Here is a 72,089-nt window from a genome sequence, read left to right as displayed (position 1 = left end):
ACTCCCGGCCTCCTTTCCATACCCTCCTCTCACGCACCACTGCCCTCCTCACACTTGCCCACTAGAGCAGACACTCTCCTCCAACACCTGAATACCACGCACAGGCCACCACAAAGAGCAACAAGGCTCCCACCCTTTGGGCCCTGACATGCACACGCCTCTCCCACAAGCACTCCCGTCCTTCTCTCCCTGCCCTCCTCCAACTTATGCCTGCTCACCTCCCGGCAGTGCCACCCTCCTCCAACCCCTTCCGCACCACTCACAAGGGCTACCAGGTGGTACAATGCTTCAACCCATGGCACCTTCACATGTTTAGGCCACACTCACAACAAGGGCCTAGCTCGCTTTCCTCCTCTCCTACAACTTACGACTGCCTTCCTCACACTTTCCCACCTCAGCAAGCCCCTCTCCTCCAACACCTGCCTACCATGCACAGGCCCACATGTGAAGCACCATAGCATCCACCCTTCCGGCCCTGAAATGCACTCGCCTCTCCCACAAGCACTCCTGGCCTCCTTTCCCTCACCTCCCCCCACGCACCACTGCCCTCCTCACACTTGCCCACTCCACCAGCCACTCTCCTCCAACACCTGCCTAACATCTACAGGCCCCCACAGGGAGCAGCAAGGCTCCCACCCTTTTGTCCCTGACATCCACACGGCTCTCCCACAACCACTCCAGCCCTCCTTTCCATACCCTAGTCCAACTTACGACTGCCCTCCTCACACTTTCCCACTAGAGCAGCCACTGCCCTCCAAGACCTGCCCAGCATGCACAAGCCCACACGAGGAGCACCATGACATCCACATTTTTGGCTCTGACATTCACACGGCTCTCCCACAACCACTCCCGTCCTCCTTTCCCTCACCTCCTACAACTCACCACTGCCCTCCTCACACTTTCCCACTAGAGCAGCCACTGCCCTCCAAGACCTGCCTAACATGCACAAGCCCACACGAGGAGCACCATGACATCCACATTTTTGGCTCTGACATTCACACGGCTCTCCCACAACCACTCCCGTCCTCCTTTCCCTCACCTCCTACAACTCACCACTGCCCTCCTCACACTTGCTCACTAGAGCAGCCACTCTCCTCCAACGCCTGCCTAACATGCACAGGCCCACACGGGGAGCACCATGGCCTCCACCCTTTTGGCCCTGACATCCACACGGCTCTCCCACAACCACTCCTGCCCTCCTTTCCCTTCCCTAGTCCAACCTACGACAGCCCTCCTCACACTTTCGGACTGGAGCAGCCACTCTCCTCCAACACCTGCCTAAAATGCACAGGCCCACACGGGGAGCACCGTGGCCTCCACCCCTTTGGTCCTGACATCCACACGGCTCTCACATAAGCACTCCCATCCGCCTTCCCCTCACCTCCTACAACCTACGACTGCCCTCCTCACACTTTCTGACTGGGGCAGACACTCTCCTCCAACACCTGCCTAACATGCATAGGCCCACATGGGGAGCACCATTGCCTCCACCCTTTTGGCCCTGACATCCACACGGCTCTCCCACAACCACTCCCGTCCTCCTTCCCCTTACCTCCTAGAACTTCCCACTGCCCTCCTCACACTTGCCCACTAGAGCAGCCACTCTCCTCCAAAGCCTGCATAACATGTGCAGGCTCACACAGGGAGCACCATGGCCTCCACCCCTTTGGTCCTGACAACCACACGACTCTCACATAAGCACTCCCGTCCTCCTCCTCACCTCCTACAACTTCCCACTGCCCTCCTCACACTTTGGGACTGGAGCAGCCACTCTCCTCCAACACCTGCCTAACATGCACAGGCCCACACGGGGAGCACCGTGGCCTCCACCCCTTTGGTCCTGACATCCACACGGCTCTCCCACAACCACTCCCCTCCTCCTTTCCCTTCCCTACTCCAACCTACGCCTGCCCTCCTCACGCTTGCCCACCAGCAGTGCCACCCTCCTCCAACCCCTTCTACACCACTCATAACGGCCACCAGGCAGCGCAATGCCTCAGACCATGGCACCTTCACATCCTTAGGGCGCACTTACAACAAGTGCCTAGCTCGCTTTCCTCCCCACCTCCAACTTATGGCTGCCTTCCTCACGCATTCTTACAGGAGCAGCCACTCTCCTCCCGCACCTGCCTACCATGCACAGGCCCACCCGCGGAGCACCATTGCGTCCACCCTTTCGGCTCTGCCATGCACATGTCTCTCCCACAATCACTCCCGTTCTCCATTCCCTACCCATCTCCCACATACCACTGCCCTCCTCACACTTTCCCTCTCGAGCAGCCACTCTCCTCCAACACCTGACTACCACGCACAAGCCACCACAAAGAGCAGCAAGGCTCCCACCCTTTTGGCCCTCACATGCACACGGCTCTCCCACAACCACTCCCCTCCTCCTTTCCCTACCCTCCTCCAACCTAGCACTGCCCTCCTCACACTTGCCCAGCAGCAGTGCCACCCTCCTTCCAGCCCTTCCCCACCACTCACAACGGCCACCAGGCGGGGCAATGCCTCAAACCACGGCACCTTCACATCCTTAGGGCCCACTTACAACAAGTGCCTGGCTCGCTTTCCTCCTCTCCTACAACTTACAGCTGCCTTCCTCACACATTCCGACTGGAGCAGCCCCTCTCCTCCAACACCTGCCTACCATGCACAGGCCACCACAAAGAGCAGCAAGGAGCCCACCCTTTTGGCCCTGCCATGAACACGGCTCTCCCACAAGCACTCCTGTCCTTCTCTCCCTACCCTCCTCCCACTTACGCCTGCCCTCCTCACACTTGCCCACCAGCAGTGCCACCCTCCTACAACCCCTTCCGCACCACTCTCAACGGCCAGCAAGCGGTGCAATGCTTCAACCCATGGCACTCTCACATGCTTAGGCCACACTCACAACAAGGGCCTCGCTCGCTTTCCTCCCCTCCTCCAACCTACCACTGCCCTCCTCACCCTTGCCTTGCCCACTCGAGCAGCCACTCTCCTCCAACACCTGACTACCACGCACAGGCCCCAACAAGGAACACCATTGCGTCCACGCTTTTGGCCCTGCCATGCACACGGCTCTCCCACAAGCACTCCCGGCCTCCTTTCCATACCCTCCTCTCACGCACCACTGCCCTCCTCACACTTGCCCACTAGAGCAGACACTCTCCTCCAACACCTGAATACCACGCACAGGCCACCACAAAGAGCAACAAGGCTCCCACCCTTTGGGCCCTGACATGCACACGCCTCTCCCACAAGCACTCCCGTCCTTCTCTCCCTGCCCTCCTCCAACTTATGCCTGCTCACCTCCCGGCAGTGCCACCCTCCTCCAACCCCTTCCGCACCACTCACAAGGGCTACCAGGTGGTACAATGCTTCAACCCATGGCACCTTCACATGTTTAGGCCACACTCACAACAAGGGCCTAGCTCGCTTTCCTCCTCTCCTACAACTTACGACTGCCTTCCTCACACTTTCCCACCTCAGCAAGCCCCTCTCCTCCAACACCTGCCTACCATGCACAGGCCCACATGTGAAGCACCATAGCATCCACCCTTCCGGCCCTGAAATGCACTCGCCTCTCCCACAAGCACTCCTGGCCTCCTTTCCCTCACCTCCCCCCACGCACCACTGCCCTCCTCACACTTGCCCACTCCACCAGCCACTCTCCTCCAACACCTGCCTAACATCTACAGGCCCCCACAGGGAGCAGCAAGGCTCCCACCCTTTTGTCCCTGACATCCACACGGCTCTCCCACAACCACTCCAGCCCTCCTTTCCATACCCTAGTCCAACTTACGACTGCCCTCCTCACACTTTCCCACTAGAGCAGCCACTGCCCTCCAAGACCTGCCCAGCATGCACAAGCCCACACGAGGAGCACCATGACATCCACATTTTTGGCTCTGACATTCACACGGCTCTCCCACAACCACTCCCATCCTCCTTTCCCTCACCTCCTACAACTCACCACTGCCCTCCTCACACTTGCCCACTAGAGCAGCCACTGCCCTCCAAGACCTGCCTAACATGCACAAGCCCACACGAGGAGCACCATGACATCCACATTTTTGGCTCTGACATTCACACGGCTCTCCCACAACCACTCCCGTCCTCCTTTCCCTCACCTCCTACAACTCACCACTGCCCTCCTCACACTTGCTCACTAGAGCAGCCACTCTCCTCCAACGCCTGCCTAACATGCACAGGCCCACACGGGGAGCACCATGGCCTCCACCCTTTTGGCCCTGACATCCACACGGCTCTCCCACAACCACTCCTGCCCTCCTTTCCCTTCCCTAGTCCAACCTACGACAGCCCTCCTCACACTTTCGGACTGGAGCAGCCACTCTCCTCCAACACCTGCCTAAAATGCACAGGCCCACACGGGGAGCACCGTGGCCTCCACCCCTTTGGTCCTGACATCCACACGGCTCTCACATAAGCACTCCCATCCGCCTTCCCCTCACCTCCTACAACCTACGACTGCCCTCCTCACACTTTCTGACTGGGGCAGACACTCTCCTCCAACACCTGCCTAACATGCACAGGCCCACATGGGGAGCACCATTGCCTCCACCCTTTTGGCCCTGACATCCACACGGCTCTCCCACAACCACTCCCGTCCTCCTTCCCCTTACCTCCTAGAACTTCCCACTGCCCTCCTCACACTTGCCCACTAGAGCAGCCACTCTCCTCCAAAGCCTGCATAACATGTGCAGGCTCACACAGGGAGCACCATGGCCTCCACCCCTTTGGTCCTGACAACCACACGACTCTCACATAAGCACTCCCGTCCTCCTCCTCACCTCCTACAACTTCCCACTGCCCTCCTCACACTTTCGGACTGGAGCAGCCACTCTCCTCCAACACCTGCCTAACATGCACAGGCCCACACGGGGAGCACCGTGGCCTCCACCCCTTTGGTCCTGACATCCACACGGCTCTCCCACAACCACTCCCCTCCTCCTTTCCCTTCCCTACTCCAACCTACGCCTGCCCTCCTCACGCTTGCCCACCAGCAGTGCCACCCTCCTCCAACCCCTTCTACACCACTCATAACGGCCACCAGGCAGCGCAATGCCTCAGACCATGGCACCTTCACATCCTTAGGGCGCACTTACAACAAGTGCCTAGCTCGCTTTCCTCCCCACCTCCAACTTATGGCTGCCTTCCTCACGCATTCTTACAGGAGCAGCCACTCTCCTCCCGCACCTGCCTACCATGCACAGGCCCACCCGCGGAGCACCATTGCGTCCACCCTTTCGGCTCTGCCATGCACATGTCTCTCCCACAATCACTCCCGTTCTCCATTCCCTACCCATCTCCCACATACCACTGCCCTCCTCACACTTTCCCTCTCGAGCAGCCACTCTCCTCCAACACCTGACTACCACGCACAAGCCACCACAAAGAGCAGCAAGGCTCCCACCCTTTTGGCCCTCACATGCACACGGCTCTCCCACAACCACTCCCCTCCTCCTTTCCCTACCCTCCTCCAACCTAGCACTGCCCTCCTCACACTTGCCCAGCAGCAGTGCCACCCTCCTTCCAGCCCTTCCCCACCACTCACAACGGCCACCAGGCGGGGCAATGCCTCAAACCACGGCACCTTCACATCCTTAGGGCCCACTTACAACAAGTGCCTGGCTCGCTTTCCTCCTCTCCTACAACTTACAGCTGCCTTCCTCACACATTCCGACTGGAGCAGCCCCTCTCCTCCAACACCTGCCTACCATGCACAGGCCACCACAAAGAGCAGCAAGGAGCCCACCCTTTTGGCCCTGCCATGAACACGGCTCTCCCACAAGCACTCCTGTCCTTCTCTCCCTACCCTCCTCCCACTTACGCCTGCCCTCCTCACACTTGCCCACCAGCAGTGCCACCCTCCTACAACCCCTTCCGCACCACTCTCAACGGCCAGCAAGCGGTGCAATGCTTCAACCCATGGCACTCTCACATGCTTAGGCCACACTCACAACAAGGGCCTCGCTCGCTTTCCTCCCCTCCTCCAACCTACCACTGCCCTCCTCACCCTTGCCTTGCCCACTCGAGCAGCCACTCTCCTCCAACACCTGACTACCACGCACAGGCCCCAACAAGGAACACCATTGCGTCCACGCTTTTGGCCCTGCCATGCACACGGCTCTCCCACAAGCACTCCCGGCCTCCTTTCCATACCCTCCTCTCACGCACCACTGCCCTCCTCACACTTGCCCACTAGAGCAGACACTCTCCTCCAACACCTGAATACCACGCACAGGCCACCACAAAGAGCAACAAGGCTCCCACCCTTTGGGCCCTGACATGCACACGCCTCTCCCACAAGCACTCCCGTCCTTCTCTCCCTGCCCTCCTCCAACTTATGCCTGCTCACCTCCCGGCAGTGCCACCCTCCTCCAACCCCTTCCGCACCACTCACAAGGGCTACCAGGTGGTACAATGCTTCAACCCATGGCACCTTCACATGTTTAGGCCACACTCACAACAAGGGCCTAGCTCGCTTTCCTCCTCTCCTACAACTTACGACTGCCTTCCTCACACTTTCCCACCTCAGCAAGCCCCTCTCCTCCAACAACTGCCTACCATGCACAGGCCCACATGTGAAGCACCATAGCATCCACCCTTCCGGCCCTGAAATGCACTCGCCTCTCCCACAAGCACTCCTGGCCTCCTTTCCCTCACCTCCCCCCACGCACCACTGCCCTCCTCACACTTGCCCACTCCACCAGCCACTCTCCTCCAACACCTGCCTAACATCTACAGGCCCCCACAGGGAGCAGCAAGGCTCCCACCCTTTTGTCCCTGACATCCACACGGCTCTCCCACAACCACTCCAGCCCTCCTTTCCATACCCTAGTCCAACTTACGACTGCCCTCCTCACACTTTCCCACTAGAGCAGCCACTGCCCTCCAAGACCTGCCCAGCATGCACAAGCCCACACGAGGAGCACCATGACATCCACATTTTTGGCTCTGACATTCCTACGGCTCTCCCACAACCACTCCCGTCCTCCTTTCCCTCACCTCCTACAACTCACCACTGCCCTCCTCACACTTGCTCACTAGAGCAGCCACTCTCCTCCAACGCCTGCCTAACATGCACAGGCCCACACGGGGAGCACCATGGCCTCCACCCTTTTGGCCCTGACATCCACACGGCTCTCCCACAACCACTCCTGCCCTCCTTTCCCTTCCCTAGTCCAACCTACGACAGCCCTCCTCACACTTTCGGACTGGAGCAGCCACTCTCCTCCAACACCTGCCTAAAATGCACAGGCCCACACGGGGAGCACCGTGGCCTCCACCCCTTTGGTCCTGACATCCACACGGCTCTCACATAAGCACTCCCATCCGCCTTCCCCTCACCTCCTACAACCTACGACTGCCCTCCTCACACTTTCTGACTGGGGCAGACACTCTCCTCCAACACCTGCCTAACATGCACAGGCCCACATGGGGAGCACCATTGCCTCCACCCTTTTGGCCCTGACATCCACACGGCTCTCCCACAACCACTCCCGTCCTCCTTCCCCTTACCTCCTAGAACTTCCCACTGCCCTCCTCACACTTGCCCACTAGAGCAGCCACTCTCCTCCAAAGCCTGCATAACATGTGCAGGCTCACACAGGGAGCACCATTGCCTCCACCCCTTTGGTCCTGACAACCACACGACTCTCACATAAGCACTCCCGTCCTCCTCCTCACCTCCTACAACTCACCACTGCCCTCCTCACACTTGCCCACTAGAGCAGCCACTCTCCTCCAACGCCTGCCTAACATGCACAGGCCCACACGGGGAGCACCATGGCCTCCACCCTTTTGGCCCTGACATCCACACGGCTCTCCCACAACCACTCCTGCCCTCCTTTCCCTTCCCTAGTCCAACCTACGACAGCCCTCCTCACGCTTGCCCACCAGCAGTGCCACCCTCCTCCAACCCCTTCTACACCACTCATAACAGCCACCAGGCGGCGCAATGCCTCAGACCATGGCACCTTCACATCCTTAGGGCGCACTTACAACAAGTGCCTAGCTCGCTTTCCTCCCCACCTCCAACTTATGGCTGCCTTCCTCACGCATTCTTACAGGAGCAGCCACTCTCCTCCCGCACCTGCCTACCATGCACAGGCCCACCCGCGGAGCACCATTGCGTCCACCCTTTCGGCTCTGCCATGCACATGTCTCTCCCACAATCACTCCCGTTCTCCATTCCCTACCCATCTCCCACATACCACTGCCCTCCTCACACTTTCCCTCTCGAGCAGCCACTCTCCTCCAACACCTGACTACCACGCACAAGCCACCACAAAGAGCAGCAAGGCTCCCACCCTTTTGGCCCTCACATGCACACGGCTCTCCCACAACCACTCCCCTCCTCCTTTCCCTACCCTCCTCCAACCTAGCACTGCCCTCCTCACACTTGCCCAGCAGCAGTGCCACCCTCCTTCCAGCCCTTCCCCACCACTCACAACGGCCACCAGGCGGGGCAATGCCTCAAACCACGGCACCTTCACATCCTTAGGGCCCACTTACAACAAGTGCCTGGCTCGCTTTCCTCCTCTCCTACAACTTACAGCTGCCTTCCTCACACATTCCGACTGGAGCAGCCCCTCTCCTCCAACACCTGCCTACCATGCACAGGCCACCACAAAGAGCAGCAAGGAGCCCACCCTTTTGGCCCTGCCATGAACACGGCTCTCCCACAAGCACTCCTGTCCTTCTCTCCCTACCCTCCTCCCACTTACGCCTGCCCTCCTCACACTTGCCCACCAGCAGTGCCACCCTCCTACAACCCCTTCCGCACCACTCTCAACGGCCAGCAAGCGGTGCAATGCTTCAACCCATGGCACTCTCACATGCTTAGGCCACACTCACAACAAGGGCCTCGCTCGCTTTCCTCCCCTCCTCCAACCTACCACTGCCCTCCTCACCCTTGCCTTGCCCACTCGAGCAGCCACTCTCCTCCAACACCTGACTACCACGCACAGGCCCCAACAAGGAACACCATTGCGTCCACGCTTTTGGCCCTGCCATGCACACGGCTCTCCCACAAGCACTCCCGGCCTCCTTTCCATACCCTCCTCTCACGCACCACTGCCCTCCTCACACTTGCCCACTAGAGCAGACACTCTCCTCCAACACCTGAATACCACGCACAGGCCACCACAAAGAGCAACAAGGCTCCCACCCTTTGGGCCCTGACATGCACACGCCTCTCCCACAAGCACTCCCGTCCTTCTCTCCCTGCCCTCCTCCAACTTATGCCTGCTCACCTCCCGGCAGTGCCACCCTCCTCCAACCCCTTCCGCACCACTCACAAGGGCTACCAGGTGGTACAATGCTTCAACCCATGGCACCTTCACATGTTTAGGCCACACTCACAACAAGGGCCTAGCTCGCTTTCCTCCTCTCCTACAACTTACGACTGCCTTCCTCACACTTTCCCACCTCAGCAAGCCCCTCTCCTCCAACACCTGCCTACCATGCACAGGCCCACATGTGAAGCACCATAGCATCCACCCTTCCGGCCCTGAAATGCACTCGCCTCTCCCACAAGCACTCCTGGCCTCCTTTCCCTCACCTCCCCCCACGCACCACTGCCCTCCTCACACTTGCCCACTCCACCAGCCACTCTCCTCCAACACCTGCCTAACATCTACAGGCCCCCACAGGGAGCAGCAAGGCTCCCACCCTTTTGTCCCTGACATCCACACGGCTCTCCCACAACCACTCCAGCCCTCCTTTCCATACCCTAGTCCAACTTACGACTGCCCTCCTCACACTTTCCCACTAGAGCAGCCACTGCCCTCCAAGACCTGCCCAGCATGCACAAGCCCACACGAGGAGCACCATGACATCCACATTTTTGGCTCTGACATTCACACGGCTCTCCCACAACCACTCCCGTCCTCCTTTCCCTCACCTCCTACAACTCACCACTGCCCTCCTCACACTTTCCCACTAGAGCAGCCACTGCCCTCCAAGACCTGCCTAACATGCACAAGCCCACACGAGGAGCACCATGACATCCACATTTTTGGCTCTGACATTCACACGGCTCTCCCACAACCACTCCCGTCCTCCTTTCCCTCACCTCCTACAACTCACCACTGCCCTCCTCACACTTGCTCACTAGAGCAGCCACTCTCCTCCAACGCCTGCCTAACATGCACAGGCCCACACGGGGAGCACCATGGCCTCCACCCTTTTGGCCCTGACATCCACACGGCTCTCCCACAACCACTCCTGCCCTCCTTTCCCTTCCCTAGTCCAACCTACGACAGCCCTCCTCACACTTTCGGACTGGAGCAGCCACTCTCCTCCAACACCTGCCTAAAATGCACAGGCCCACACGGGGAGCACCGTGGCCTCCACCCCTTTGGTCCTGACATCCACACGGCTCTCACATAAGCACTCCCATCCGCCTTCCCCTCACCTCCTACAACCTACGACTGCCCTCCTCACACTTTCTGACTGGGGCAGACACTCTCCTCCAACACCTGCCTAACATGCACAGGCCCACATGGGGAGCACCATTGCCTCCACCCTTTTGGCCCTGACATCCACACGGCTCTCCCACAACCACTCCCGTCCTCCTTCCCCTTACCTCCTAGAACTTCCCACTGCCCTCCTCACACTTGCCCACTAGAGCAGCCACTCTCCTCCAAAGCCTGCATAACATGTGCAGGCTCACACAGGGAGCACCATGGCCTCCACCCCTTTGGTCCTGACAACCACACGACTCTCACATAAGCACTCCCGTCCTCCTCCTCACCTCCTACAACTTCCCACTGCCCTCCTCACACTTTCGGACTGGAGCAGCCACTCTCCTCCAACACCTGCCTAACATGCACAGGCCCACACGGGGAGCACCGTGGCCTCCACCCCTTTGGTCCTGACATCCACACGGCTCTCCCACAACCACTCCCCTCCTCCTTTCCCTTCCCTACTCCAACCTACGCCTGCCCTCCTCACGCTTGCCCACCAGCAGTGCCACCCTCCTCCAACCCCTTCTACACCACTCATAACGGCCACCAGGCAGCGCAATGCCTCAGACCATGGCACCTTCACATCCTTAGGGCGCACTTACAACAAGTGCCTAGCTCGCTTTCCTCCCCACCTCCAACTTATGGCTGCCTTCCTCACGCATTCTTACAGGAGCAGCCACTCTCCTCCCGCACCTGCCTACCATGCACAGGCCCACCTGCGGAGCACCATTGCGTCCACCCTTTCGGCTCTGCCATGCACATGTCTCTCCCACAATCACTCCCGTTCTCCATTCCCTACCCATCTCCCACATACCACTGCCCTCCTCACACTTTCCCTCTCGAGCAGCCACTCTCCTCCAACACCTGACTACCACGCACAAGCCACCACAAAGAGCAGCAAGGCTCCCACCCTTTTGGCCCTCACATGCACACGGCTCTCCCACAACCACTCCCCTCCTCCTTTCCCTACCCTCCTCCAACCTAGCACTGCCCTCCTCACACTTGCCCAGCAGCAGTGCCACCCTCCTTCCAGCCCTTCCCCACCACTCACAACGGCCACCAGGCGGGGCAATGCCTCAAACCACGGCACCTTCACATCCTTAGGGCCCACTTACAACAAGTGCCTGGCTCGCTTTCCTCCTCTCCTACAACTTACAGCTGCCTTCCTCACACATTCCGACTGGAGCAGCCCCTCTCCTCCAACACCTGCCTACCATGCACAGGCCACCACAAAGAGCAGCAAGGAGCCCACCCTTTTGGCCCTGCCATGAACACGGCTCTCCCACAAGCACTCCTGTCCTTCTCTCCCTACCCTCCTCCCACTTACGCCTGCCCTCCTCACACTTGCCCACCAGCAGTGCCACCCTCCTACAACCCCTTCCGCACCACTCTCAACGGCCAGCAAGCGGTGCAATGCTTCAACCCATGGCACTCTCACATGCTTAGGCCACACTCACAACAAGGGCCTCGCTCGCTTTCCTCCCCTCCTCCAACCTACCACTGCCCTCCTCACCCTTGCCTTGCCCACTCGAGCAGCCACTCTCCTCCAACACCTGACTACCACGCACAGGCCCCAACAAGGAACACCATTGCGTCCACGCTTTTGGCCCTGCCATGCACACGGCTCTCCCACAAGCACTCCCGGCCTCCTTTCCATACCCTCCTCTCACGCACCACTGCCCTCCTCACACTTGCCCACTAGAGCAGACACTCTCCTCCAACACCTGAATACCACGCACAGGCCACCACAAAGAGCAACAAGGCTCCCACCCTTTGGGCCCTGACATGCACACGCCTCTCCCACAAGCACTCCCGTCCTTCTCTCCCTGCCCTCCTCCAACTTATGCCTGCTCACCTCCCGGCAGTGCCACCCTCCTCCAACCCCTTCCGCACCACTCACAAGGGCTACCAGGTGGTACAATGCTTCAACCCATGGCACCTTCACATGTTTAGGCCACACTCACAACAAGGGCCTAGCTCGCTTTCCTCCTCTCCTACAACTTACGACTGCCTTCCTCACACTTTCCCACCTCAGCAAGCCCCTCTCCTCCAACACCTGCCTACCATGCACAGGCCCACATGTGAAGCACCATAGCATCCACCCTTCCGGCCCTGAAATGCACTCGCCTCTCCCACAAGCACTCCTGGCCTCCTTTCCCTCACCTCCCCCCACGCACCACTGCCCTCCTCACACTTGCCCACTCCACCAGCCACTCTCCTCCAACACCTGCCTAACATCTACAGGCCCCCACAGGGAGCAGCAAGGCTCCCACCCTTTTGTCCCTGACATCCACACGGCTCTCCCACAACCACTCCAGCCCTCCTTTCCATACCCTAGTCCAACTTACGACTGCCCTCCTCACACTTTCCCACTAGAGCAGCCACTGCCCTCCAAGACCTGCCCAGCATGCACAAGCCCACACGAGGAGCACCATGACATCCACATTTTTGGCTCTGACATTCACACGGCTCTCCCACAACCACTCCCATCCTCCTTTCCCTCACCTCCTACAACTCACCACTGCCCTCCTCACACTTGCCCACTAGAGCAGCCACTGCCCTCCAAGACCTGCCTAACATGCACAAGCCCACACGAGGAGCACCATGACATCCACATTTTTGGCTCTGACATTCACACGGCTCTCCCACAACCACTCCCGTCCTCCTTTCCCTCACCTCCTACAACTCACCACTGCCCTCCTCACACTTGCTCACTAGAGCAGCCACTCTCCTCCAACGCCTGCCTAACATGCACAGGCCCACACGGGGAGCACCATGGCCTCCACCCTTTTGGCCCTGACATCCACACGGCTCTCCCACAACCACTCCTGCCCTCCTTTCCCTTCCCTAGTCCAACCTACGACAGCCCTCCTCACACTTTCGGACTGGAGCAGCCACTCTCCTCCAACACCTGCCTAAAATGCACAGGCCCACACGGGGAGCACCGTGGCCTCCACCCCTTTGGTCCTGACATCCACACGGCTCTCACATAAGCACTCCCATCCGCCTTCCCCTCACCTCCTACAACCTACGACTGCCCTCCTCACACTTTCTGACTGGGGCAGACACTCTCCTCCAACACCTGCCTAACATGCACAGGCCCACATGGGGAGCACCATTGCCTCCACCCTTTTGGCCCTGACATCCACACGGCTCTCCCACAACCACTCCCGTCCTCCTTCCCCTTACCTCCTAGAACTTCCCACTGCCCTCCTCACACTTGCCCACTAGAGCAGCCACTCTCCTCCAAAGCCTGCATAACATGTGCAGGCTCACACAGGGAGCACCATGGCCTCCACCCCTTTGGTCCTGACAACCACACGACTCTCACATAAGCACTCCCGTCCTCCTCCTCACCTCCTACAACTTCCCACTGCCCTCCTCACACTTTCGGACTGGAGCAGCCACTCTCCTCGAAAACCTGCCTAACATGCACAGGCCCACACGGGGAGCACCGTGGCCTCCACCCCTTTGGTCCTGACATCCACACGGCTCTCCCACAACCACTCCCCTCCTCCTTTCCCTTCCCTACTCCAACCTACGCCTGCCCTCCTCACGCTTGCCCACCAGCAGTGCCACCCTCCTCCAACCCCTTCTACACCACTCATAACGGCCACCAGGCAGCGCAATGCCTCAGACCATGGCACCTTCACATCCTTAGGGCGCACTTACAACAAGTGCCTAGCTCGCTTTCCTCCCCACCTCCAACTTATGGCTGCCTTCCTCACGCATTCTTACAGGAGCAGCCACTCTCCTCCCGCACCTGCCTACCATGCACAGGCCCACCCGCGGAGCACCATTGCGTCCACCCTTTCGGCTCTGCCATGCACATGTCTCTCCCACAATCACTCCCGTTCTCCATTCCCTACCCATCTCCCACATACCACTGCCCTCCTCACACTTTCCCTCTCGAGCAGCCACTCTCCTCCAACACCTGACTACCACGCACAAGCCACCACAAAGAGCAGCAAGGCTCCCACCCTTTTGGCCCTCACATGCACACGGCTCTCCCACAACCACTCCCCTCCTCCTTTCCCTACCCTCCTCCAACCTAGCACTGCCCTCCTCACACTTGCCCAGCAGCAGTGCCACCCTCCTTCCAGCCCTTCCCCACCACTCACAACGGCCACCAGGCGGGGCAATGCCTCAAACCACGGCACCTTCACATCCTTAGGGCCCACTTACAACAAGTGCCTGGCTCGCTTTCCTCCTCTCCTACAACTTACAGCTGCCTTCCTCACACATTCCGACTGGAGCAGCCCCTCTCCTCCAACACCTGCCTACCATGCACAGGCCACCACAAAGAGCAGCAAGGAGCCCACCCTTTTGGCCCTGCCATGAACACGGCTCTCCCACAAGCACTCCTGTCCTTCTCTCCCTACCCTCCTCCCACTTACGCCTGCCCTCCTCACACTTGCCCACCAGCAGTGCCACCCTCCTACAACCCCTTCCGCACCACTCTCAACGGCCAGCAAGCGGTGCAATGCTTCAACCCATGGCACTCTCACATGCTTAGGCCACACTCACAACAAGGGCCTCGCTCGCTTTCCTCCCCTCCTCCAACCTACCACTGCCCTCCTCACCCTTGCCTTGCCCACTCGAGCAGCCACTCTCCTCCAACACCTGACTACCACGCACAGGCCCCAACAAGGAACACCATTGCGTCCACGCTTTTGGCCCTGCCATGCACACGGCTCTCCCACAAGCACTCCCGGCCTCCTTTCCATACCCTCCTCTCACGCACCACTGCCCTCCTCACACTTGCCCACTAGAGCAGACACTCTCCTCCAACACCTGAATACCACGCACAGGCCACCACAAAGAGCAACAAGGCTCCCACCCTTTGGGCCCTGACATGCACACGCCTCTCCCACAAGCACTCCCGTCCTTCTCTCCCTGCCCTCCTCCAACTTATGCCTGCTCACCTCCCGGCAGTGCCACCCTCCTCCAACCCCTTCCGCACCACTCACAAGGGCTACCAGGTGGTACAATGCTTCAACCCATGGCACCTTCACATGTTTAGGCCACACTCACAACAAGGGCCTAGCTCGCTTTCCTCCTCTCCTACAACTTACGACTGCCTTCCTCACACTTTCCCACCTCAGCAAGCCCCTCTCCTCCAACACCTGCCTACCATGCACAGGCCCACATGTGAAGCACCATAGCATCCACCCTTCCGGCCCTGAAATGCACTCGCCTCTCCCACAAGCACTCCTGGCCTCCTTTCCCTCACCTCCCCCCACGCACCACTGCCCTCCTCACACTTGCCCACTCCACCAGCCACTCTCCTCCAACACCTGCCTAACATCTACAGGCCCCCACAGGGAGCAGCAAGGCTCCCACCCTTTTGTCCCTGACATCCACACGGCTCTCCCACAACCACTCCAGCCCTCCTTTCCATACCCTAGTCCAACTTACGACTGCCCTCCTCACACTTTCCCACTAGAGCAGCCACTGCCCTCCAAGACCTGCCCAGCATGCACAAGCCCACACGAGGAGCACCATGACATCCACATTTTTGGCTCTGACATTCCTACGGCTCTCCCACAACCACTCCCGTCCTCCTTTCCCTCACCTCCTACAACTCACCACTGCCCTCCTCACACTTGCTCACTAGAGCAGCCACTCTCCTCCAACGCCTGCCTAACATGCACAGGCCCACACGGGGAGCACCATGGCCTCCACCCTTTTGGCCCTGACATCCACACGGCTCTCCCACAACCACTCCTGCCCTCCTTTCCCTTCCCTAGTCCAACCTACGACAGCCCTCCTCACACTTTCGGACTGGAGCAGCCACTCTCCTCCAACACCTGCCTAAAATGCACAGGCCCACACGGGGAGCACCGTGGCCTCCACCCCTTTGGTCCTGACATCCACACGGCTCTCACATAAGCACTCCCATCCGCCTTCCCCTCACCTCCTACAACCTACGACTGCCCTCCTCACACTTTCTGACTGGGGCAGACACTCTCCTCCAACACCTGCCTAACATGCACAGGCCCACATGGGGAGCACCATTGCCTCCACCCTTTTGGCCCTGACATCCACACGGCTCTCCCACAACCACTCCCGTCCTCCTTCCCCTTACCTCCTAGAACTTCCCACTGCCCTCCTCACACTTGCCCACTAGAGCAGCCACTCTCCTCCAAAGCCTGCATAACATGTGCAGGCTCACACAGGGAGCACCATTGCCTCCACCCCTTTGGTCCTGACAACCACACGACTCTCACATAAGCACTCCCGTCCTCCTCCTCACCTCCTACAACTTCCCACTGCCCTCCTCACACTTTGGGACTGGAGCAGCCACTCTCCTCCAACACCTGCCTAACATGCACAGGCCCACACGGGGAGCACCGTGGCCTCCACCCCTTTGGTCCTGACATCCACACGGCTCTCCCACAACCACTCCCCTCCTCCTTTCCCTTCCCTACTCCAACCTACGCCTGCCCTCCTCACGCTTGCCCACCAGCAGTGCCACCCTCCTCCAACCCCTTCTACACCACTCATAACGGCCACCAGGCAGCGCAATGCCTCAGACCATGGCACCTTCACATCCTTAGGGCGCACTTACAACAAGTGCCTAGCTCGCTTTCCTCCCCACCTCCAACTTATGGCTGCCTTCCTCACGCATTCTTACAGGAGCAGCCACTCTCCTCCCGCACCTGCCTACCATGCACAGGCCCACCCGCGGAGCACCATTGCGTCCACCCTTTCGGCTCTGCCATGCACATGTCTCTCCCACAATCACTCCCGTTCTCCATTCCCTACCCATCTCCCACATACCACTGCCCTCCTCACACTTTCCCTCTCGAGCAGCCACTCTCCTCCAACACCTGACTACCACGCACAAGCCACCACAAAGAGCAGCAAGGCTCCCACCCTTTTGGCCCTCACATGCACACGGCTCTCCCACAACCACTCCCCTCCTCCTTTCCCTACCCTCCTCCAACCTAGCACTGCCCTCCTCACACTTGCCCAGCAGCAGTGCCACCCTCCTTCCAGCCCTTCCCCACCACTCACAACGGCCACCAGGCGGGGCAATGCCTCAAACCACGGCACCTTCACATCCTTAGGGCCCACTTACAACAAGTGCCTGGCTCGCTTTCCTCCTCTCCTACAACTTACAGCTGCCTTCCTCACACATTCCGACTGGAGCAGCCCCTCTCCTCCAACACCTGCCTACCATGCACAGGCCACCACAAAGAGCAGCAAGGAGCCCACCCTTTTGGCCCTGCCATGAACACGGCTCTCCCACAAGCACTCCTGTCCTTCTCTCCCTACCCTCCTCCCACTTACGCCTGCCCTCCTCACACTTGCCCACCAGCAGTGCCACCCTCCTACAACCCCTTCCGCACCACTCTCAACGGCCAGCAAGCGGTGCAATGCTTCAACCCATGGCACTCTCACATGCTTAGGCCACACTCACAACAAGGGCCTCGCTCGCTTTCCTCCCCTCCTCCAACCTACCACTGCCCTCCTCACCCTTGCCTTGCCCACTCGAGCAGCCACTCTCCTCCAACACCTGACTACCACGCACAGGCCCCAACAAGGAACACCATTGCGTCCACGCTTTTGGCCCTGCCATGCACACGGCTCTCCCACAAGCACTCCCGGCCTCCTTTCCATACCCTCCTCTCACGCACCACTGCCCTCCTCACACTTGCCCACTAGAGCAGACACTCTCCTCCAACACCTGAATACCACGCACAGGCCACCACAAAGAGCAACAAGGCTCCCACCCTTTGGGCCCTGACATGCACACGCCTCTCCCACAAGCACTCCCGTCCTTCTCTCCCTGCCCTCCTCCAACTTATGCCTGCTCACCTCCCGGCAGTGCCACCCTCCTCCAACCCCTTCCGCACCACTCACAAGGGCTACCAGGTGGTACAATGCTTCAACCCATGGCACCTTCACATGTTTAGGCCACACTCACAACAAGGGCCTAGCTCGCTTTCCTCCTCTCCTACAACTTACGACTGCCTTCCTCACACTTTCCCACCTCAGCAAGCCCCTCTCCTCCAACACCTGCCTACCATGCACAGGCCCACATGTGAAGCACCATAGCATCCACCCTTCCGGCCCTGAAATGCACTCGCCTCTCCCACAAGCACTCCTGGCCTCCTTTCCCTCACCTCCCCCCACGCACCACTGCCCTCCTCACACTTGCCCACTCCACCAGCCACTCTCCTCCAACACCTGCCTAACATCTACAGGCCCCCACAGGGAGCAGCAAGGCTCCCACCCTTTTGTCCCTGACATCCACACGGCTCTCCCACAACCACTCCAGCCCTCCTTTCCATACCCTAGTCCAACTTACGACTGCCCTCCTCACACTTTCCCACTAGAGCAGCCACTGCCCTCCAAGACCTGCCCAGCATGCACAAGCCCACACGAGGAGCACCATGACATCCACATTTTTGGCTCTGACATTCACACGGCTCTCCCACAACCACTCCCGTCCTCCTTTCCCTCACCTCCTACAACTCACCACTGCCCTCCTCACACTTGCCCACTAGAGCAGCCACTGCCCTCCAAGACCTGCCTAACATGCACAAGCCCACACGAGGAGCACCATGACATCCACATTTTTGGCTCTGACATTCACACGGCTCTCCCACAACCACTCCCGTCCTCCTTTCCCTCACCTCCTACAACTCACCACTGCCCTCCTCACACTTGCTCACTAGAGCAGCCACTCTCCTCCAACGCCTGCCTAACATGCACAGGCCCACACGGGGAGCACCATGGCCTCCACCCTTTTGGCCCTGACATCCACACGGCTCTCCCACAACCACTCCTGCCCTCCTTTCCCTTCCCTAGTCCAACCTACGACAGCCCTCCTCACACTTTCGGACTGGAGCAGCCACTCTCCTCCAACACCTGCCTAAAATGCACAGGCCCACACGGGGAGCACCGTGGCCTCCACCCCTTTGGTCCTGACATCCACACGGCTCTCCCACAACCACTCCCCTCCTCCTTTCCCTTCCCTACTCCAACCTACGCCTGCCCTCCTCACGCTTGCCCACCAGCAGTGCCACCCTCCTCCAACCCCTTCTACACCACTCATAACGGCCACCAGGCAGCGCAATGCCTCAGACCATGGCACCTTCACATCCTTAGGGCGCACTTACAACAAGTGCCTAGCTCGCTTTCCTCCCCACCTCCAACTTATGGCTGCCTTCCTCACGCATTCTTACAGGAGCAGCCACTCTCCTCCCGCACCTGCCTACCATGCACAGGCCCACCCGCGGAGCACCATTGCGTCCACCCTTTCGGCTCTGCCATGCACATGTCTCTCCCACAATCACTCCCGTTCTCCATTCCCTACCCATCTCCCACATACCACTGCCCTCCTCACACTTTCCCTCTCGAGCAGCCACTCTCCTCCAACACCTGACTACCACGCACAAGCCACCACAAAGAGCAGCAAGGCTCCCACCCTTTTGGCCCTCACATGCACACGGCTCTCCCACAACCACTCCCCTCCTCCTTTCCCTACCCTCCTCCAACCTAGCACTGCCCTCCTCACACTTGCCCAGCAGCAGTGCCACCCTCCTTCCAGCCCTTCCCCACCACTCACAACGGCCACCAGGCGGGGCAATGCCTCAAACCACGGCACCTTCACATCCTTAGGGCCCACTTACAACAAGTGCCTGGCTCGCTTTCCTCCTCTCCTACAACTTACAGCTGCCTTCCTCACACATTCCGACTGGAGCAGCCCCTCTCCTCCAACACCTGCCTACCATGCACAGGCCACCACAAAGAGCAGCAAGGAGCCCACCCTTTTGGCCCTGCCATGAACACGGCTCTCCCACAAGCACTCCTGTCCTTCTCTCCCTACCCTCCTCCCACTTACGCCTGCCCTCCTCACACTTGCCCACCAGCAGTGCCACCCTCCTACAACCCCTTCCGCACCACTCTCAACGGCCAGCAAGCGGTGCAATGCTTCAACCCATGGCACTCTCACATGCTTAGGCCACACTCACAACAAGGGCCTCGCTCGCTTTCCTCCCCTCCTCCAACCTACCACTGCCCTCCTCACCCTTGCCTTGCCCACTCGAGCAGCCACTCTCCTCCAACACCTGACTACCACGCACAGGCCCCAACAAGGAACACCATTGCGTCCACGCTTTTGGCCCTGCCATGCACACGGCTCTCCCACAAGCACTCCCGGCCTCCTTTCCATACCCTCCTCTCACGCACCACTGCCCTCCTCACACTTGCCCACTAGAGCAGACACTCTCCTCCAACACCTGAATACCACGCACAGGCCACCACAAAGAGCAACAAGGCTCCCACCCTTTGGGCCCTGACATGCACACGCCTCTCCCACAAGCACTCCCGTCCTTCTCTCCCTGCCCTCCTCCAACTTATGCCTGCTCACCTCCCGGCAGTGCCACCCTCCTCCAACCCCTTCCGCACCACTCACAAGGGCTACCAGGTGGTACAATGCTTCAACCCATGGCACCTTCACATGTTTAGGCCACACTCACAACAAGGGCCTAGCTCGCTTTCCTCCTCTCCTACAACTTACGACTGCCTTCCTCACACTTTCCCACCTCAGCAAGCCCCTCTCCTCCAACACCTGCCTACCATGCACAGGCCCACATGTGAAGCACCATAGCATCCACCCTTCCGGCCCTGAAATGCACTCGCCTCTCCCACAAGCACTCCTGGCCTCCTTTCCCTCACCTCCCCCCACGCACCACTGCCCTCCTCACACTTGCCCACTCCACCAGCCACTCTCCTCCAACACCTGCCTAACATCTACAGGCCCCCACAGGGAGCAGCAAGGCTCCCACCCTTTTGTCCCTGACATCCACACGGCTCTCCCACAACCACTCCAGCCCTCCTTTCCATACCCTAGTCCAACTTACGACTGCCCTCCTCACACTTTCCCACTAGAGCAGCCACTGCCCTCCAAGACCTGCCCAGCATGCACAAGCCCACACGAGGAGCACCATGACATCCACATTTTTGGCTCTGACATTCACACGGCTCTCCCACAACCACTCCCGTCCTCCTTTCCCTCACCTCCTACAACTCACCACTGCCCTCCTCACACTTGCCCACTAGAGCAGCCACTGCCCTCCAAGACCTGCCTAACATGCACAAGCCCACACGAGGAGCACCATGACATCCACATTTTTGGCTCTGACATTCCTACGGCTCTCCCACAACCACTCCCGTCCTCCTTTCCCTCACCTCCTACAACTCACCACTGCCCTCCTCACACTTGCTCACTAGAGCAGCCACTCTCCTCCAACGCCTGCCTAACATGCACAGGCCCACACGGGGAGCACCATGGCCTCCACCCTTTTGGCCCTGACATCCACACGGCTCTCCCACAACCACTCCTGCCCTCCTTTCCCTTCCCTAGTCCAACCTACGACAGCCCTCCTCACACTTTCGGACTGGAGCAGCCACTCTCCTCCAACACCTGCCTAAAATGCACAGGCCCACACGGGGAGCACCGTGGCCTCCACCCCTTTGGTCCTGACATCCACACGGCTCTCACATAAGCACTCCCATCCGCCTTCCCCTCACCTCCTACAACCTACGACTGCCCTCCTCACACTTTCTGACTGGGGCAGACACTCTCCTCCAACACCTGCCTAACATGCACAGGCCCACATGGGGAGCACCATTGCCTCCACCCTTTTGGCCCTGACATCCACACGGCTCTCCCACAACCACTCCCGTCCTCCTTCCCCTTACCTCCTAGAACTTCCCACTGCCCTCCTCACACTTGCCCACTAGAGCAGCCACTCTCCTCCAAAGCCTGCATAACATGTGCAGGCTCACACAGGGAGCACCATGGCCTCCACCCCTTTGGTCCTGACAACCACACGACTCTCACATAAGCACTCCCGTCCTCCTCCTCACCTCCTACAACTTCCCACTGCCCTCCTCACACTTTCGGACTGGAGCAGCCACTCTCCTCGAAAACCTGCCTAACATGCACAGGCCCACACGGGGAGCACCGTGGCCTCCACCCCTTTGGTCCTGACATCCACACGGCTCTCCCACAACCACTCCCCTCCTCCTTTCCCTTCCCTACTCCAACCTACGCCTGCCCTCCTCACGCTTGCCCACCAGCAGTGCCACCCTCCTCCAACCCCTTCTACACCACTCATAACGGCCACCAGGCAGCGCAATGCCTCAGACCATGGCACCTTCACATCCTTAGGGCGCACTTACAACAAGTGCCTAGCTCGCTTTCCTCCCCACCTCCAACTTATGGCTGCCTTCCTCACGCATTCTTACAGGAGCAGCCACTCTCCTCCCGCACCTGCCTACCATGCACAGGCCCACCCGCGGAGCACCATTGCGTCCACCCTTTCGGCTCTGCCATGCACATGTCTCTCCCACAATCACTCCCGTTCTCCATTCCCTACCCATCTCCCACATACCACTGCCCTCCTCACACTTTCCCTCTCGAGCAGCCACTCTCCTCCAACACCTGACTACCACGCACAAGCCACCACAAAGAGCAGCAAGGCTCCCACCCTTTTGGCCCTCACATGCACACGGCTCTCCCACAACCACTCCCCTCCTCCTTTCCCTACCCTCCTCCAACCTAGCACTGCCCTCCTCACACTTGCCCAGCAGCAGTGCCACCCTCCTTCCAGCCCTTCCCCACCACTCACAACGGCCACCAGGCGGGGCAATGCCTCAAACCACGGCACCTTCACATCCTTAGGGCCCACTTACAACAAGTGCCTGGCTCGCTTTCCTCCTCTCCTACAACTTACAGCTGCCTTCCTCACACATTCCGACTGGAGCAGCCCCTCTCCTCCAACACCTGCCTACCATGCACAGGCCACCACAAAGAGCAGCAAGGAGCCCACCCTTTTGGCCCTGCCATGAACACGGCTCTCCCACAAGCACTCCTGTCCTTCTCTCCCTACCCTCCTCCCACTTACGCCTGCCCTCCTCACACTTGCCCACCAGCAGTGCCACCCTCCTACAACCCCTTCCGCACCACTCTCAACGGCCAGCAAGCGGTGCAATGCTTCAACCCATGGCACTCTCACATGCTTAGGCCACACTCACAACAAGGGCCTCGCTCGCTTTCCTCCCCTCCTCCAACCTACCACTGCCCTCCTCACCCTTGCCTTGCCCACTCGAGCAGCCACTCTCCTCCAACACCTGACTACCACGCACAGGCCCCAACAAGGAACACCATTGCGTCCACGCTTTTGGCCCTGCCATGCACATGGCTCTCCCACAAGCACTCCCGGCCTCCTTTCCATACCCTCCTCTCACGCACCACTGCCCTCCTCACACTTGCCCACTAGAGCAGACACTCTCCTCCAACACCTGAATACCACGCACAGGCCACCACAAAGAGCAACAAGGCTCCCACCCTTTGGGCCCTGACATGCACACGCCTCTCCCACAAGCACTCCCGTCCTTCTCTCCCTGCCCTCCTCCAACTTATGCCTGCTCACCTCCCGGCAGTGCCACCCTCCTCCAACCCCTTCCGCACCACTCACAAGGGCTACCAGGTGGTACAATGCTTCAACCCATGGCACCTTCACATGTTTAGGCCACACTCACAACAAGGGCCTAGCTCGCTTTCCTCCTCTCCTACAACTTACGACTGCCTTCCTCACACTTTCCCACCTCAGCAAGCCCCTCTCCTCCAACACCTGCCTACCATGCACAGGCCCACATGTGAAGCACCATAGCATCCACCCTTCCGGCCCTGAAATGCACTCGCCTCTCCCACAAGCACTCCTGGCCTCCTTTCCCTCACCTCCCCCCACGCACCACTGCCCTCCTCACACTTGCCCACTCCACCAGCCACTCTCCTCCAACACCTGCCTAACATCTACAGGCCCCCACAGGGAGCAGCAAGGCTCCCACCCTTTTGTCCCTGACATCCACACGGCTCTCCCACAACCACTCCAGCCCTCCTTTCCATACCCTAGTCCAACTTACGACTGCCCTCCTCACACTTTCCCACTAGAGCAGCCACTGCCCTCCAAGACCTGCCTAGCATGCACAAGCCCACACGAGGAGCACCATGACATCCACATTTTTGGCTCTGACATTCACACGGCTCTCCCACAACCACTCCCGTCCTCCTTTCCCTCACCTCCTACAACTCACCACTGCCCTCCTCACACTTTCCCACTAGAGCAGCCACTGCCCTCCAAGACCTGCCTAACATGCACAAGCCCACACGAGGAGCACCATGACATCCACATTTTTGGCTCTGACATTCCTACGGCTCTCCCACAACCACTCCCGTCCTCCTTTCCCTCACCTCCTACAACTCACCACTGCCCTCCTCACACTTGCTCACTAGAGCAGCCACTCTCCTCCAACGCCTGCCTAACATGCACAGGCCCACACGGGGAGCACCATGGCCTCCACCCTTTTGGCCCTGACATCCACACGGCTCTCCCACAACCACTCCCGTCCTCCTTCCCCTTACCTCCTAGAACTTCCCACTGCCCTCCTCAAACTTGCCCACTAGAGCAGCCACTCTCCTCCAAAGCCTGCATAACATGTGCAGGCTCACACAGGGAGCACCATGGCCTCCACCCCTTTGGTCCTGACAACCACACGACTCTCACATAAGCACTCCCATCCGCCTTCCCCTCACCTCCTACAACCTACGACTGCCCTCCTCACACTTTCGGACTGGGGCAGCCACTCTCCTCGAAAACCTGCCTAACATGCACAGGCCCACACGGGGAGCACCGTGGCCTCCACCCTTTTGGCCCTGACATCCACACGGCACTCCCACAACCACTCCCGTCCTCCTCCTCACCTCCTACAACTTCCCACTGCCCTCCTCACACTTTCGGACTGGAGCAGCCACTCTCCTCCAACACCTGCCTAACATGCACAGGCCCACACGGGGAGCACCGTGGCCTCCACCCCTTTGGTCCTGACATCCACACGGCTCTCCCACAACCACTCCCCTCCTCCTTTCCCTTCCCTACTCCAACCTACGCCTGCCCTCCTCACGCTTGCCCACCAGCAGTGCCACCCTCCTCCAACCCCTTCTACACCACTCATAACGGCCACCAGGCAGCGCAATGCCTCAGACCATGGCACCTTCACATCCTTAGGGCGCACTTACAACAAGTGCCTAGCTCGCTTTCCTCCCCACCTCCAACTTATGGCTGCCTTCCTCACGCATTCTTACAGGAGCAGCCACTCTCCTCCCGCACCTGCCTACCATGCACAGGCCCACCCGCGGAGCACCATTGCGTCCACCCTTTCGGCTCTGCCATGCACATGTCTCTCCCACAATCACTCCCGTTCTCCATTCCCTACCCATCTCCCACATACCACTGCCCTCCTCACACTTTCCCTCTCGAGCAGCCACTCTCCTCCAACACCTGACTACCACGCACAAGCCACCACAAAGAGCAGCAAGGCTCCCACCCTTTTGGCCCTCACATGCACACGGCTCTCCCACAACCACTCCCCTCCTCCTTTCCCTACCCTCCTCCAACCTAGCACTGCCCTCCTCACACTTGCCCAGCAGCAGTGCCACCCTCCTTCCAGCCCTTCCCCACCACTCACAACGGCCACCAGGCGGGGCAATGCCTCAAACCACGGCACCTTCACATCCTTAGGGCCCACTTACAACAAGTGCCTGGCTCGCTTTCCTCCTCTCCTACAACTTACAGCTGCCTTCCTCACACATTCCGACTGGAGCAGCCCCTCTCCTCCAACACCTGCCTACCATGCACAGGCCACCACAAAGAGCAGCAAGGAGCCCACCCTTTTGGCCCTGCCATGAACACGGCTCTCCCACAAGCACTCCTGTCCTTCTCTCCCTACCCTCCTCCCACTTACGCCTGCCCTCCTCACACTTGCCCACCAGCAGTGCCACCCTCCTACAACCCCTTCCGCACCACTCTCAACGGCCAGCAAGCGGTGCAATGCTTCAACCCATGGCACTCTCACATGCTTAGGCCACACTCACAACAAGGGCCTCGCTCGCTTTCCTCCCCTCCTCCAACCTACCACTGCCCTCCTCACCCTTGCCTTGCCCACTCGAGCAGCCACTCTCCTCCAACACCTGACTACCACGCACAGGCCCCAACAAGGAACACCATTGCGTCCACGCTTTTGGCCCTGCCATGCACACGGCTCTCCCACAAGCACTCCCGGCCTCCTTTCCATACCCTCCTCTCACGCACCACTGCCCTCCTCACACTTGCCCACTAGAGCAGACACTCTCCTCCAACACCTGAATACCACGCACAGGCCACCACAAAGAGCAACAAGGCTCCCACCCTTTGGGCCCTGACATGCACACGCCTCTCCCACAAGCACTCCCGTCCTTCTCTCCCTGCCCTCCTCCAACTTATGCCTGCTCACCTCCCGGCAGTGCCACCCTCCTCCAACCCCTTCCGCACCACTCACAAGGGCTACCAGGTGGTACAATGCTTCAACCCATGGCACCTTCACATGTTTAGGCCACACTCACAACAAGGGCCTAGCTCGCTTTCCTCCTCTCCTACAACTTACGACTGCCTTCCTCACACTTTCCCACCTCAGCAAGCCCCTCTCCTCCAACACCTGCCTACCATGCACAGGCCCACATGTGAAGCACCATAGCATCCACCCTTCCGGCCCTGAAATGCACTCGCCTCTCCCACAAGCACTCCTGGCCTCCTTTCCCTCACCTCCCCCCACGCACCACTGCCCTCCTCACACTTGCCCACTCCACCAGCCACTCTCCTCCAACACCTGCCTAACATCTACAGGCCCCCACAGGGAGCAGCAAGGCTCCCACCCTTTTGTCCCTGACATCCACACGGCTCTCCCACAACCACTCCAGCCCTCCTTTCCATACCCTAGTCCAACTTACGACTGCCCTCCTCACACTTTCCCACTAGAGCAGCCACTGCCCTCCAAGACCTGCCTAGCATGCACAAGCCCACACGAGGAGCACCATGACATCCACATTTTTGGCTCTGACATTCACACGGCTCTCCCACAACCACTCCCGTCCTCCTTTCCCTCACCTCCTACAACTCACCACTGCCCTCCTCACACTTTCCCACTAGAGCAGCCACTGCCCTCCAAGACCTGCCTAACATGCACAAGCCCACACGAGGAGCACCATGACATCCACATTTTTGGCTCTGACATTCACACGGCTCTCCCACAACCACTCCCGTCCTCCTTTCCCTCACCTCCTACAACTCACCACTGCCCTCCTCACACTTTCCCACTAGAGCAGCCACTGCCCTCCAACACCTGCCTAACATGCACAAGCCCACACGAGGAGCACCATGACATCCACATTTTTGGCTCTGACATTCCTACGGCTCTCCCACAACCACTCCCGTCCTCCTTTCCCTCACCTCCTACAACTCACCACTGCCCTCCTCACACTTGCCCACTAGAGCAGCCACTCTCCTCCAACGCCTGCCTAAAATGCACAGGCCCACACGGGGAGCACCATGGCCTCCACCCTTTTGGCCCTGACATCCACACGGCTCTCCCACAACCACTCCCGTCCTCCTTCCCCTTACCTCCTAGAACTTCCCACTGCCCTCCTCAAACTTGCCCACTAGAGCAGCCACTCTCCTCCAAAGCCTGCATAACATGTGCAGGCTCACACAGGGAGCACCATGGCCTCCACCCCTTTGGTCCTGACAACCACACGACTCTCACATAAGCACTCCCATCCGCCTTCCCCTCACCTCCTACAACCTACGACTGCCCTCCTCACACTTTCGGACTGGAGCAGCCACTCTCCTCGAAAACCTGCCTAACATGCACAGGCCCACACGGGGAGCACCGTGGCCTCCACCCTTTTGGCCCTGACATCCACACGGCACTCCCACAACCACTCCCGTCCTCCTCCTCACCTCCTACAACTTCCCACTGCCCTCCTCACACTTTCGGACTGGAGCAGCCACTCTCCTCCAACACCTGCCTAACATGCACAGGCCCACACGGGGAGCACCGTGGCCTCCACCCCTTTGGTCCTGACATCCACACGGCTCTCCCACAACCACTCCCCTCCTCCTTTCCCTTCCCTACTCCAACCTACGCCTGCCCTCCTCACGCTTGCCCACCAGCAGTGCCACCCTCCTCCAACCCCTTCTACACCACTCATAACGGCCACCAGGCAGCGCAATGCCTCAGACCATGGCACCTTCACATCCTTAGGGCGCACTTACAACAAGTGCCTAGCTCGCTTTCCTCCCCACCTCCAACTTATGGCTGCCTTCCTCACGCATTCTTACAGGAGCAGCCACTCTCCTCCCGCACCTGCCTACCATGCACAGGCCCACCCGCGGAGCACCATTGCGTCCACCCTTTCGGCTCTGCCATGCACATGTCTCTCCCACAATCACTCCCGTTCTCCATTCCCTACCCATCTCCCACATACCACTGCCCTCCTCACACTTTCCCTCTCGAGCAGCCACTCTCCTCCAACACCTGACTACCACGCACAAGCCACCACAAAGAGCAGCAAGGCTCCCACCCTTTTGGCCCTCACATGCACACGGCTCTCCCACAACCACTCCCCTCCTCCTTTCCCTACCCTCCTCCAACCTAGCACTGCCCTCCTCACACTTGCCCAGCAGCAGTGCCACCCTCCTTCCAGCCCTTCCCCACCACTCACAACGGCCACCAGGCGGGGCAATGCCTCAAACCACGGCACCTTCACATCCTTAGGGCCCACTTACAACAAGTGCCTGGCTCGCTTTCCTCCTCTCCTACAACTTACAGCTGCCTTCCTCACACATTCCGACTGGAGCAGCCCCTCTCCTCCAACACCTGCCTACCATGCACAGGCCACCACAAAGAGCAGCAAGGAGCCCACCCTTTTGGCCCTGCCATGAACACGGCTCTCCCACAAGCACTCCTGTCCTTCTCTCCCTACCCTCCTCCCACTTACGCCTGCCCTCCTCACACTTGCCCACCAGCAGTGCCACCCTCCTACAACCCCTTCCGCACCACTCTCAACGGCCAGCAAGCGGTGCAATGCTTCAACCCATGGCACTCTCACATGCTTAGGCCACACTCACAACAAGGGCCTCGCTCGCTTTCCTCCCCTCCTCCAACCTACCACTGCCCTCCTCACCCTTGCCTTGCCCACTCGAGCAGCCACTCTCCTCCAACACCTGACTACCACGCACAGGCCCCAACAAGGAACACCATTGCGTCCACGCTTTTGGCCCTGCCATGCACACGGCTCTCCCACAAGCACTCCCGGCCTCCTTTCCATACCCTCCTCTCACGCACCACTGCCCTCCTCACACTTGCCCACTAGAGCAGACACTCTCCTCCAACACCTGAATACCACGCACAGGCCACCACAAAGAGCAACAAGGCTCCCACCCTTTGGGCCCTGACATGCACACGCCTCTCCCACAAGCACTCCCGTCCTTCTCTCCCTGCCCTCCTCCAACTTATGCCTGCTCACCTCCCGGCAGTGCCACCCTCCTCCAACCCCTTCCGCACCACTCACAAGGGCTACCAGGTGGTACAATGCTTCAACCCATGGCACCTTCACATGTTTAGGCCACACTCACAACAAGGGCCTAGCTCGCTTTCCTCCTCTCCTACAACTTACGACTGCCTTCCTCACACTTTCCCACCTCAGCAAGCCCCTCTCCTCCAACAACTGCCTACCATGCACAGGCCCACATGTGAAGCACCATAGCATCCACCCTTCCGGCCCTGAAATGCACTCGCCTCTCCCACAAGCACTCCTGGCCTCCTTTCCCTCACCTCCCCCCACGCACCACTGCCCTCCTCACACTTGCCCACTCCACCAGCCACTCTCCTCCAACACCTGCCTAACATCTACAGGCCCCCACAGGGAGCAGCAAGGCTCCCACCCTTTTGTCCCTGACATCCACACGGCTCTCCCACAACCACTCCAGCCCTCCTTTCCATACCCTAGTCCAACTTACGACTGCCCTCCTCACACTTTCCCACTAGAGCAGCCACTGCCCTCCAAGACCTGCCCAGCATGCACAAGCCCACACGAGGAGCACCATGACATCCACATTTTTGACTCTGACATTCACACGGCTCTCCCACAACCACTCCCGTCCTCCTTTCCCTCACCTCCTACAACTCACCACTGCCCTCCTCACACTTTCCCACTAGAGCAGCCACTGCCCTCCAAGACCTGCCTAACATGCACAAGCCCACACGAGGAGCACCATGACATCCACATTTTTGGCTCTGACATTCCTACGGCTCTCCCACAACCACTCCCGTCCTCCTTTCCCTCACCTCCTACAACTCACCACTGCCCTCCTCACACTTGCCCACTAGAGCAGCCACTCTCCTCCAACGCCTGCCTAAAATGCACAGGCCCACACGGGGAGCACCATGGCCTCCACCCTCTTGGCCCTGACATCCACACGGCTCTCCCACAACCACTCCTGCCCTCCTTTCCCTTCCCTAGTCCAACCTACGACAGCCCTCCTCACACTTTCGGACTGGAGCAGCCACTCTCCTCCAACACCTGCCTAAAATGCACAGGCCCACACGGGGAGCACCGTGGCCTCCACCCCTTTGGTCCTGACATCCACACGGCTCTCACATAAGCACTCCCATCCGCCTTCCCCTCACCTCCTACAACCTACGACTGCCCTCCTCACACTTTCTGACTGGGGCAGCCACTCTCCTCCAACACCTGCCTAACATGCACAGGCCCACATGGGGAGCACCATTGCCTCCACCCTTTTGGCCCTGACATCCACACGGCTCTCCCACAACCACTCCCGTCCTCCTTCCCCTTACCTCCTAGAACTTCCCACTGCCCTCCTCACACTTGCCCACTAGAGCAGCCACTCTCCTCCAAAGCCTGCATAACATGTGCAGGCTCACACAGGGAGCACCATGGCCTCCACCCCTTTGGTCCTGACAACCACACGACTCTCACATAAGCACTCCCATCCGCCTTCCCCTCACCTCCTACAACCTACGACTGCCCTCCTCACACTTTCTGACTGGAGCAGCCACTCTCCTCGAAAACCTGCCTAACATGCACAGGCCCACATGGGGAGCACCGTGGCCTCCACACTTTTGGCCCTGACATCCACACGGCACTCCCACAACCACTCCCGTCCTCCTCCTCACCTCCTACAACTTCCCACTGCCCTCCTCACACTTTCGGACTGGAGCAGCCACTCTCCTCCAACACCTGCCTAACATGCACAGGCCCACACGGGGAGCACCGTGGCCTCCACCCCTTTGGTCCTGACATCCACACGGCTCTCCCACAACCACTCCCCTCCTCCTTTCCCTTCCCTACTCCAACCTACGCCTGCCCACCAGCAGTGCCACCCTCCTCCAACCCCTTCTACACCACTCATAACGGCCACCAGGCAGCGCAATGCCTCAGACCATGGCACCTTCACATCCTTAGGGCGCACTTACAACAAGTGCCTAGCTCGCTTTCCTCCCCACCTCCAACTTATGGCTGCCTTCCTCACGCATTCTTACAGGAGCAGCCACTCTCCTCCCGCACCTGCCTACCATGCACAGGCCCACCCGCGGAGCACCATTGCGTCCACCCTTTCGGCTCTGCCATGCACATGTCTCTCCCACAATCACTCCCGTTCTCCATTCCCTACCCATCTCCCACATACCACTGCCCTCCTCACACTTTCCCTCTCGAGCAGCCACTCTCCTCCAACACCTGACTACCACGCACAAGCCACCACAAAGAGCAGCAAGGCTCCCACCCTTTTGGCCCTCACATGCACACGGCTCTCCCACAACCACTCCCCTCCTCCTTTCCCTACCCTCCTCCAACCTAGCACTGCCCTCCTCACACTTGCCCAGCAGCAGTGCCACCCTCCTTCCAGCCCTTCCCCACCACTCACAACGGCCACCAGGCGGGGCAATGCCTCAAACCACGGCACCTTCACATCCTTAGGGCCCACTTACAACAAGTGCCTGGCTCGCTTTCCTCCTCTCCTACAACTTACAGCTGCCTTCCTCACACATTCCGACTGGAGCAGCCCCTCTCCTCCAACACCTGCCTACCATGCACAGGCCACCACAAAGAGCAGCAAGGAGCCCACCCTTTTGGCCCTGCCATGAACACGGCTCTCCCACAAGCACTCCTGTCCTTCTCTCCCTACCCTCCTCCCACTTACGCCTGCCCTCCTCACACTTGCCCACCAGCAGTGCCACCCTCCTACAACCCCTTCCGCACCACTCTCAACGGCCAGCAAGCGGTGCAATGCTTCAACCCATGGCACTCTCACATGCTTAGGCCACACTCACAACAAGGGCCTCGCTCGCTTTCCTCCCCTCCTCCAACCTACCACTGCCCTCCTCACCCTTGCCTTGCCCACTCGAGCAGCCACTCTCCTCCAACACCTGACTACCACGCACAGGCCCCAACAAGGAACACCATTGCGTCCACGCTTTTGGCCCTGCCATGCACACGGCTCTCCCACAAGCACTCCCGGCCTCCTTTCCATACCCTCCTCTCACGCACCACTGCCCTCCTCACACTTGCCCACTAGAGCAGACACTCTCCTCCAACACCTGAATACCACGCACAGGCCACCACAAAGAGCAACAAGGCTCCCACCCTTTGGGCCCTGACATGCACACGCCTCTCCCACAAGCACTCCCGTCCTTCTCTCCCTGCCCTCCTCCAACTTATGCCTGCTCACCTCCCGGCAGTGCCACCCTCCTCCAACCCCTTCCGCACCACTCACAAGGGCTACCAGGTGGTACAATGCTTCAACCCATGGCACCTTCACATGTTTAGGCCACACTCACAACAAGGGCCTAGCTCGCTTTCCTCCTCTCCTACAACTTACGACTGCCTTCCTCACACTTTCCCACCTCAGCAAGCCCCTCTCCTCCAACACCTGCCTACCATGCACAGGCCCACATGTGAAGCACCATAGCATCCACCCTTCCGGCCCTGAAATGCACTCGCCTCTCCCACAAGCACTCCTGGCCTCCTTTCCCTCACCTCCCCCCACGCACCACTGCCCTCCTCACACTTGCCCACTCCACCAGCCACTCTCCTCCAACACCTGCCTAACATCTACAGGCCCCCACAGGGAGCAGCAAGGCTCCCACCCTTTTGTCCCTGACATCCACACGGCTCTCCCACAACCACTCCAGCCCTCCTTTCCATACCCTAGTCCAACTTACGACTGCCCTCCTCACACTTTCCCACTAGAGCAGCCACTGCCCTCCAAGACCTGCCTAGCATGCACAAGCCCACACGAGGAGCACCATGACATCCACATTTTTGGCTCTGACATTCACACGGCTCTCCCACAACCACTCCCGTCCTCCTTTCCCTCACCTCCTACAACTCACCACTGCCCTCCTCACACTTGCCCACTAGAGCAGCCACTCTCCTCCAACGCCTGCCTAACATGCACAAGCCCACACGGGGAGCACCGTGGCCTCCACCCTTTTGGCCCTGACATCCACACGGCTCTCCCACAACCACTCCTGCCCTCCTTTCCCTTCCCTAGTCCAACCTACGACAGCCCTCCTCACACTTTCAGACTGGAGCAGCCACTCTCCTCCAACACCTGCCTAAAATGCACAGGCCCACACGGGGAGCACCGTGGCCTCCACCCCTTTGGTCCTGACATCCACACGGCTCTCACATAAGCACTCCCATCCGCCTTCCCCTCACCTCCTACAACCTACGACTGCCCTCCTCACACTTTCTGACTGGGGCAGACACTCTCCTCCAACACCTGCCTACCATGCACAGGCCCACATGGGGAGCACCATTGCCTCCACCCATTTAGCCCTGACATCCACACGGCTCTCCCACAACCACTCCCATCCTCCTCTCCCTCACCTACTCCAAATTACCTCTGTCCTCCTCACGCTTGCCCACCACCACTCCCACCCACCTCCAACGCCTTCTGCACCACTCAAAACAGCCACCAGGTGGCGCAATGCGTCAAACCGTGGAACCCTCCACATGCCTAGGCAACACTCACAACATGTGCCTAGCTCCTTCTCCTCCCTTCCTCCAACTTACCACTGCCCTCCTCACGCTTTCTGACCGGAGCAGCCACTCTCCTCCAAAGCCTGCCTAACATATGCAGGCCCACACGGGGAGCACCGTGGCCTCCACCCCTTTGGTCCTGACATCCACACGGCTCTCCCATAAGCACTCCCATCCGCCTTCCCCTCACCTCCTACAACTTACAACTGCCCTAATCACACTTTGGGACTGGAGCAGCCACTCTCCTCCAACACCTGCCTAACATGTACAGGCCCACACGGGGAGCACCATTGCCTCCACCCTTTTCGCCCTGACATCCACACGGCTCTCCCACAAGCACTCACGCCCTCCTTTCCCTACCCCAGTCCAACTTACGACTGCCCTCCTCACACTTTCTGACTGGAGCAGCCACTCTCCTCCAACGCCTGCCTAACATGCACAGGCCCACACGGGGAGCACCGTGGCCTCCACCCCATCGGTCCTGACATCCACACGGATCTCCTACAATCACTCCCGTCCTCCTTTCCCTCACCTCCTACAACCTACGACTGCCCTCCTCACACTTTCGGACTGGAGCAGCCATTCTCCTCCAACACCTGCCTAACATGTACAGGCCCACTCGGGGAGCACCGTGCCCTCCACCCTTTTGGCCCTGACATCCACACGGCTTTCCTACAATCACTCCCGTCCACCTTCCCCTCACTTCCTGCAACCTACGACTGCCCCGCTCACACTTTCAGACTGGAGCAGCCACTCTCCTCCAACGCATGCCTTACATGTGCAGGCCCACACGGGGAGCACCATGACATCCATCATTTTGGCCCTGACATCGACCCGTCTTTCACACCACCACTCCCGCCCTCCTTTCCCTACCACAGTCCGACTTACGACTGCCCTCCTCACACTTACTGACTGGAACAGCCACTCTCCTCCAACGCCTGCCTAACATGTGCAGGCCCACACGGGGAGCACCATGGCCTCCACCCTTTTGGTCCTGACATCCACATGGCTCTCCCACAACCACTCCCGTCCTCCTCTCCCTCACCTACTCCAAATTACCTCTGTCCGCCTCACACTTGCCCACCACCACTCCCACCCACCTCCAACCCCTTCTGCACCACTCAAAACAGTCACCAGGTGGCGCAATGCGTCAAACCGTGGCACCCTCCACATGCCTAGGCCACACTCACAACATATGCCTAGCTCCTTCTCCTCCCTTCCTGCAACTTACGACTGCCCTCCTCACACTTTCTGACCGGAGCACCCACTCTCCTCCAGCGCCTGCCTAACATGTGCAGGCCCACACGGGGAGCACCATGGCCTCCACCCCTTTGGTCCTGACATGCCTACGGCTCTCACATAAGCACTCCCGTCCTCCTTTCCCTCACCTCTTACAACTTACAACTGCCCTCCTCACACTTTCGGACTGGAGCAGCCACTCTCCTCGAAAACCTGCCTAACATGCACAGGCCCACACAAGGAGCACCATTGCCTCCACTCCTTTGCTCCTGACATCCACACTGCTCTCCCACAAGCACTCCCGCCCTCCTTTCCTTCAACTATTCCAAATTACCTCTGTCCGCTTCACACTTGCCCACCACCACTGCCACCCACCTCCAACCCCTTCTGCACCACTCAAAACAGCCACCAGGTGGCGCAATGCCTCAAACCGTGGCACCCTCCACATGCCTAGGCCTCACTCACAACATGTGCCTAGCTCCTTCTCCTCCCTTCCTGCAACTTACGATTGCCCACCTCACACTTTCTGACCGTAGCACCCACTCTCCTCCAGCGCCTGCCTAACATGTGCAGGCCCACACGGGGAGCACCATTGCCTCCACCCATTTGGCCATGACATCCACACGGCTCTCCCACAACCACTCCCGTCCTCCTCTCCCTCACCTACTCCAAATTACCTCTGTCCACCTCACACTTCCCCACCACCACTCCCACCCACCTCCAACGCCTTCTGCACCACTCAAAACAGCCACCAGGTGGTGCAATGCGTCAAACCGTGGCACCCTCCACATGCCTAGGCCACACTCACAACATGTGCCTGGCTCCTTCTCCTCCCTTCCTGCAACTTACGATTCCCACCTCACACTTTCTGACCGGAGCACCCACTCTCCTCCAAAGCCTGCCTAACATGTGCAGGCCCATACGGGGAGCACCACTGCCTCCAACCTTTTGGTCCTGACATGCCTACGGCTCTCCCACAAGCACTCCCGTCCTCCTTTCCCTCACCTCCTACAACTTACCACTGCCCTCCTCACACTTTCCCACTAGAGCAGCCACTCTCCCCCAACGCCTACCTAACATGCACAGGCCCACACGGGGAGCACCATGACATCCACCCTTTTGGCCCTGACATGCCTACGGCTCTCCCGCCACCACTCCCGTCCTCCTTTCCCTACACCAGTCCAACTTACGACTGCCCTCCTCACACTTTCGGACTGGAGCAGCCACTCTCCCCCAACACCTGCCTAAGATGCACAGGCCCACACGGGGAGCACCATGACATCCACCCTTTTGGCCCTGACATGCCTACGGCTCTCCCACAACCACTCCCGTCCTCCTTTCCCTCACCTCCTACAACCTACGACAGCCCTCCTCACACTTTCGGACTGGAGCAGCCACTCTCCTCCAACGCCTGTCTACCATGTACAAGCCCACACGGGGAGCACCGTGGCCTCCACCCTTTTGGCCCTGACATCCACACGGCTCTCCCACAACCACTCCCGTCCTCCTTTCCCTCACCTCCTACAACTTGCCACTGCCCTCCTCACACTTGTTAACTAGAGCAGCCACTCTCCTCCAACGCCTGCATAACATGTGCAGGCCCACACGGGGAGAACCATGGCCTCCACCCTTTTGGCCCTGACATCCACACGGCTCTCCCACAACCACTCCCGTCCTCCTTTCCCTCACCTCCTACAACTTGCCACTGCCCTCCTCACACTTGTTAACTAGAGCAGCCACTCTCCTCCAACACCTGCCTAACATGTGCAGGCCCACACGGGGAGCACCATGGCCTCCACCCCTTTGGTCCTGACATCCACACGGCTCTCACATAAGCACTCCCATCCCCCTTCCCCTCACCTCCTACAGCTTACAACTGCCCTGCTCACACTTTCAGCCTGAAGAAGCCACTCTCCTCGAAAACCTGCCTAACATGTGCAGGCCCACACGGGGAGCACCATTGCCTCCACCCTTTTGCCTCTGACATGCCTACGGCTCTCCCACAACCACTCCCGTCCTCCTTTCCCTCACCTCCTACAACTTACAACTGCCCTCCTCACATTTGCTCACTAGAGCAGCCAATCTCCTCCAACGCCTGCCTAACATGTGCAGGCCCACACGGGGAGCACCATGGCCTCCACCCTTTTGGTCCTGACATCCACATGGCTCTCCCACAACCACTCCCGTCCTCCTCTCCCTCACCTACTCCAAATTACCTCTGTCCGCCTCACACTTGCCCACCACCACTCCCACCCACCTCCAACCCCTTCTGCACCACTCAAAACAGTCACCAGGTGGCGCAATGCGTCAAACCGTGGCACCCTCCACATGCCTAGGCCACACTCACAACATATGCCTAGCTCCTTCTCCTCCCTTCCTGCAACTTACGACTGCCCTCCTCACACTTTCTGACCGGAGCACCCACTCTCCTCCAGCGCCTGCCTAACATGTGCAGGCCCACACGGGGAGCACCATGGCCTCCACCCCTTTGGTCCTGACATGCCTACGGCTCTCACATAAGCACTCCCGTCCTCCTTTCCCTCACCTCTTACAACTTACAACTGCCCTCCTCACACTTTCGGACTGGAGCAGCCACTCTCCTCGAAAACCTGCCTAACATGCACAGGCCCACACAAGGAGCACCATTGCCTCCACTCCTTTGCTCCTGACATCCACACTGCTCTCCCACAAGCACTCCCGCCCTCCTTTCCTTCAACTATTCCAAATTACCTCTGTCCGCTTCACACTTGCCCACCACCACTGCCACCCACCTCCAACCCCTTCTGCACCACTCAAAACAGCCACCAGGTGGCGCAATGCCTCAAACCGTGGCACCCTCCACATGCCTAGGCCTCACTCACAACATGTGCCTAGCTCCTTCTCCTCCCTTCCTGCAACTTACGATTGCCCACCTCACACTTTCTGACCGTAGCACCCACTCTCCTCCAGCGCCTGCCTAACATGTGCAGGCCCACACGGGGAGCACCATGGCCTCCACCGCTTTGGTCCTGACATGCCTACGGCTCTCCCGCCACCACTCCCGTCCTCCTTCCCCTCACCTCCTACAACTTACCACTGCCCTACTCACACTTGCCCACTAGAGCAGCCACTGCCCTCCAACACCTGCATCGCATGAACAAGCCCACACGGTGAGCACCATTGCCTCCACCCTTTTGGCCCTGACATGCCTACGGCTCTCCCGCCACCACTCCCGCCCTCCTTTCCCTACCCCAGTCCAACTTACGACTGCCCTCCTCACACTTTCTGACCGGAGCACCCACTCTCCTCCAGCGCCTTCCTAACATTTGCAGGCCCACACGGGGAGCACCATGGCCTCCACCCTTTTGGTCCTGACATCCACACGGCTCTCCCACAACCACTCCCGTCCTCCTTTCCTTCAACTACTCCAAATTACCACTGCCCTCCTTACACTTGCCCACCACCACTCCCACCGACCTCCAACCCCTTCTGCACCACTCAAAACAGCCACCAGGTGGTGCAATGCCTCAAACCGTGGCACCCTCCACAGGCCTAGGCCACACTCATAACATGTGCCTAGCTCCTTCTCCTCCCTTCCTCCAACTTACCACTGCCCTCCTCACACTTTCTGACCGGAGCAGCCACTCTCCTCCAACACCTGCCTAACATGTGCAGGCCCACACGGGGAGCACAATTGCCTCCACCCTTTTGGCCCTGACATGCCTACGGCTCTCCCACAACCACTCCCGCCCTCCTTTCCCTTCCCTAGTCCAACTTACGACAGCCCTCCTCACACTTTCGGACTGGAACAGCCACTCTCCTCCAACGCCTGCCTAACATTCACAGGCCCACACGGGGAGCACCATTGCCTCCACCCTTTTGGCCCTGACATTCCTACGGCTCTCCCACAACCACTCCCGCCCTCCTTTCCCTACCCCAGTCCAACTTACGACTGCCCTCCTCACACTTGCCCACTAGAACAGCCAGTCCCATCGTTCACCGTCCTAAAATGTACAGGCCGACACAGGGAGCACCATTGCCTCCACCCTTTTGGTTCTGACATCCACACGGATCTCCCACGAGCACTCCCGTCTGCCTTCCCTTCACCTCCTACAACCTACCACTGCCCTCCTCACACTTGCCCACTAGAGCAGCCACTCTCCTCCAACGCCTGCCTGATATTTGCAGGCCCACACGGGGAGCACCATGGCCTCCACCCCTTTGGTCCTGACATCCACACGGCTCTCACATAAGCACTCCCATCCCCCTTCCCCTCACCTCCTACAGCTTACAACTGCCCTGCTCACACTTTTGGCCTTTAGAATCCACTCTCCTCGAAAACCTGCCTAACATGTGCAGGCCCACACGGGGAGCACCATTGCCTCCACCCTTTTGGCTCTGACATTCCTACGGCTCTCCCACAACCACTCCCGTCCTCCTTTCCCTCACCTCCTACAACTTACCACTGCCCTCCTCACACTTGCCCCTAGAGCAGCCACTCTCCTCCAATGCCTGCCTAACATGCACAGGCCCACACGGAGAGCACCATGGCCTCCACCCTTTTGGCCCTGACATCCACACGGCTCTCCCACAACCACTCCCGTCCTCCTCTCCCTCACCTACTCCAAATTACCTCTGTCCGCCTCACACTTGCCCACCACCACTCCCACCCACCTCCAACCCCTTCTGCACCACTCAAAACAGTCACCAGGTGGCGCAATGCGTCAAACCGTGGCACCCTCCACATGCCTAGGCCACACTCACAACATGTGCCTAGCTCCTTCTCCTCCCTTCCTCCAACTTACCACTGCCCTCCTCACGCTTTCTGACCGGAGCACCCACTCTCCTCCAGCGCCTGCCTAACATGTGCAGGCCCACACGGAGAGCACCATGGCCTCCACCCCTTTGGTCCTGACATCCACACGGCTCTCACATAAGCACTCCCATCCTCCTTCCACTCACCTCCTACAACTTACAACTGCCCTCCTCACACTTTCGGACTGGAGCAGCCACTCTCCTCGAAAACCTGCCTAACATGCACAGGCCCACACGGGGAGCACCATTACCTCCACCCTTTTGGCTCTGACATCCACACGGCTCTCCCACAACCACTCCCATCCTCCTTTCCCTCACCTCCTACAACTTACCACTACCCTCCTCACACTTGCTCACTAGAGCAGCCACTCTCCTCCAACGCCTGCCTAGCATGCACAGGCCCACACGGGGAGCACCACTGCCTCCACCCTTTTGGCCCTGACATGCCTACGGCTCTCCCACAACCACTCCCGCCCTCCTTTCTCTACCCTAGTCCAAATTACGACTGCCCTCCTCACACTAGCCCACTAGAGCAGCCAATCCCCTCGGACACCTTCCTAAAATGTACAGGCCGACACAGGGAGCACCATTGCCTCCACCCTTTTGTTTCTGACATCCACACGGATCTCCCACGAGCACTTCCATCCGACTTCCCCTCACCTCCTACAACTTTCCACTGCCCTCCTCACACTTGCCCACTAGAGCAGCCACTCTCCTCCAACGCCTGCCTAACATGCACAGGCCCACACGGGGAGCACCATTGCCTCCACCCTTTTGGTCCTGACATCCACACGGCCCTCCTACAATCAATCCCGTCCACCTTTTCCTCACCTCCTACAACTCACCACTGCCCTCCTCACACTTTCTGACTGGAGCAGACACTCTCCTCCAACGCCTGCCTACCATGCACAGGCCCACTCGGGGAGCACCGTGCCCTCCACCCTTTTGGCCCTGACATCCACACGGCTCTTCTACAATCACTCCGGTCCACCTTCCCCTCACCTCCTACAACCTACGACTGCCCTCCTCACACTTTCGGACTGGAGCAGCCACTCTCCTCCAACACCTGCCTAACATGCACAGGCCCACTTGGGGAGCACCATTGCCTCCACCCTTTTGGCCCTGACATCCACACGGCTCTCCCACAACCACTCCTGTCCTCCTCTCCCTCACCTACTCCAAATTACCTCTGTCCTCCTCACACTTGCCCACCACCACTCCCACCCACCTCCAACCCCTTCTGCACCACTCAAACCAGCCACCAGGTGGTGCAATGCGTCAAACCGTGGCACCCTCCATATGCCTAGGCCACACTCACAACATGTGCCTAGCTCCTTCTCCTCCCTTCCTGCAAGTTATGATTGCCCCCCTCACACTTTCTGACCGGAGCAGCCACTCTCCTCCAACGCCTGCCTAACATGTGCAGGCCCACATGGGGAGCACCATTGCCTCCACCCTTTTGGCCCTGGCATCCACACGGCTTTCACACCACCACTCCCGCCCTCCTTTCCCTATCCCAGTCCAGCTTACAACTGCCCTCCTCACACTTGCCCACTAGAGCAGCCACTCTCCTCCAAAGCCTGCCGAACATGTGCAGGCCCACACGGGGAGCACCATTGCTGTGGAAGGTATTTTGGGAAGTCGGCTACGTGATGAGAGACATGAAGACACGGCTGCAAGAACTGCTTGGATGTAACTGTGTGTCAGGAGGCAATGTGAAATGCGCCTGGGTCGCGTGGATTTGGGGAAGTGTCTGGTTGAGCGGATGTGGGGTTGAGGCTAGGTTTTGTATCAGCAAAAATGCCGGTACGAACAGGCTGACAGCATCTGGCTGTCAGGCATGATAAGTAACTAATGTTAGCAACCTATAAGGAGCTTGGCTGTTGCAATATGTATGAGCTAATTAACTCTATTATATAAGTCATGAAAATGTGCAAATAAACTGAGGCTTGTGATCATCATCGGATGAGCATGTCTCCCGTTGCTTCTGACAAATGGTGACCCCGACGTGATCCACGGCGGAGCAACGAGGTGGGCAGGTCCTTTGCAGCGAGGACAGCTAAAACACAGCGAAGAAAACTGTGTCGAGCCCCGGGCGTTCGCATCGGCGTACCCGGCTGATACGCGCTGCCGAGACCTTGGAGAGCTGCAACAGCGCTGACGTGAATCAGGTATGCAGAGGCAAGCAGCGTATAACCTTTTTACCAGCTTCCTGCAAAAAAGGCAAGTTAAGGGGCTGGACCTCCAAAAAGAGCTTCCTGGCTTACTGGCCTACGGACACTCCCAGGGCTGTTTTCTGAATCCTCATACAGTCCATGAGTTGTCCGAGTGGCGTAAGCTGGGTGATAAGCTCTGGGAGGCTGCGATTGATGGAGATAAGTTGGCCAAAAAGTTGGGTAAAACCTGGAGGGCCGTCCATAATGAGTTGCTGCAATACCAGGCTGAGCAGCGGGCGGCAGAGCAGGCCTCTGCCGCACATGAAAAAAATAAGACTTATGGCACGGACTGGCCACGAGATATTCCCCTACCCCCGAGTACGTCTACTGTCTATTTGCCCCCCCCCTCCCCTCCTCCTCCCCCTCCTTCTCCTCCTCCTGGCGAGTCGGCTCCTGCGGGCTCGGCCCCTGACAAGAATGCGGCTTCGCCCCCCCCTTCCCCGGAGCCGCCCCCGGGGGCGGAAGCCGACTTGGCTGATGCCATGGCTAAGGACCATCGGGAGGCCTGGGCTGCGCTCGCCAGGGAGAGTCTGGAACGGGGGGACGCGGATGTGCTGCAGGCAGCGGAGCAGCTTGCCTGCCCCGTCGCCTTCCAGGTGGTTCCGGGGGGCAGCGTGCAGGCAGTGATAACCGCCCTAGATTGGAAACTTTTGTCGCAATTGCGGGCGACTGTCAGTCAGTTTGGGGCCCATAGTGAACCAGTGAGGCAAATGCTTGACTACCTTTGGAGCACGCAGATACTTCTGCCCGCGGATTGCAGAGGGATAATTCGGTTGATTTTTACTCAGCCTCAACAATTGTTGTTTAATGCCCATTGGCAGAGCTTGGTTCACGAGTCGGTGGCTTGCCAAGACAGCCGGGCGACCCCTTACACGGCGTGACGGTGGAGGAACTTATGGGCATCGGCCCATTCCTCCGCACCGAGGCGCAGGTCCTGCTGGGCCCCGATAAGTTAATGGAGGCGATGCAGTTGGTGCGCCGTGCCATTGATCGTGTTAAGGAGCCCGGTGGTGTACCAGTGTACATGGGCATTAAACAAGGTAGAGATGAGACGTTTGGAGCCTTTATCGATAAGGCTGCAGCAGCTATAGAGAGAGCTGGGGTTCCTGAGTACATGCGGGGCGCCTTGCTGAAGCAGTGCGCCCTACAAAATTGTAATACTACTACTCGTAACATTCTGAGCACCCTCAGTGCCAATTGGACGATTGAGGAGGCATTGGAAAGGTTGGCCCAGGTACCTATTGGACCCCAGGCCCTGGTACTGGAGGCCATTAAGCAACTAGGTGTCGGGTTACAGGAACAGGCTAGGACGTCTCAGACGCAGGTCTTAGCAGCTCTTGCACCTCTCCAAGCGTCAGTGGCCACCCGGCAGAATGTGGGGCGAAGTTTCCCCCGAGTGAAATGCTACCGCTGCGGGCTCCCGGGTCATGTCCGGAAGGAATGTACCGCGTCTGGTGTCTGGTGTGCTAGATGTCGTTCAGACAGCCACAACATTGGTGCTTGCCGTCGCCGTTCGGGAAACTTCAGTGGGAGCGCGAGTCGGAGCAGCCGCGCACAGACACAAGTAGCTGTTACACAACTTCCCAGCTCAGACCAGCAACGAGAGGGAGTCTCGGACTTGACCTGGCATCCGCTGTAGACGTTAGCCTCCTGACCACTCAGCCCCATCGCATTCCTACTGGGGTGTACGGTCCTGTCATGATTCAAAACAAGTCTGTGGGGGCATTGTTGCTCGGCCGATCATCAGCATCAATGTTGGGACTCTTTGTTCTACCTGGCGTCATTGACGCTGATTATACCGGAGAAATAATGATAATGCTGCACACTCCTTTTCCACCCATACGGATAACCAAAGGACAACGTATTGCTCAATTAATCCCGTTGGAACAACTTACAAAGGAAATACCCTCGCTAGCCAACAAGGACCGGGGGGGACAAGGATTCGGTTCCTCCGGGGGACTGACTCTCCTGACCTTGACTCTAAATGATCGACCTAGACATAAAGTTGAACTTGCCTATAATGATCAACAAGTGACTCTTATGGCTCTTTTGGATACTGGCGCAGACTCTAGCATAATCGCCCCGTCACAGTGGCCCCAGGGATGGCCCCTGTTTCCATCAAACACTACGGTCACCGGGGTTGGGGGCATGACGTTTGCGCAACGAACACCTACATTGAAAGTAAAGCTAGAGGGGCGACAAGTTTCTGCTGTGTTTTCTGTGGTACAACTACCACCAATGGTGCAGTGCCTAATCGGCAGAGATATACTCGCTCAATTAGGGGTTGTGCTCACGAATGAACACCCTTTAGCCTTTTAGCCATTGCTTGGACTTTCCCAATTCCCATTACCTGGACTACCAACACACCGGTATGGGTTAAGCAATGGCCACTAAAACGGGAAAGTCTGTTTCATGCTCATCAATTAGTAAACGAGCAATTCCAACAAGGCCATTTACGTCTATCCACTAGTCCATGGAACTCCCCAATATTTGTCATAAAGAAGAAATCGGGCAAATATCGACTGCTACATGATTTGAGGGAAATCAACAAGCAAATGGAGCCCATGGGTGCCTTACAACCAGGGTTGCCTAACCCAGCCATGATTCCTGAACATTGCTCCCTGCTGATCATCGATTTGAAGGACTGCTTCTTTACCATCGACCTGCACCCTCAGGATCGGAAGCGATTTGCGTTCACTTTGCCCTCCCTCAACAGAGAGGGTCCAGATCAACGGTTTGAATGGACAGTGTTGCCACAGGGCATGCGTAATAGCCCTACGTTATGTCAGCTGTATGTAGCTGCGGCATTGCAGCCTCTACGTGAGCAATGGAAACATGTCGTAATATATCATTATATGGATGATATATTATTTGCCCAAGCTACTCCTTTTTCTGACAGCCAAATTGAGCATGTTCAGCAGGTGTTGCAATGCTCTAATCTGGTGATCTCTCCGGACAAGGTTCAACAAGTATCACCATGGAAGTACCTAGGTTGGGTACTTACTGATAAAACTGTTTCCCCTCAGAAGCTGCAATTACAATCACGGCTGCGGACCCTTAATGATGCGCAGAAATTTTTGGGAGACCTGCAGTGGCTGCGGCCCATAGTGGGCATCCCAAATGAATTGCTGGAGGGACTCCGCCCGCTTCTGAGGGGCACGGACCCTACGACAAAACTCAACATCACTCCGCATCAAAGAAACCTTATACAACAGATTGTAGACCGTGCGCTTGTGGGACATGTACACCGCCTTAATGCTACCGTCCCGGTTGATCTTGCTGTATGGCTGGGGCACCGATACCTAATCGGGGCTCTAGTGCAACTAAGGGGCACCGGAGAGTTGGGTATCCTCGAGTGGGTGTCCCCTGCTTTACAGCAGATTAAAACCTTAGTACAACAAGTAGAGGTTTTGGCAGATTTGATAAAATGAGGAAGGGAAAGAATCTTACAAGTTCAAGGTTGTGAGCCTTCTACGATATATCTACCCATGCGAACGAAAGACTCCTTACGATGGTATTTGCAGACTAGTGAACATTTACAAGAAGCACTGCTTGGTGCCGGTTCTGTGATTAAAACTAATAGCTTTAAGTCTCCATTATTACGATGGATCGGACAATGGAACTGGATGACATGCCCCAAGAGAGAGAGGAACCCTATAAAGGACGCTATAACAGTATATACTGACGCAGGGCGAAAATCGCGTCGGGCCGCCGTCACCTGGCAGGACAATAGTGTTTGGCAACAAACATTGCTCAATGCTACACCAGCAGATACGCTCCAAACCATGGAGTTGTCTGCTGTGGTTTGGGCACTGCTACACTTGCTAGGGCCCCTTAACATTGTCACTGACTCACTCTATGTGGCTGGTGTGGTTGAGCGCATCGAGGATGCCCTGGTTAAGGATGTCAAAAATGAATGCCTCCTTGCGCTCTTACAACAGCTAAGACGAGCGGTAAAACTTAGGGAACACCCATATTGCATTATTCATGTCCGTAGTCACAAATGGAATATTGGTCTTGGCGCGGGCAATGCCAGGGCAGACAAATTGGTCTCTCTCTCGGCAACCGCCCCCGTGGCCAAGACCACTTTGGCTAGGGAGACTCACTCCATATTTCACCAGAATGCTAAGGGTCTCTGCCGAGAGTTTGGCATAACGCATACAGAGGCTCGCGGCATAGTCCGCGCATGTCCCATCTGCAGTGACCACAATGGCGGTTGCAGCTTAGGTTTGGGGGTCAATCCCAGAGGACTCTCCTCGAATGAGTTGTGGCAAATGGATGTCACACACATCCCCACTTTTGGGCGCCTAAAATATGTGCATGTGTCTATTGACACCTATAGTAAGTTCATCTGGGCAACAGCCCAGGTGGGGGAGAGAGCCTTGCATGTTGAACGACATTTACTTGGTTGTTTTGCTGTTATGGGTGTACCGCAACAACTAAAAACAGATAATGGGCCTGCGTACACCAGTCGTAGAATTGAAAAGTTTTTAGCAACGTGGGGGGTTCGCCACATTACGGGCATTCCCCACTCCCCTACGGGGCAAGCTATCGTGGAGCGGGCACACAATACCCTGAAACAACATTTAAAGCATCACGAGGGAATCGCTGACCCACATTCTCGACTGCTGAAAACCCTTTTCGTCCTAAACCACCTATGTGTATTCGGCGAGGCGCGTCATCCGCCCGTTCTTATACACACCGGCACCGTGCCTCGAAGCCGAGATCATAATAATATCTAGGTCCGGTACAAGGATCTGCGAACCGGCTTATGGCAATTGCCTGCAAAGGTTCTGTTTTGGGGAAGGGGCTATCTTTGTGTTTCTGCCCCGACAGGTCCGTTGTGGGTACCTGCGAAGTGGACGAAACCTGCTCTCGATCCTTTCGCTACGGCAGTGTCTGATGCAGCTGACCCTCCAACAGCTAAAGGGTCCGAATAAGGGGAGAGTGCCAATATGGCTTCGCGGTTGTTGCCTTATAACACTGTGCCTTACCAGCTCTGCCTTTTACTTTGCTTCCCCTCCAAATGTGTGGCTAACATGGGCTACGAAAACGCATACCACTTCCTTCTGTCTGGCTTTAGCGTCGGCTACTGACCCTTTTCGCACATGCCTGGTGGGTATACCTGGGTTTAATGTATCCGATTTTGCTACGTTGTCCACGGGCCGATGTGATGGCCAACTTACTGATAGGGAATGTACAGCAAGACTCTTGGCAGCTCTGAACAAAACTATACCGTGGGACCCCCAGGAGATCAGGCTCCTGGGAAGCCGAATGCTAAATAGTTCGGCAAATGAGTCGGGATGCATTGAATTGGGCAACTTTAGGTGGGGTGTGGACGATCCCACGTTTTGGCTTACTCCCAGGAGCTACCCCTTTTGGAATAAAACATACATGTGCGGTCCCTATAGAACCTACGGATGGGGACCGAGAGATGTAAAGGTTTGGGCTAATGACAGTGCAAAAGCATTACCTCGTAATACCTATTTAATTTGTGGGGATCGGGCCTGGCAGGGAATCCCAAGGCATGCCCACGGGGGCCCGTGCTACCTAGGGAAATTGACCCTTTTCATGCCAAATGTTACCGTGATGTCACACCTCTTGTTCAACAAGACTCACCGTGAAAAGAGAACCCTATCTGCACTTACTCCCGACTGCAGCGATCAAGTCGAACTCTGGGTGCCCACAGCTAATTTGTTTGCCTCCATAGTCCCCGGGGTGGGTACTGCTCATGCACTCCGTACTATCAGCAAACTCGCTTGCTGGATGGTGAAACAATCCAACGTGACGACTCAGGTCCTTAGTGAATTGGCACAAGATATGGAGAACCTGCAACATCAGGTCCTCCAGAATAGAGCTGCCATTGATTTTTTGCTATTGGCACACGGCCATGGTTGTACGGAGTTCGAAGGTATGTGCTGCTTCAATCTATCCTCTAATTCTGAGTCTGTTCATAAACAGCTGCAATGGCTCAAAGATCACACCAAGGACATTAAGGTCCTCAATAACCCATTGGACAGCTGGCTCACTTCTCTTGGCATTGGCCCCTGGCTCAAAACCTTGCTCATGTACGGCATAAATGTAGGACTTATGCTGCTGCTGCTTTTGCTGATATTACCTTGCTTAGTTTCCTACCTTCGCAAGCTGTTTTTGCGCTTACTTGCCAAAGTACAGATTAACTATGCCCTACTACAAGAAAGCGGGGGACGTGTGGAAGGTATTTTGGGAAGTCGGCTACGTGATGAGAGACATGAAGACACGGCTGCAAGAACTGCTTGGATGTAACTGTGTGTCAGGAGGCAATGTGAAATGCGCCTGGGTCGCGTGGATTTGGGGAAGTGTCTGGTTGAGCGGATGTGGGGTTGAGGCTAGGTTTTGTATCAGCAAAAATGCCGGTACAAACAGGCTGACAGCATCTGGCTGTCAGGCATGATAAGTAACTAATGTTAGCAACCTATAAGGAGCTTGGCTGTTGCAATATGTATGAGCTAATTAACTCTATTATATAAGTCATGAAAATGTGCAAATAAACTGAGGCTTGTGATCATAATCGGATGAGCATGTCTGCCGTTGCTTCCGACACCAAATTACCACTGCCCTCCTTACACTTCCCCCCAACACTGCCACCCACCTCCAACCCCTTCTGCACCACTCAAAACAGCCACCAGGTGGCGCAATGCCTCAAACCCTGGCACCCTCCACATGCCTAGGCCACACTCACAACATGTGCCTAGCTCCTTCTCCTCCCTTCCTCCAACTTACCACTGCCCACCTCACACTTTCTGACCGCAGCAGCCACTCTCCTCCAATGCCTGCCTAACATGTGCAGGCCCACACGGGGAGCACCATTCCCTCCACCTTTTTGGCCCTGACATCCACACGGCTTTCACACCACCATTCCCGCCCTCCTTTCCCTATCCCAGTCCAACTTACCACTGCCCTCCTCACACTTTCTGACTGGAACAGCCACTCTCCTCCAATGCCTGCCTAACATGCACAGGCCCACACGGGGAGCACCATTGCCTCCACCCTTTTGGCCCTGACATTCCTACGGCTCTCCCACAACCACTCACGTCCTCCTTCCCCTTACCTCCTACAACTTACCACTGCCCTCCTCACACTTGCTCACTAGAGCTGCCACTCTCCTCCAACGCCTGCCTAACATGTGCAGGCCCACACGGAGAGCACCATGGCCACAACCATTTTGGTCCTTACATCCACACGGCTCTCCATCAATAACTCCCATCCGCCTTCTCCTCACCTCCTCCAACCTAAGTCAGCCCACCACACATTTTCAGACTGGAGCAGCCACTATCCTCCAACGCCTGCCTAACATGTGCAGGCCCAAACGGGGAGCACCATGGCCTCCACCCTTTTGGCCCTGACATACACACGGCTCTCACACAAGCACTCCCGCCCTCTTTTCCCTTCCCTAGTCCAACCTACGACTGCACTCCTCACACTTGCCCACTAGAGCAGCCACTGCCCTCCACACATGCCTAGAATGCACAAGCCCACACGGGGAGCACCATTGCCTCCACCCTTTTGGTCCTGACATCCACACGGATCTCCCACAACCACTCCCATCCTCCTTCCCCTCACCTCCTACAATTTACCACTGCCCTCCTCACACTTGATCACTAGAGCAGCCACTCTCCTCCAACACCTGCCTAACATGTGCAGGCCCACACGGGGAGCACCGTGGCCTCCACCCTTTTGGCCCTGACATCCACACGGCTCTCCCACAACCACTCCCGTCCTCCTTTCCTTCAACTACTCCAAATTACCACTGCCCTCCTTACACTTCCCCCCAACACTGCCACCCACCTCCAACCCCTTCTGCACCACTCAAAACAGCCACCAGGTGGCGCAATGCCTCAAACCCTGGCACCCTCCACATGCCTAGGCCACACTCACAACATGTGCCTAGCTCCTTCTCCTCCCTTCCTCCAACTTACCACTGCCCACCTCACACTTTCTGACCGCAGCAGCCACTCTCCTCCAACACCTGCCTAACATGTGCAGGCCCACACGGGGAGCACCATTCCCTCCACCTTTTTGGCCCTGACATCCACACGGCTTTCACACCACCATTCCCGCCCGCCTTTCCCTATCCCAGTCCAACTTACGACTGCCCTCCTCACACTTTCTGACTAGAACAGCCACTCTCCTCCAATGCCTGCCTAACATGCACAGGCCCACACGGGGAGCACCGTGGCCTCCACCCTTTTGGCTCTGACATCCACACGGCTCTCCCACAACCACTCCCATCCTCCTTTCCCTCACCTCCTACAACCTACGACTGCCTCCTCACACTTTCTGACTGGAGCAGCCACTGCCCTCCAACACCTGCCTCCCATGCACAAGCCCACACGGGGAGCACCATGACCTCCACCGTTTTGGCCCTGACATCCACACCGCTCTCCCACAACCACTCCCGTCCTCCTTTCCTTCAACTACTCCAAATTACCACTGCCCTCCTTACACTTCCCCCCAACACTGCCACCCACCTCCAACCCCTTCTGCACCACTCAAAACAGCCACCAGGTGGCGCAATGCCTCAAACCCTGGCACCCTCCACATGCCTAGGCCACACTCACAACATGTGCCTAGCTCCTTCTCCTCCCTTCCTCCAACTTACCACTGCCCACCTCACACTTTCTGACCGCAGCAGCCACTCTCCTCCAATGCCTGCCTAACATGTGCAGGCCCACACGGGGAGCACCATTCCCTCCACCTTTTTGGCCCTGACATCCACACGGCTTTCACACCACCATTCCCGCCCTCCTTTCCCTATCCCAGTCCAACTTACGACTGCCCTCCTCACACTTTCTGACTGGAACAGCCACTCTCCTCCAATGCCTGCCTAACATGCACAGGCCCACACGGGGAGCACCATTGCCTCCACCCTTTTGGCCCTGACATTCCTACGGCTCTCCCACAACCACTCACGTCCTCCTTCCCCTTACCTCCTACAACTTACCACTGCCCTCCTCACACTTGCTCACTAGAGCTGCCACTCTCCTCCAACGCCTGCCTAACATGTGCAGGCCCACACGGAGAGCACCATGGCCACAACCATTTTGGTCCTTACATCCACACGGCTCTCCATCAATAACTCCCATCCGCCTTCTCCTCACCTCCTCCAACCTAAGTCAGCCCACCACACATTTTCAGACTGGAGCAGCCACTATCCTCCAACGCCTACCTAACATGCACAGGCCCACACGGGGAGCACCATGGTCTCCACCCTTTTGGCCCTGACATCCACACGGCTCTCCCACAACCACTCCCGTCCTCCTTCCCATCACCTCCTACAACCTACGACTGCCCTCCTCACACTTGCCCATTAGAGCAGCCACTCTCCTACAACGCCTGCCTGATATTTGCAGGCCCACACGGGGAGCACCATGGCCTCCACCCTTTTGGTCCTGACATCCACACGGCTCTCCCACAACCACTCCCGTCCTCCTTTCCTTCAACTACTCCAAATTACCACTGCCCTCCTTACACTTGCCCACCACCACTCCCACCCACCTCCAACCCCTTCTGCACCACTCAAAACAGCCACCAGGTGGTGCAATGCCTCAAACCCTGGCACCCTCCACATGCCTAGGCCACACTCACAACATGTGCCTAGCTCCTTCTCCTCCCTTCCTCCAACTTACCACTGCCCTCCTCACACTTTCGGACTGGAACAGCCACTCTCCTCCAACGCCTGCCTAACATTCACAGGCCCACACGGGGAGCACCATGGCCTCCACCCTTTTGGCCCTGACATGCCTACGGCTCTCCCACAACCACTCCCGCCCTCCTTTCCCTACCCCAGTCCAGCTTACGACTGCCCTCCTCACACTTGCCCACTAGAACAGCCAGTCCCATCGTTAACCGTCCTAAAATGTACAGGCCGACACAGGGAGCACCATTGCCTCCACCCTTTTGGTTCTGACATCCACACGGATCTCCCACGAGCACTCCCGTCTGCCTTCCCTTCACCTCCTACAACCTACCACTGCCCTCCTCACACTTGCCCACTAGAGCAGCCACTCTCCTCCAACGCCTGCCTGATATTTGCAGGCCCACACGGGGAGCACCATGGCCTCCACCCCTTTGGTCCTGACATCCACACGGCTCTCACATAAGCACTCCCATCCCCCTTCCCCTCACCTCCTACAGTTTACAACTGCCCTGCTCACACTTTTGGCCTTGAGAATCCACTCTCCTCGAAAACCTGCCTAACATGTGCAGGCCCACACGGGGAGCACCATTGCCTCCACCCTTTTGGCTCTGACATTCCTACGGCTCTCCCACAACCACTCCCGTCCTCCTTTCCCTCACCTCCTACAACTTACCACTGCCCTCCTCACACTTGCCCCTAGAGCAGCCACTCTCCTCCAATGCCTGCCTAACATGCACAGGCCCACACGGAGAGCACCATGGCCTCCACCCTTTTGGCCCTGACATCCACACGGCTCTCCCACAACCACTCCCGTCCTCCTCTCCCTCACCTACTCCAAATTACCTCTGTCCGCCTCACACTTGCCCACCACCACTCCCACCCACCTCCAACCCCTTCTGCACCACTCAAAACAGCCACCAGGTGGCGCAATGCCTCAAACCCTGGCACCCTCCACATGCCTAGGCCACACTCACAACATGTGCCTAGCTCCTTCTCCTCCCTTCCTCCAACTTACCACTGCCCTCCTCACGCTTTCTGACCGGAGCACCCACTCTCCTCCAGCGCCTGCCTAACATGTGCAGGCCCACACGGAGAGCACCATGGCCTCCACCCCTTTGGTCCTGACATCCACACGGCTCTCACATAAGCACTCCCATCCTCCTTCCACTCACCTCCTACAACTTACAACTGCCCTCCTCACACTTTCGGACTGGAGCAGCCACTCTCCTCGAAAACCTGCCTAACATGCACAGGCCCACACGGGGAGCACCATTACCTCCACCCTTTTGGCTCTGACATCCACACGGCTCTCCCACAACCACTCCCATCCTCCTTTCCCTCACCTCCTACAACTTACCACTACCCTCCTCACACTTGCTCACTAGAGCAGCCACTCTCCTCCAACGCCTGCCTAACATGCACAGGCCCACACGGGGAGCACCACTGCCTCCACCCTTTTGGCCCTGACATGCCTACGGCTCTCCCACAACCACTCCCGCCCTCCTTTCTCTACCCTAGTCCAACTTACGACTGCCCTCCTCACACTAGCCCACTAGAGCAGCCAATCCCCTCGGACACCTTCCTAAAATGTACAGGCCGACACAGGGAGCACCATTGCCTCCACCCTTTTGGTTCTGACATCCACACGGATCTCCCACGAGCACTTCCATCCGACTTCCCCTCACCTCCTACAACTTTCCACTGCCCTCCTCACACTTGCCCACTAGAGCAGCCACTCTCCTCCAACGCCTGCCTAACATGCACAGGCCCACACGGGGAGCACCATTGCCTCCACCCTTTTGGTCCTGACATCCACACGGCCCTCCTACAATCAATCCCGTCCACCTTTTCCTCACCTCCTACAACCTACCACTGCCCTCCTCACACTTTCTGACTGGAGCAGACACTCTCCTCCAACGCCTGCCTACCATGCACAGGCCCACTCGGGGAGCACCGTGCCCTCCACCCTTTTGGCCCTGACATACACACGGCTCTCACACAAGCACTCCGGTCCACCTTCCCCTCACCTCCTACAACCTACGACTGCCCTCCTCACACTTTCGGACTGGAGCAGCCACTCTCCTCCAACACCTGCCTAACATGCACAGGCCCACTTGGGGAGCACCATTGCCTCCACCCTTTTGGCCCTGACATCCACACGGCTCTCCCACAACCACTCCTGTCCTCCTCTCCCTCACCTACTCCAAATTACCACTGCCCTCCTCACACTTGCCCACCACCACTCCCACCCACCTCCAACCCCTTCTGCACCACTCAAACCAGCCACCAGGTGGTGCAATGCGTCAAACCGTGGCACCCTCCATATGCCTAGGCCACACTCACAACATGTGCCTAGCTCCTTCTCCTCCCTTCCTGCAAGTTATGATTGCCCCCCTCACACTTTCTGACCGGAGCAGCCACTCTCCTCCAACGCCTGCCTAACATGTGCAGGCCCACATGGGGAGCACCATTGCCTCCACCCTTTTGGCCCTGGCATCCACACGGCTTTCACACCACCACTCCCGCCCTCCTTTCCCTATCCCAGTCCAGCTTACAACTGCCCTCCTCACACTTGCCCACTAGAGCAGCCACTCTCCTCCAAAGCCTGCCGAACATGTGCAGGCCCACACGGGGAGCACCATTGCTGTGGAAGGTATTTTGGGAAGTCGGCTACGTGATGAGAGACATGAAGACACGGCTGCAAGAACTGCTTGGATGTAACTGTGTGTCAGGAGGCAATGTGAAATGCGCCTGGGTCGCGTGGATTTGGGGAAGTGTCTGGTTGAGCGGATGTGGGGTTGAGGCTAGGTTTTGTATCAGCAAAAATGCCGGTACAAACAGGCTGACAGCATCTGGCTGTCAGGCATGATAAGTAACTAATGTTAGCAACCTATAAGGAGCTTGGCTGTTGCAATATGTATGAGCTAATTAACTCTATTATATAAGTCATGAAAATGTGCAAATAAACTGAGGCTTGTGATCATCATCGGATGAGCATGTCTCCCGTTGCTTCTGACAAATGGTGACCCCGACGTGATCCACGGCGGAGCAACGAGGTGGGCAGGTCCTTTGCAGCGAGGACAGCTAAAACACAGCGAAGAAAACTGTGTCGAGCCCCGGGCGTTCGCATCGGCGTACCCGGCTGATACGCGCTGCCGAGACCTTGGAGAGCTGCAACAGCGCTGACGTGAATCAGGTATGCAGAGGCAAGCAGCGTATAACCTTTTTACCAGCTTCCTGCAAAAAAGGCAAGTTAAGGGGCTGGACCTCCAAAAAGAGCTTCCTGGCTTACTGGCCTACGGACACTCCCAGGGCTGTTTTCTGAATCCTCATACAGTCCATGAGTTGTCCGAGTGGCGTAAGCTGGGTGATAAGCTCTGGGAGGCTGCGATTGATGGAGATAAGTTGGCCAAAAAGTTGGGTAAAACCTGGAGGGCCGTCCATAATGAGTTGCTGCAATACCAGGCTGAGCAGCGGGCGGCAGAGCAGGCCTCTGCCGCACATGAAAAAAATAAGACTTATGGCACGGACTGGCCACGAGATATTCCCCTACCCCCGAGTACGTCTACTGTCTATTTGCCCCCCCCCTCCCCTCCTCCTCCCCCTCCTTCTCCTCCTCCTGGCGAGTCGGCTCCTGCGGGCTCGGCCCCTGACAAGAATGCGGCTTCGCCCCCCCCTTCCCCGGAGCCGCCCCCGGGGGCGGAAGCCGACTTGGCTGATGCCATGGCTAAGGACCGTCGGGAGGCCTGGGCTGCGCTCGCCAGGGAGAGTCTGGAACGGGGGGACGCGGATGTGCTGCAGGCGGCGGAGCAGCTTGCCTGCCCCGTCGCCTTCCAGGTGGTTCCGGGGGGCAGCGTGCAGGCAGTGATAACCGCCCTAGATTGGAAACTTTTGTCGCAATTGCGGGCGACTGTCAGTCAGTTTGGGGCCCATAGTGAACCAGTGAGGCAAATGCTTGACTACATTTGGAGCACGCAGATACTTCTGCCCGCGGATTGCAGAGGGATAATTCGGCTGATTTTTACTCAGCATCAACAATTGTTGTTTAATGCCCATTGGCAGAGCTTGGTTCACGAGTTGGTGGCTTGCCAAGACAGCCGGGCGACCCCTTACACGGCGTGACGGTGGAGGAACTTATGGGCATCGGCCCATTCCTCCGCACCGAGGCGCAGGTCCTGCTGGGCCCCGATAAGTTAATGGAGGCGATGCAGTTGGTGCGCCGTGCCATTGATCGTGTTAAGGAGCCCGGTGGTGTACCAGTGTACATGGGCATTAAACAAGGTAGAGATGAGACGTTTGGAGCCTTTATCGATAAGGCTGCAGCAGCTATAGAGAGAGCTGGGGTTCCTGAGTACATGCGGGGCGCCTTGCTGAAGCAGTGCGCCCTACAAAATTGTAATACTACTACTCGTAACATTCTGAGCACCCTCAGTGCCAATTGGACGATTGAGGAGGCATTGGAAAGGTTGGCCCAGGTACCTATTGGACCCCAGGCCCTGGTACTGGAGGCCATTAAGCAACTAGGTGTCGGGTTACAGGAACAGGCTAGGACGTCTCAGACGCAGGTCTTAGCAGCTCTTGCACCTCTCCAAGCGTCAGTGGCCACCCGGCAGAATGTGGGGCGAAGTTTCCCCCGAGTGAAATGCTACCGCTGCGGGCTCCCGGGTCATGTCCGGAAGGAATGTACCGCGTCTGGTGTCTGGTGTGCTAGATGTCGTTCAGACAGCCACAACATTGGTGCTTGCCGTCGCCGTTCGGGAAACTTCAGTGGGAGCGCGAGTCGGAGCAGCCGCGCACAGACACAAGTAGCTGTTACACAACTTCCCAGCTCAGACCAGCAACGAGAGGGAGTCTCGGACTTGACCTGGCATCCGCTGTAGACGTTAGCCTCCTGACCACTCAGCCCCATCGCATTCCTACTGGGGTGTACGGTCCTGTCATGATTCAAAACAAGTCTGTGGGGGCATTGTTGCTCGGCCGATCATCAGCATCAATGTTGGGACTCTTTGTTCTACCTGGCGTCATTGACGCTGATTATACCGGAGAAATAATGATAATGCTGCACACTCCTTTTCCACCCATACGGATAACCAAAGGACAACGTATTGCTCAATTAATCCCGTTGGAACAACTTACAAAGGAAATACCCTCGCTAGCCAACAAGGACCGGGGGGGACAAGGATTCGGTTCCTCCGGGGGACTGACTCTCCTGACCTTGACTCTAAATGATCGACCTAGACATAAAGTTGAACTTGCCTATAATGATCAACAAGTGACTCTTATGGCTCTTTTGGATACTGGCGCAGACTCTAGCATAATCGCCCCGTCACAGTGGCCCCAGGGATGGCCCCTGTTTCCATCAAACACTACGGTCACCGGGGTTGGGGGCATGACGTTTGCGCAACGAACACCTACATTGAAAGTAAAGCTAGAGGGGCGACAAGTTTCTGCTGTGTTTTCTGTGGTACAACTACCACCAATGGTGCAGTGCCTAATCGGCAGAGATATACTCGCTCAATTAGGGGTTGTGCTCACGAATGAACACCCTTTAGCCTTTTAGCCATTGCTTGGACTTTCCCAATTCCCATTACCTGGACTACCAACACACCGGTATGGGTTAAGCAATGGCCACTAAAACGGGAAAGTCTGTTTCATGCTCATCAATTAGTAAACGAGCAATTCCAACAAGGCCATTTACGTCTATCCACTAGTCCATGGAACTCCCCAATATTTGTCATAAAGAAGAAATCGGGCAAATATCGACTGCTACATGATTTGAGGGAAATCAACAAGCAAATGGAGCCCATGGGTGCCTTACAACCAGGGTTGCCTAACCCAGCCATGATTCCTGAACATTGCTCCCTGCTGATCATCGATTTGAAGGACTGCTTCTTTACCATCGACCTGCACCCTCAGGATCGGAAGCGATTTGCTTTCACTTTGCCCTCCCTCAACAGAGAGGGTCCAAATCAACGGTTTGAATGGACAGTGTTGCCACAGGGCATGCGTAATAGCCCTACGTTATGTCAGCTGTATGTAGCTGCGGCATTGCAGCCTCTACGTGAGCAATGGAAACATGTCGTAATATATCATTATATGGATGATATATTATTTGCCCAAGCTACTCCTTTTTCTGACAGCCAAATTGAGCATGTTCAGCAGGTGTTGCAATGCTCTAATCTGGTGATCTCTCCGGACAAGGTTCAACAAGTATCACCATGGAAGTACCTAGGTTGGGTACTTACTGATAAAACTGTTTCCCCTCAGAAGCTGCAATTACAATCACGGCTGCGGACCCTTAATGATGCGCAGAAATTTTTGGGAGACCTGCAGTGGCTGCGGCCCATAGTGGGCATCCCAAATGAATTGCTGGAGGGACTCCGCCCGCTTCTGAGGGGCACGGACCCTACGACAAAACTCAACATCACTCCGCATCAAAGAAACCTTATACAACAGATTGTAGACCGTGCGCTTGTGGGACATGTACACCGCCTTAATGCTACCGTCCCGGTTGATCTTGCTGTATGGCTGGGGCACCGATACCTAATCGGGGCTCTAGTGCAACTAAGGGGCACCGGAGAGTTGGGTATCCTCGAGTGGGTGTCCCCTGCTTTACAGCAGATTAAAACCTTAGTACAACAAGTAGAGGTTTTGGCAGATTTGATAAAATGAGGAAGGGAAAGAATCTTACAAGTTCAAGGTTGTGAGCCTTCTACGATATATCTACCCATGCGAACGAAAGACTCCTTACGATGGTATTTGCAGACTAGTGAACATTTACAAGAAGCACTGCTTGGTGCCGGTTCCGTGATTAAAACTAATAGCTTTAAGTCTCCATTATTACGATGGATCGGACAATGGAACTGGATGACATGCCCCAAGAGAGAGAGGAACCCTATAAAGGACGCTATAACAGTATATACTGACGCAGGGCGAAAATCGCGTCGGGCCGCCGTCACCTGGCAGGACAATAGTGTTTGGCAACAAACATTGCTCAATGCTACACCAGCAGATACGCTCCAAACCATGGAGTTGTCTGCTGTGGTTTGGGCACTGCTACACTTGCTAGGGCCCCTTAACATTGTCACTGACTCACTCTATGTGGCTGGTGTGGTTGAGCGCATCGAGGATGCCCTGGTTAAGGATGTCAAAAATGAATGCCTCCTTGCGCTCTTACAACAGCTAAGACGAGCGGTAAAACTTAGGGAACACCCATATTGCATTATTCATGTCCGTAGTCACAAATGGAATATTGGTCTTGGCGCGGGCAATGCCAGGGCAGACAAATTGGTCTCTCTCTCGGCAACCGCCCCCGTGGCCAAGACCACTTTGGCTAGGGAGACTCACTCCATATTTCACCAGAATGCTAAGGGTCTCTGCCGAGAGTTTGGCATAACGCATACAGAGGCTCGCGGCATAGTCCGCGCATGTCCCATCTGCAGTGACCACAATGGCGGTTGCAGCTTAGGTTTGGGGGTCAATCCCAGAGGACTCTCCTCGAATGAGTTGTGGCAAATGGATGTCACACACATCCCCACTTTTGGGCGCCTAAAATATGTGCATGTGTCTATTGACACCTATAGTAAGTTCATCTGGGCAACAGCCCAGGTGGGGGAGAGAGCCTTGCATGTTGAACGACATTTACTTGGTTGTTTTGCTGTTATGGGTGTACCGCAACAACTAAAAACAGATAATGGGCCTGCGTACACCAGTCGTAGAATTGAAAAGTTTTTAGCAACGTGGGGGGTTCGCCACATTACGGGCATTCCCCACTCCCCTACGGGGCAAGCTATCGTGGAGCGGGCACACAATACCCTGAAACAACATTTAAAGCATCACGAGGGAATCGCTGACCCACATTCTCGACTGCTGAAAACCCTTTTCGTCCTAAACCACCTATGTGTATTCGGCGAGGCGCGTCATCCGCCCGTTCTTATACACACCGGCACCGTGCCTCGAAGCCGAGATCATAATAATATCTAGGTCCGGTACAAGGATCTGCGAACCGGCTTATGGCAATTGCCTGCAAAGGTTCTGTTTTGGGGAAGGGGCTATCTTTGTGTTTCTGCCCCGACAGGTCCGTTGTGGGTACCTGCGAAGTGGACGAAACCTGCTCTCGATCCTTTCGCTACGGCAGTGTCTGATGCAGCTGACCCTCCAACAGCTAAAGGGTCCGAATAAGGGGAGAGTGCCAATATGGCTTCGCGGTTGTTGCCTTATAACACTGTGCCTTACCAGCTCTGCCTTTTACTTTGCTTCCCCTCCAAATGTGTGGCTAACATGGGCTACGAAAACGCATACCACTTCCTTCTGTCTGGCTTTAGCGTCGGCTACTGACCCTTTTCGCACATGCCTGGTGGGTATACCTGGGTTTAATGTATCCGATTTTGCTACGTTGTCCACGGGCCGATGTGATGGCCAACTTACTGATAGGGAATGTACAGCAAGACTCTTGGCAGCTCTGAACAAAACTATACCGTGGGACCCCCAGGAGATCAGGCTCCTGGGAAGCCGAATGCTAAATAGTTCGGCAAATGAGTCGGGATGCATTGAATTGGGCAACTTTAGGTGGGGTGTGGACGATCCCACGTTTTGGCTTACTCCCAGGAGCTACCCCTTTTGGAATAAAACATACATGTGCGGTCCCTATAGAACCTACGGATGGGGACCGAGAGATGTAAAGGTTTGGGCTAATGACAGTGCAAAAGCATTACCTCGTAATACCTATTTAATTTGTGGGGATCGGGCCTGGCAGGGAATCCCAAGGCATGCCCACGGGGGCCCGTGCTACCTAGGGAAATTGACCCTTTTCATGCCAAATGTTACCGTGATGTCACACCTCTTGTTCAACAAGACTCACCGTGAAAAGAGAACCCTATCTGCACTTACTCCCGACTGCAGCGATCAAGTCGAACTCTGGGTGCCCACAGCTAATTTGTTTGCCTCCATAGTCCCCGGGGTGGGTACTGCTCATGCACTCCGTACTATCAGCAAACTCGCTTGCTGGATGGTGAAACAATCCAACGTGACGACTCAGGTCCTTAGTGAATTGGCACAAGATATGGAGAACCTGCAACATCAGGTCCTCCAGAATAGAGCTGCCATTGATTTTTTGCTATTGGCACACGGCCATGGTTGTACGGAGTTCGAAGGTATGTGCTGCTTCAATCTATCCTCTAATTCTGAGTCTGTTCATAAACAGCTGCAATGGCTCAAAGATCACACCAAGGACATTAAGGTCCTCAATAACCCATTGGACAGCTGGCTCACTTCTCTTGGCATTGGCCCCTGGCTCAAAACCTTGCTCATGTACGGCATAAATGTAGGACTTATGCTGCTGCTGCTTTTGCTGATATTACCTTGCTTAGTTTCCTACCTTCGCAAGCTGTTTTTGCGCTTACTTGCCAAAGTACAGATTAACTATGCCCTACTACAAGAAAGCGGGGGACGTGTGGAAGGTATTTTGGGAAGTCGGCTACGTGATGAGAGACATGAAGACACGGCTGCAAGAACTGCTTGGATGTAACTGTGTGTCAGGAGGCAATGTGAAATGCGCCTGGGTCGCGTGGATTTGGGGAAGTGTCTGGTTGAGCGGATGTGGGGTTGAGGCTAGGTTTTGTATCAGCAAAAATGCCGGTACAAACAGGCTGACAGCATCTGGCTGTCAGGCATGATAAGTAACTAATGTTAGCAACCTATAAGGAGCTTGGCTGTTGCAATATGTATGAGCTAATTAACTCTGTTATATAAGTCATGAAAATGTGCAAATAAACTGCGGCTTGTGATCATCATCGGATGAGCATGTCTCCCGTTGCTTCCGACACCAAATTACCACTGCCCTCCTTACACTTCCCCCCAACACTGCCACCCACCTCCAACCCCTTCTGCACCACTCAAAACAGCCACCAGGTGGCGCAATGCCTCAAACCCTGGCACCCTCCACATGCCTAGGCCACACTCACAACATGTGCCTAGCTCCTTCTCCTCCCTTCCTGCAACTTACGATTGCCCACCTCACACTTTCTGACCGCAGCAGCCACTCTCCTCCAATGCCTGCCTAACATGTGCAGGCCCACACGGGGAGCACCATTCCCTCCACCTTTTTGGCCCTGACATCCACACGGCTTTCACACCACCATTCCCGCCCACCTTTCCCTTCCCTAGTCCAACCTACGACAGCCCTCCTCGCACTTTCTGACTGCAGCAGCCACTCTCCCCCAACGCCTGCCTAACATGTACAGGCCCACACGGGGAGCACCATGGCCTCCACCCTTTTGGCCCTGACATCCACACGGCTCTCCCACAACCACTCCCATCCGCCTTCTCCTCACCTACTACAACCTACGACTGCCTCCTCACACTTTCTGACTGGAGCACCCACTCTCCTCCAGCGCCTGCCTAACATGTACAGGCCCACACGGGGAGCACCATTGCCTTCACAGTTTTGGCCCTGATATGCCTACAGCTCTCCCACAAGCACTCCCATCCACCTGCCCTTAACCTCCTACAACCTACGACTGCCTCCTCACACTTTCTGACTGGAACAGCCACTCTCCTCCAAAGCCTGCCTAACATGTACAGGCCCACACGGGGAGCACCGTGGCCTCCACCCTTTTGGCCCTGACATGCCTACGGCACTCCCACAACTACTCCCGTCTCCTTCCCCTCACCTCCTGCAACTTACGACTGCCATCCTCACACTTGCCCACTAGAGCAGCCACTTTCCTCCAACGCCTGCCTAAAATGTACAGGCCCACACGGGGAGCACCATTGCCTCCACCCCTTTGGTCCTTACATCCAAACGGCTCTCGAACAATAACTCCCATCCGCCTTCTCCTCACCTCCTACAAACAAAGTCAGCCCACCACACATTTTCTGACTGGAGCATCCACTCTCCTCCAACGCCTGCCTAACATGTGCAGGCCCACACGGGGAGCACCACGACGTCCACCCTTTTGGCCCTGACATACACACGGCTCTCCCACAATCACTCCCGCCCTCCTTTCCCTTCCCTAGTCCAACCTACGACTGCCCTCCTCACACTTTCGGACTGGAGCAGCCACTCTCCCCCAACGCCTGCCTAACATGTGCAGGCCCACACGGGGAGCACAATTGCCTCCACCCTTTTGGTCCTGACATCCACACGACTCTCACACAAGCACTCCCATCCTCCTTGCCCTCACCTCCTACAACTTACCACTGCCCTCCTCACACTTGCCCACTAGAGCAGCCACTCTCCTCCAACGCCTGCCTGATATTTGCAGGCCCACACGAGGAGCACCATGGCCTCCACCCTTTTGGTCCTGACATCCACACGGCTCTCCCACAACCACTCCCGTCCTCCTCTCCCTCACCTACTCCAAATTACCTCTGTCCGCCTCACACTTGCCCACCACCACTCCCACCCACCTCCAACCCCTTCTGCACCACTCAAAACAGTCACCAGGTGGCGCAATGCGTCAAACCGTGGCACCCTCCACATGCCTAGGCCACACTCACAACATGTGCCTAGCTCCTTCTCCTCCCTTCCTCCAACTTACCACTGCCCTCCTCACGCTTTCTGACCGGAGCACCCACTCTCCTCCAGCGCCTGCCTAACATGTGCAGGCCCACACGGAGAGCACCATGGCCTCCACCCCTTTGGTCCTGACATCCACACGGCTCTCACATAAGCACTCCCATCCTCCTTCCACTCACCTCCTACAACTTACAACTGCCCTCCTCACACTTTCGGACTGGAGCAGCCACTCTCCTCGAAAACCTGCCTAACATGCACAGGCCCACACGGGGAGCACCATTACCTCCACCCTTTTGGCTCTGACATCCACACGGCTCTCCCACAACCACTCCCATCCTCCTTTCCCTCACCTCCTACAACTTACCACTACCCTCCTCACACTTGCTCACTAGAGCAGCCACTCTCCTCCAACGCCTGCCTAACATGCACAGGCCCACACGGGGAGCACCACTGCCTCCACCCTTTTGGCCCTGACATGCCTACGGCTCTCCCACAACCACTCCCGCCCTCCTTTCTCTACCCTAGTCCAACTTACGACTGCCCTCCTCACACTAGCCCACTAGAGCAGCCAATCCCCTCGGACACCTTCCTAAAATGTACAGGCCGACACAGGGAGCACCATTGCCTCCACCCTTTTGGTTCTGACATCCACACGGATCTCCCACGAGCACTTCCATCCGACTTCCCCTCACCTCCTACAACTTTCCACTGCCCTCCTCACACTTGCCCACTAGAGCAGCCACTCTCCTCCAACGCCTGCCTAACATGCACAGGCCCACACGGGGAGCACCATTGCCTCCACCCTTTTGGTCCTGACATCCACACGGCCCTCCTACAATCAATCCCGTCCACCTTTTCCTCACCTCCTACAACCTACCACTGCCCTCCTCACACTTTCTGACTGGAGCAGACACTCTCCTCCAACGCCTGCCTACCATGCACAGGCCCACTCGGGGAGCACCGTGCCCTCCACCCTTTTGGCCCTGACATACACACGGCTCTCACACAAGCACTCCGGTCCACCTTCCCCTCACCTCCTACAACCTACGACTGCCCTCCTCACACTTTCGGACTGGAGCAGCCACTCTCCTCCAACACCTGCCTAACATGCACAGGCCCACTTGGGGAGCACCATTGCCTCCACCCTTTTGGCCCTGACATCCACACGGCTCTCCCACAACCACTCCTGTCCTCCTCTCCCTCACCTACTCCAAATTACCACTGCCCTCCTCACACTTGCCCACCACCACTCCCACCCACCTCCAACCCCTTCTGCACCACTCAAACCAGCCACCAGGTGGTGCAATGCGTCAAACCGTGGCACCCTCCATATGCCTAGGCCACACTCACAACATGTGCCTAGCTCCTTCTCCTCCCTTCCTGCAAGTTATGATTGCCCCCCTCACACTTTCTGACCGGAGCAGCCACTCTCCTCCAACGCCTGCCTAACATGTGCAGGCCCACATGGGGAGCACCATTGCCTCCACCCTTTTGGCCCTGGCATCCACACGGCTTTCACACCACCACTCCCGCCCTCCTTTCCCTATCCCAGTCCAGCTTACAACTGCCCTCCTCACACTTGCCCACTAGAGCAGCCACTCTCCTCCAAAGCCTGCCGAACATGTGCAGGCCCACACGGGGAGCACCATTGCTGTGGAAGGTATTTTGGGAAGTCGGCTACGTGATGAGAGACATGAAGACACGGCTGCAAGAACTGCTTGGATGTAACTGTGTGTCAGGAGGCAATGTGAAATGCGCCTGGGTCGCGTGGATTTGGGGAAGTGTCTGGTTGAGCGGATGTGGGGTTGAGGCTAGGTTTTGTATCAGCAAAAATGCCGGTACAAACAGGCTGACAGCATCTGGCTGTCAGGCATGATAAGTAACTAATGTTAGCAACCTATAAGGAGCTTGGCTGTTGCAATATGTATGAGCTAATTAACTCTATTATATAAGTCATGAAAATGTGCAAATAAACTGAGGCTTGTGATCATCATCGGATGAGCATGTCTCCCGTTGCTTCTGACAAATGGTGACCCCGACGTGATCCACGGCGGAGCAACGAGGTGGGCAGGTCCTTTGCAGCGAGGACAGCTAAAACACAGCGAAGAAAACTGTGTCGAGCCCCGGGCGTTCGCATCGGCGTACCCGGCTGATACGCGCTGCCGAGACCTTGGAGAGCTGCAACAGCGCTGACGTGAATCAGGTATGCAGAGGCAAGCAGCGTATAACCTTTTTACCAGCTTCCTGCAAAAAAGGCAAGTTAAGGGGCTGGACCTCCAAAAAGAGCTTCCTGGCTTACTGGCCTACGGACACTCCCAGGGCTGTTTTCTGAATCCTCATACAGTCCATGAGTTGTCCGAGTGGCGTAAGCTGGGTGATAAGCTCTGGGAGGCTGCGATTGATGGAGATAAGTTGGCCAAAAAGTTGGGTAAAACCTGGAGGGCCGTCCATAATGAGTTGCTGCAATACCAGGCTGAGCAGCGGGCGGCAGAGCAGGCCTCTGCCGCACATGAAAAAAATAAGACTTATGGCACGGACTGGCCACGAGATATTCCCCTACCCCCGAGTACGTCTACTGTCTATTTGCCCCCCCCCTCCCCTCCTCCTCCCCCTCCTTCTCCTCCTCCTGGCGAGTCGGCTCCTGCGGGCTCGGCCCCTGACAAGAATGCGGCTTCGCCCCCCCCTTCCCCGGAGCCGCCCCCGGGGGCGGAAGCCGACTTGGCTGATGCCATGGCTAAGGACCGTCGGGAGGCCTGGGCTGCGCTCGCCAGGGAGAGTCTGGAACGGGGGGACGCGGATGTGCTGCAGGCGGCGGAGCAGCTTGCCTGCCCCGTCGCCTTCCAGGTGGTTCCGGGGGGCAGCGTGCAGGCAGTGATAACCGCCCTAGATTGGAAACTTTTGTCGCAATTGCGGGCGACTGTCAGTCAGTTTGGGGCCCATAGTGAACCAGTGAGGCAAATGCTTGACTACCTTTGGAGCACGCAGATACTTCTGCCCGCGGATTGCAGAGGGATAATTCGGCTGATTTTTACTCAGCATCAACAATTGTTGTTTAATGCCCATTGGCAGAGCTTGGTTCACGAGTTGGTGGCTTGCCAAGACAGCCGGGCGACCCCTTACACGGCGTGACGGTGGAGGAACTTATGGGCATCGGCCCATTCCTCCGCACCGAGGCGCAGGTCCTGCTGGGCCCCGATAAGTTAATGGAGGCGATGCAGTTGGTGCGCCGTGCCATTGATCGTGTTAAGGAGCCCGGTGGTGTACCAGTGTACATGGGCATTAAACAAGGTAGAGATGAGACGTTTGGAGCCTTTATCGATAAGGCTGCAGCAGCTATAGAGAGAGCTGGGGTTCCTGAGTACATGCGGGGCGCCTTGCTGAAGCAGTGCGCCCTACAAAATTGTAATACTACTACTCGTAACATTCTGAGCACCCTCAGTGCCAATTGGACGATTGAGGAGGCATTGGAAAGGTTGGCCCAGGTACCTATTGGACCCCAGGCCCTGGTACTGGAGGCCATTAAGCAACTAGGTGTCGGGTTACAGGAACAGGCTAGGACGTCTCAGACGCAGGTCTTAGCAGCTCTTGCACCTCTCCAAGCGTCAGTGGCCACCCGGCAGAATGTGGGGCGAAGTTTCCCCCGAGTGAAATGCTACCGCTGCGGGCTCCCGGGTCATGTCCGGAAGGAATGTACCGCGTCTGGTGTCTGGTGTGCTAGATGTCGTTCAGACAGCCACAACATTGGTGCTTGCCGTCGCCGTTCGGGAAACTTCAGTGGGAGCGCGAGTCGGAGCAGCCGCGCACAGACACAAGTAGCTGTTACACAACTTCCCAGCTCAGACCAGCAACGAGAGGGAGTCTCGGACTTGACCTGGCATCCGCTGTAGACGTTAGCCTCCTGACCACTCAGCCCCATCGCATTCCTACTGGGGTGTACGGTCCTGTCATGATTCAAAACAAGTCTGTGGGGGCATTGTTGCTCGGCCGATCATCAGCATCAATGTTGGGACTCTTTGTTCTACCTGGCGTCATTGACGCTGATTATACCGGAGAAATAATGATAATGCTGCACACTCCTTTTCCACCCATACGGATAACCAAAGGACAACGTATTGCTCAATTAATCCCGTTGGAACAACTTACAAAGGAAATACCCTCGCTAGCCAACAAGGACCGGGGGGGACAAGGATTCGGTTCCTCCGGGGGACTGACTCTCCTGACCTTGACTCTAAATGATCGACCTAGACATAAAGTTGAACTTGCCTATAATGATCAACAAGTGACTCTTATGGCTCTTTTGGATACTGGCGCAGACTCTAGCATAATCGCCCCGTCACAGTGGCCCCAGGGATGGCCCCTGTTTCCATCAAACACTACGGTCACCGGGGTTGGGGGCATGACGTTTGCGCAACGAACACCTACATTGAAAGTAAAGCTAGAGGGGCGACAAGTTTCTGCTGTGTTTTCTGTGGTACAACTACCACCAATGGTGCAGTGCCTAATCGGCAGAGATATACTCGCTCAATTAGGGGTTGTGCTCACGAATGAACACCCTTTAGCCTTTTAGCCATTGCTTGGACTTTCCCAATTCCCATTACCTGGACTACCAACACACCGGTATGGGTTAAGCAATGGCCACTAAAACGGGAAAGTCTGTTTCATGCTCATCAATTAGTAAACGAGCAATTCCAACAAGGCCATTTACGTCTATCCACTAGTCCATGGAACTCCCCAATATTTGTCATAAAGAAGAAATCGGGCAAATATCGACTGCTACATGATTTGAGGGAAATCAACAAGCAAATGGAGCCCATGGGTGCCTTACAACCAGGGTTGCCTAACCCAGCCATGATTCCTGAACATTGCTCCCTGCTGATCATCGATTTGAAGGACTGCTTCTTTACCATCGACCTGCACCCTCAGGATCGGAAGCGATTTGCTTTCACTTTGCCCTCCCTCAACAGAGAGGGTCCAAATCAACGGTTTGAATGGACAGTGTTGCCACAGGGCATGCGTAATAGCCCTACGTTATGTCAGCTGTATGTAGCTGCGGCATTGCAGCCTCTACGTGAGCAATGGAAACATGTCGTAATATATCATTATATGGATGATATATTATTTGCCCAAGCTACTCCTTTTTCTGACAGCCAAATTGAGCATGTTCAGCAGGTGTTGCAATGCTCTAATCTGGTGATCTCTCCGGACAAGGTTCAACAAGTATCACCATGGAAGTACCTAGGTTGGGTACTTACTGATAAAACTGTTTCCCCTCAGAAGCTGCAATTACAATCACGGCTGCGGACCCTTAATGATGCGCAGAAATTTTTGGGAGACCTGCAGTGGCTGCGGCCCATAGTGGGCATCCCAAATGAATTGCTGGAGGGACTCCGCCCGCTTCTGAGGGGCACGGACCCTACGACAAAACTCAACATCACTCCGCATCAAAGAAACCTTATACAACAGATTGTAGACCGTGCGCTTGTGGGACATGTACACCGCCTTAATGCTACCGTCCCGGTTGATCTTGCTGTATGGCTGGGGCACCGATACCTAATCGGGGCTCTAGTGCAACTAAGGGGCACCGGAGAGTTGGGTATCCTCGAGTGGGTGTCCCCTGCTTTACAGCAGATTAAAACCTTAGTACAACAAGTAGAGGTTTTGGCAGATTTGATAAAATGAGGAAGGGAAAGAATCTTACAAGTTCAAGGTTGTGAGCCTTCTACGATATATCTACCCATGCGAACGAAAGACTCCTTACGATGGTATTTGCAGACTAGTGAACATTTACAAGAAGCACTGCTTGGTGCCGGTTCCGTGATTAAAACTAATAGCTTTAAGTCTCCATTATTACGATGGATCGGACAATGGAACTGGATGACATGCCCCAAGAGAGAGAGGAACCCTATAAAGGACGCTATAACAGTATATACTGACGCAGGGCGAAAATCGCGTCGGGCCGCCGTCACCTGGCAGGACAATAGTGTTTGGCAACAAACATTGCTCAATGCTACACCAGCAGATACGCTCCAAACCATGGAGTTGTCTGCTGTGGTTTGGGCACTGCTACACTTGCTAGGGCCCCTTAACATTGTCACTGACTCACTCTATGTGGCTGGTGTGGTTGAGCGCATCGAGGATGCCCTGGTTAAGGATGTCAAAAATGAATGCCTCCTTGCGCTCTTACAACAGCTAAGACGAGCGGTAAAACTTAGGGAACACCCATATTGCATTATTCATGTCCGTAGTCACAAATGGAATATTGGTCTTGGCGCGGGCAATGCCAGGGCAGACAAATTGGTCTCTCTCTCGGCAACCGCCCCCGTGGCCAAGACCACTTTGGCTAGGGAGACTCACTCCATATTTCACCAGAATGCTAAGGGTCTCTGCCGAGAGTTTGGCATAACGCATACAGAGGCTCGCGGCATAGTCCGCGCATGTCCCATCTGCAGTGACCACAATGGCGGTTGCAGCTTAGGTTTGGGGGTCAATCCCAGAGGACTCTCCTCGAATGAGTTGTGGCAAATGGATGTCACACACATCCCCACTTTTGGGCGCCTAAAATATGTGCATGTGTCTATTGACACCTATAGTAAGTTCATCTGGGCAACAGCCCAGGTGGGGGAGAGAGCCTTGCATGTTGAACGACATTTACTTGGTTGTTTTGCTGTTATGGGTGTACCGCAACAACTAAAAACAGATAATGGGCCTGCGTACACCAGTCGTAGAATTGAAAAGTTTTTAGCAACGTGGGGGGTTCGCCACATTACGGGCATTCCCCACTCCCCTACGGGGCAAGCTATCGTGGAGCGGGCACACAATACCCTGAAACAACATTTAAAGCATCACGAGGGAATCGCTGACCCACATTCTCGACTGCTGAAAACCCTTTTCGTCCTAAACCACCTATGTGTATTCGGCGAGGCGCGTCATCCGCCCGTTCTTATACACACCGGCACCGTGCCTCGAAGCCGAGATCATAATAATATCTAGGTCCGGTACAAGGATCTGCGAACCGGCTTATGGCAATTGCCTGCAAAGGTTCTGTTTTGGGGAAGGGGCTATCTTTGTGTTTCTGCCCCGACAGGTCCGTTGTGGGTACCTGCGAAGTGGACGAAACCTGCTCTCGATCCTTTCGCTACGGCAGTGTCTGATGCAGCTGACCCTCCAACAGCTAAAGGGTCCGAATAAGGGGAGAGTGCCAATATGGCTTCGCGGTTGTTGCCTTATAACACTGTGCCTTACCAGCTCTGCCTTTTACTTTGCTTCCCCTCCAAATGTGTGGCTAACATGGGCTACGAAAACGCATACCACTTCCTTCTGTCTGGCTTTAGCGTCGGCTACTGACCCTTTTCGCACATGCCTGGTGGGTATACCTGGGTTTAATGTATCCGATTTTGCTACGTTGTCCACGGGCCGATGTGATGGCCAACTTACTGATAGGGAATGTACAGCAAGACTCTTGGCAGCTCTGAACAAAACTATACCGTGGGACCCCCAGGAGATCAGGCTCCTGGGAAGCCGAATGCTAAATAGTTCGGCAAATGAGTCGGGATGCATTGAATTGGGCAACTTTAGGTGGGGTGTGGACGATCCCACGTTTTGGCTTACTCCCAGGAGCTACCCCTTTTGGAATAAAACATACATGTGCGGTCCCTATAGAACCTACGGATGGGGACCGAGAGATGTAAAGGTTTGGGCTAATGACAGTGCAAAAGCATTACCTCGTAATACCTATTTAATTTGTGGGGATCGGGCCTGGCAGGGAATCCCAAGGCATGCCCACGGGGGCCCGTGCTACCTAGGGAAATTGACCCTTTTCATGCCAAATGTTACCGTGATGTCACACCTCTTGTTCAACAAGACTCACCGTGAAAAGAGAACCCTATCTGCACTTACTCCCGACTGCAGCGATCAAGTCGAACTCTGGGTGCCCACAGCTAATTTGTTTGCCTCCATAGTCCCCGGGGTGGGTACTGCTCATGCACTCCGTACTATCAGCAAACTCGCTTGCTGGATGGTGAAACAATCCAACGTGACGACTCAGGTCCTTAGTGAATTGGCACAAGATATGGAGAACCTGCAACATCAGGTCCTCCAGAATAGAGCTGCCATTGATTTTTTGCTATTGGCACACGGCCATGGTTGTACGGAGTTCGAAGGTATGTGCTGCTTCAATCTATCCTCTAATTCTGAGTCTGTTCATAAA

The 72,089-nt window shown here is 56.8% G+C and overlaps 3 protein-coding genes across 3 annotated transcripts in view; all 3 read left to right on the top strand.

Annotated features, from left to right (window-relative positions):
* Window positions 1-42,468: 42,468 nt before the first annotated feature.
* On the top strand, window positions 42,469-49,218 carry LOC138062125 (uncharacterized). Its single transcript, XM_068918385.1, has 2 exons — window positions 42,469-42,641; window positions 47,523-49,218. The coding sequence occupies exon 2, from the start codon at window positions 47,589-47,591 to the stop codon at window positions 48,969-48,971; it is 1,383 nt and encodes a 460-aa protein (XP_068774486.1). The 5' UTR covers window positions 42,469-42,641; window positions 47,523-47,588; the 3' UTR covers window positions 48,972-49,218.
* Window positions 49,219-55,389: 6,171 nt separating this feature from the next.
* Window positions 55,390-62,080, top strand: LOC138062123 (uncharacterized). Its single transcript, XM_068918382.1, has 2 exons — window positions 55,390-55,561; window positions 60,443-62,080. Exon 2 carries the CDS (start codon window positions 60,509-60,511, stop codon window positions 61,889-61,891), a length of 1,383 nt encoding a protein of 460 aa, XP_068774483.1. The 5' UTR covers window positions 55,390-55,561; window positions 60,443-60,508; the 3' UTR covers window positions 61,892-62,080.
* A 3,834-nt stretch (window positions 62,081-65,914) lies between these two features.
* LOC138062124 (uncharacterized) overlaps window positions 65,915-72,089 on the top strand; it is a 6,690-nt gene continuing 515 nt past the window's right edge. Inside the window, exons 1-2 of the mRNA XM_068918384.1 lie at window positions 65,915-66,086; window positions 70,968-72,089. The exon at window positions 70,968-72,089 is cut by the window's right edge and continues 515 nt beyond it. Of these exons, the coding sequence (XP_068774485.1) occupies window positions 71,034-72,089 (1,056 nt within the window). The 5' untranslated portion in view covers window positions 65,915-66,086; window positions 70,968-71,033. The remainder of the gene's footprint in view (window positions 66,087-70,967) is intronic.

Source organism: Struthio camelus, chromosome 24, assembly GCF_040807025.1.
Source record: "Struthio camelus isolate bStrCam1 chromosome 24, bStrCam1.hap1, whole genome shotgun sequence".
Taxonomy (NCBI): Eukaryota; Metazoa; Chordata; class Aves; order Struthioniformes; family Struthionidae; genus Struthio; species Struthio camelus.
The sequence above is the reverse complement of the archived record's forward strand: the minus strand, read 5'-3'. Positions and strand labels throughout refer to the sequence as shown.

Bases quoted from the DNA above. Each gene is read 5' to 3' on its own strand.
- LOC138062125 (XM_068918385.1), top strand. From the start codon at position 47,589: ATGCAGCTGACCCTCCAACAGCTAAAGGGTCCGAATAAGGGGAGAGTG.
- LOC138062123 (XM_068918382.1), top strand. From the start codon at position 60,509: ATGCAGCTGACCCTCCAACAGCTAAAGGGTCCGAATAAGGGGAGAGTG.